This window comes from Alexandromys fortis, unplaced genomic scaffold (genome assembly GCF_014885135.2).
Source record: "Alexandromys fortis isolate MF-2015 unplaced genomic scaffold, M_Fortis_MF-2015_v1.1 scaffold_21, whole genome shotgun sequence".
NCBI lineage: Eukaryota > Metazoa > Chordata > Mammalia > Rodentia > Cricetidae > Alexandromys > Alexandromys fortis.
In genome coordinates, this window is record NW_026067905.1 from 15,241,363 (window position 1) to 15,312,997 (window position 71,635).

The following is a 71,635-nucleotide window of genomic DNA, read 5'->3' on the forward strand; positions in this document are numbered from 1 at the left end:
CGACTTGGATGATTTTTCCAAATATCCCCTAGTCCCTGGGAGAGCTTCTTGGAGCTCCAGTAGAGTTGGCTCCTCTTCAGGTTGTCGTTCATACTTCACAAATGTGGCTGTTTCCAGGTAGGAGAGAATCACCATGGCCGGGCTGGTAGTAATGAGGGTTTGCTGGCTTGCTGGGATTACGAACTGCAGCCCACTGGGAGAGCACTTCCTGGCAAAGAGAAACACTAACCATCATTTGAAAACTTAGAAAAGAGGTCTATAAAGCTATCCTTAAAAAATTACATAACCATTGACATCTGTGGAAATCTGGCTGCATCCCTGTGACTTTAGTGCAATAGATAAAAATAATTTGGAGGAAGAAAAGGGATATGAAAAAAAGGTGGCAGGGGGTAGCCAAAGAAGGAAAATGTACTCGGGGTTTGCTCTTTTTGAATCAATATCCTCAGAAGGGTATTGTGTCAAAGGCTCGGTGCCTGCGTGGTCCTTTATTAATAATGTGTCCTGAATGGACCCTGGCCTCTCAGGCTCTAGTCTTCATTTTCTGGCTTGTGATGCAAGTGGATTTTCCCCCTACACTACTGCCATGATGAGCTGCCCTCAACCAAGATTCAAAGAAGGGAACCACAAAGTCTTGAACTGGACCATTTAGGGTCATAAAAAAAAAAGCCTCTTCTTTTCATATATTAGTTGCTTTAAGTGTTTTATTAAAGTAGCAAAAGCTGACTAATACAGGGACCCTTGGAACTGGCAAGGACACAGACTGTTTCAAATTCTGCTATCACAGCTTACCAAACAAATGGCTGACAAACTCTTTGATCTGCATCTCTCTGTTATTATGGACCAACTTTTAGATATGGCACATTGGCCACTTAGACACATGCTTTTATGAAGCATCTGCTCAGATCATCTGATCAAGGTTGCAAGCTGTTTTTTGTCTATTTTTCTGGTGAGCTGTAAGAGTTCTAGATGGAAGTGTGTTGCCAGATGTGTGTGCTGCAAAAATCACTTCATGGCCTGGTTTTCTATCTATTTCAATGCTATCACTGGGTGGACAGGAGTTTCAAAGTTTAATATAGTTTAACACTGACTCTTTCCTCCTGCCTCGTGTTTTTGTGTCCTAAGACTCTATGTCTATCCCCAAGAATACTGTGGACATATTCTCTCGCATCCTTCTGTAAGCTGTCTGGAAACTATTGCTTTTTAAACTGGGCTCTTTGAATCCTAGAAGGGCCGAGGGAAGAAAAGATGAGGTCTGCCAAACAGGACCCTTGACTTCATCCTTCTCCCCTCCTCCCCTCCCTTTTTCTCCCTGTGTGTCTCAGCTGAACCTGCCCCTTCTGCATTTTATGCATTGAGGATGTAGCTAAAGTTTCACTCCACAGGAAGATATCCACTGTCCTCTTAGCTACTCCACTGAACTGCCCAGCCATTGAAGACGGAAACCTGGCATGGGTTGTGGTTGTTCCTCATACCATCAGCTACGCACAGGGGAAACACTGAAAGAAAAGAATTCATTGGAAAACCCAACCAAATACGGACTGAGCAGGGGAGCTATATTCAAGTTATCTGAGTGTTATATAAGATGCCGTTCTGAGCATCCGATCTGGGTCAGGCCCCATGAAGGGAGAAGGGCTCCCAGGGAGATGAGATCAGAGACCGTCACCTACAGCAACTCCATGGGCAGCAGGAAGAAAACATCGCTTATACTTATGTAACCTTTCCTATTTATAACCCACTTTCATACATCTCATCTTTAAAAAAAAAAAAGAGCTTCTACAGGTAAAAGGCCTTTCTCTACTCACAGACAAGCAAAAATACCTTCAAGAATTTCAGATATATAGAGCAATAGGGAAAGGGGAGGTGACAGTTCCAATTAGAACAGAATTTTGCCCCCTCAAGTGATGACGATTGAGGCCCGAAAGTCTACCTTTAGCCAAGTCCCAACCGGGACATGAAAGCTCACAGAAATTCATCTCTTCAGGGTGAGATTTTATCTCAGTCAAACACCAGTGAGACAGATGGTGTCCCTCTGCCCCTGGGACAGCAGTGTGACAGTTCAGTGATGACAGGTTAGCACACGTACGTCTCTGGGTCAAAATCCACAGACACCACCCCCACCTCCGAGAGAGACAGGCCAGTGTGACCCCAGACAGGATGTGGCACTTCCTGTCTGTGGCAGTTGGCAGCTCCATCTGTTACCTCTGCCCCCCTCCCCGGATTCTTCATCCACATTTTCACTGTTTATCTCTCTCCAGCTGCACCTGACCTAAGAAGCGGTCACAGCTCTGTTTCTTGTCTGGAAAACGAGTATTATTCAATGTCTGAATATTAAGTTTTTTTGGGTATACAGAAATTTAGCGCCGTACCCAGCACATTGTATGTGTTCAGGGTTATCTCTATTTCGAAAAAATCTAGCAGTGTTCACTCGGGCTTCCTGTCTGTCTCACAGGCCTAACCGGAATCTCGTTTCTGGGTCAGACAGAGTCATTCCTTAGGAAAAGGGGGTGCTTTTCTAAAGCCAAGCACAAATTGTTGTTTGTTTCTGGTATTTGAGGCAGGGTGTCGCTGTACGAGTCAGGATGGCCTGGAACTGTGGGGTAGCAGAGACTGTCCTTAAATTCAGAACCCTCTCTCCTGCCTCCCAAGTCCTAGGGCTACGGGTATAAACCATGATGCCTAGTTTTAGAAGCCCCTCCCTCCACCTCCCATACCTTGAGTTCCCACAGCTGATTTCCAATGACTCCTTCTCCCTTCCAGGCCTGTTCTGGTGTCTCTGCCTCTTTGATCTGACACACAGGTGGGAGGGGGAGGCACAGCCAGCATGCCTGGTCATGTCTGAACTGTGTGCAGCTAAGGAGCTTCCTCTGCCACCCAGGGCAGAGCCTCACCCTTCATCCTTTATATCCATTAGATCACAGATGCAACCTCAGATCACCTCCTCTGTCCGCCTCCTGGACATCCCCACAGCTGTTCTTCCTACTGCACAGGGGCGGACACTACAGCACCCTCTGAGGGACCTCCCAATGGACTCAAGGATCTCTGGACTCAAGATCCGTGTTTTCTTTCTATCTCCCGGCTGAGCACAGGGCAAACAGAAAATGAGTTCCTACAGGGGACACCTAATGTCCGAAGGCTTCTGAATACTGCGGGCTGCACTCTATGGAACTCTGTGATGTGGGAAAGGAAACTGTGGTCTCAGGAGCCAGAAGTAGAACAAGAGAGGAAGGAAATGGATGTGAATGAGTGTCTTGGGAGTCTACCCTGAAGAATCAGTTGCATAATGATATTGATCAGTAACAGGGTCCCAGGGGCACCTCTGAGGGGCTCCAGGTTCTTGGGCGCAGGAGCGACAAATGGAGCAGAGATGGGTGGAGGGCAGCAGGGACAGTTTATTAGAGCAGCATACATTTCTAAGAAGGGAAGCGAGCCAAAGCAGGGACAAAAAGGTTAGAGGTTCAGACAGCCCCTGCCGCACACGGGTAGGATTTACATCACATGGCCGAGTCACTTTAACTGCACAGGACTTTCTTGTGTGTGCCCTCTGATGTGCGGTTCTAGGTAGGGCTTCCTGCATCACACAGCTCATTAACATCCTAAATCTCCACCCAGGGGCGTGCATTTTAATATTACAATGAGTTGAGTCACCTTGGAGAGACACTCTAGAGTGCCACCGCTCCCGTGCTGGTGGCTTTTGGGATTTCTAGGCTTCCTCTTGGCCACCTAGTTTCTTGTTTTGTTCAGTGCTAATTTGTAAGGCTTAATGCAAGGCCATCTGGACTTCACTTTCTACCCTTCTCTCCTTGGTGGGGACCAAGAGAAAGTCCCTACTTCCGGCGGGTTATTTCCTGAACTCCTGTTGTCCAGCTTCCGGACCCTCGGAGGATAGGAGGCATTTTCTGTTGTGGGATGCAATCCTGCAGTCACTACCACAGCGCACAAAACTGAGTGAATCTTCATAACTTTATTTAATACTATCCGTACGATCATGCTTGAGTCCTCACTGTTCCTTCTCTCTCTCAGCCACTGGTTTTAACAATGTGTTACAGAGGCTTGAACCTCTGCCGAAGCATTAGAACGTGGAGGGGAATTAGAGAGAAGCTCCTGGGCTCCTGGCCTGCTTTCCCCTGCCCCCCACTACCCAGCCCCTGCCATTCTCTCACCCTCCTTAGGTTTGTTGCACATAGATCAAGTCCTTAAACTGTATTGTTCCTGAGCATGATAGCCTAGAGGCAGAGGCATGTGGATCTCTGTGAATTTGAAGTCAGTGTGGTCTACATACTGAGTTCCAGGCTACATCGCTGAACTTTGTCTCAAAGCAAACAAACCAATTATGTATGTATGTATGTACAGTCTCATTGCGTTTAAATGTTAAGAAAATTTCTTTCTTTTTCATACATTGTCTTTCTAAGGTTCATCTAGAGGGGCATAGAGCGTTGCTGGCCTCCATTTTTACAGCGGCATGATATTCCTGTAAAGGTTTTCATTGTTCTCGTGAGGGCTCCATGTGTAATATGTCCAGTCTTATGTTACTTGCATCCGTGCCGCCGACATTTGGTGGCAAGCACAAACAAGAACACCTCTGAGGTTACTAAGTCCGCTTAACAAATGAAAATGGAGTCTCAGAAAGATTCCTGGAAGTTTTCAATTACACACAGCAAGCAAGCCGCCAGAATCAAGATTTCCAGTCAAGACTGCTATAGGCAGAGCAGAGGAAAAACAGAGGGTGGGACTTGCCCCCCCCATCAGAATCATGAGGAGACCTTCATCCCTCCAAGTTGTTATGGCCAAATCCATGAAGTCCCCCTAAAAGCCAACAAAGAGACTGAGTCCCGTATGTAAAAGCAAAGAGCCTTTATTTTAATCAAGTTTGCAAACTTGATCTCTCCACATGTCCAATGTATTGGAATAACCAGAGAGCCCCAAGCTCAATTAAAATTGGGGTTTTATAGTAGTAAAGGTGGGGGCGAGGGGTCTCTCAGGTTCAGGACCCCTGATTGGCTGACATTTGTCTAGGGGTGTCTTGGTGAATGTGCACTGGTAGGTGATCTTATCTACAGCAGTTGGAATGTTAGGCCTTTCCTTTGAATGGTCTGTTCTTGGACAGTGGGTGGTGGTCGGGTCCTGCAACCAAGTATTACCTCAGGGTAAACTACTGAGATTCAGGCCTCTTATTAAATTTATCGAGGGCCGGGTTCTATTCTGGCAGGTGATGACGGTTGGAAATGAAGAACTTCCCTTGGGTGACCTGTCCGTACTTAGCTTATCACGGCTGGCCCCCACTCTAATCTTATTCTGAAATAAGAACTCATTTTTGCTGGCAATGCCGAGCACTTACTACAGGGCCTGAAAACCCTGCTTTGGTCTTGATGAAGAGTCCTGTGGCCTTCCCTACGGAACAACCCCTATTGGGATTGGGGAGCAGTCTGCTCCCAGGGTATTGCCTCCTCCCGCAGATCAGATGAGAAGCTCCCACACTTCCCTGGCAGGTGCCCCTCCCCCAGGGTACGTTGACCCAGAGCCCGAGCCTTCCTGGTTGCTCCTGCTTTGCCCATTATACCCACATCTACCCCGTACACAGGCTACCCAGGGTGAGGCCACCCACAGAGCCATTTACCTGCCCATAAGTGAGTGCAAGACCATGCCCTGGGCCCAGGCAACAGGAAGGGAAAACAGGACCACAGCTGCACTGTGATGTCAGGGCTGGGGCAGATGGGCATTCAAATAAAAATTAGAATTACCAGGCAAATATGCCCTAGGCAGGCCAGCTGTTGCTGCTCTGGGGCTGGCAGGCTTCCTGGATCCGCATATTGTCTCTGCAGAGTCTATGCAGTCCCTCCCAAGACAGGCCCGAGGCTCAGGCAGAAGCCTCACTTTTTCCCAAGAGGGTGGATCAGTGCTCACAGGCTGGATCGCAGTGGAATTCGCAACAGCAGAGGTTCCCAGCCTTCCTAATGCTGCAACCCTTTAAAGCAGTTCCTCAATGTGGTGACCCTCAACCACAAAAGTATTTCGCTGCTGCTTCTTAACTGTAATTTTGCTGTTGTTATGAATCAGGATGTAAATATTGTCGGAGACAGAGTCTTGGGGGGGGTGCGCACTGAGGTCGCGACCCACAGGTTGAGAATGACTGTGTTCGGTGTTTGAAGTAAAATTAGAGGGGGAGAGTGCAGGGTCAGCTTGGAAACCCATCTAGTATCCAAGTCCCATGGGTGGAGAGTGAGGGATCGCATCTTTGCGCCGGAAGGGTTGTCCAGGGTTACCGCTCATCTTCAGGAGAATGAAGAAGACAAGAATCATGTGACCTGCCAAGGTCCTGGGCAACAGGTCTGCCAACCAGGGAGTATGTATCAGCCTTGACTCAGGTCCTGAGAGACTTCAGACTCCAGGTAGAGAGAATGACAACGGCTGAAAGTTCTAGCACACGCTCAGCCCTCTTACAGAGACAATGCTGTTCTAGAGAGGCCTGGACCTTTTCTTCAGGAAGGCTCTGCCTATGTTGGGAGCCAGGGCACCAACAGGGAGGCAGAGTCTGCCATCCCAGCTGCCACTCACCAGGGAACTCGGTTAACCCTTCTGAGTCCAGGAAGGATCACACCTGTAGCAGCGAAGATTAAATGAGATGTTGTCTGTCCTGGTGTCCCTATACCAGGACCGGAGGAGTCATGCCCCTCCCCCTCCCCAATGGCTTCTCTATGGGATTATAGGAAGTGTTACTTCTGTGCCTCTGACCTGTTTCTCTCCTCTGTGGATGGGTGGCAGATGTGTAGGCAATTCTACAGCTTCGGAGGACATCTCCTGACTCTTCCAGCCACCCCCAACCTGTGCACACAAGCAGGCACCCAGGGGAGCCTTTGCCCAGCTGCCACTAAGTACAGGCTGTAGTCCTATAAATGGGTGGTGATGGCAATCTAATGGTCTGAGATGCCTTCCCTGGCCTCTGTCCAGCCTGGAAATGCTCCCTTCTGTCCCTAAACACTGGAGAGAACAGGGGCAGGTGCCAGCGAGACAAAAAGGCCCTCAGGGATGGACGGCTGTCATAATGCTAAGCGGGTGTGGGGGGAGGGTGGGTATGTGTGGTTGGGGGTGGCGTGTGTGGCGTGCGTGGCTGTCGTAGGATTTTAGGTGAAGCGAAGAGATAGCATACCACAAACAACACGCTGGGCTCGCCTCAAGAAGTTACTGGTCCAGACAGGAGGCACTGAGCTTGGCATGGTGCCTCTTCCATCTCCTTTATGTTAGAATCCAGGCTTCCAGCTCCTACTCAAAAGAGGGATTAGCCCAGGCCAGGCACAAGTGGCCAACAGCTGCTCCCTCAACAAAGCGAGCTTGTCTCGGTGGCTGCAGGCCCTCTGTGTGAGAATGCTTCCTGCTGCCTGAGACAAGTCCCTCGACAGAGCTGCCTGCAAAAGGCCACTTAGCAGTGAGAGGAACAGGGTTCCCCAGCTCTGCTATACCCACACACGCAGCCCCTATTCCTTCAGGTTGCTTTATCTCAGACGTGGCAGCCCCTGAGGGGAATATGCTTCAGGATCGGATCCTCACTGCGCCTGTCCCCTCGCTCTTTCTCGAAGGCCAAGGCCGCGGAGAGAGCAAATTGACTTCTGAGTCTTGCCCTTAGTCACCTCCCTAGGGGCCACTCGCCGACTTCGCAGAGTTTTCCGTTATCCATATATACTGGGATGTGAGCATGCTCATGATACACAAGCTCCCAGAAGCCTAGCTGGAGATCCCACATTCTAGCCCCTCACCCCACTTCCTTGTCATCTCCTGGGAGATGCTACCAATCACTCCTTGAGAAGTGGCCAGATTTCAATGATCCTTTCTCACTGATTACAAACGGCCAAACAATACCCTTACTGGAAAACCCCCGACATGTTCATTTTTAGAACATGTGACTGAAATCACTTCCTTTCACATCCCAGCGAGTGTGAGTCGGAAGGGGCTCCATTCCCATTCACCCCAGAGCAGTTTACACTGTGGGCGGTGCTTCCCCAGACACAGGCTACAAGTCAAGGGTGTAGCTTGATTCCTGTTGAGATACATTAGGTAAGAACATGCTGTCCATGCCTGATCAGTAGATCTGATGCAAGGAGGCTGTTTTCTTTAGCTCTGCCAACTCAAACATCCAGTTAATCTGTTTGCCTTTGGGGTGGTGGGTTGAAGAGCTAGGTGACAAGTGTCCAGTCCGGCGTATCTTACTTGCAGAACACGGCACCCTCTTAAATGAAGAGGCCTTGGTTCTAAGCTGGCAGAGGTCCTGGGTTTTTCTGCAGGCACAGTTCCATCACCTGCATCAGCTGCCCAACTGCCAGCTGCCTCAGGACAGGTTCTGATCCCAGGGAAGGGTAAGGGGCCCAGTCTTACTATGTCTGCACACCAGGACCAGGAACTCCAATACTCAGAGGTACAATTCTTTAAGCACCACCCCAATACCTGGTCCTGCTCCAGGTGGTTTCAAGAAATTACCCATAATCCTTGTAGCTACCCTGCCAGGAAATGTATAGGGCCCCCTTTTGCTAATAAGAAAAGCAAGGCCAGGAGAGGCTAAGTACCTTCCCCAGGGTCCTAGACGGTATCAGTATTTGGTCTCCTGCCTCTCTGGATCAGAATCCTCTGCACTTTCCCACCAGCTGCCTCTGGGGAGAGCCAGCCCCCATGTGTGCCCACAAGACTAATATTAACACCTGAGAGATGGAGATCCCGTTTTAGTTTGCACACCAGGAATCCACAGCGGATGAGAGAGATGAGCCACATGTCCTCAGGTTGTGGACAGGGCTGTGACTCAGCCTCCCTAAAAAGAATGTTGTGCCCTTGATGTGCCGTGGGAGACAGACTGGTGGACTCATGGAGACGGTACAAAGGGCAGGGCGGGCACAAATCAAACTCAATGACTGCATCTGCCCTCATTGCCAGAGAATAGCCTGGCACATAATTGGCCAAACCTCCCGCAGGCAGGCTTTGCAACAGGTCCTTTGACCATGGTTGTTTTCTACCGGGAGACCAAAAGACAGAGAAGTCAGTCCACACTGGTGTAGACTTACCTGTCCCCTCCCGCGAACAGCTTAGCTCACCCCAGGCTCCCCACAAGACCTCTGCTGCACTTGCACCAGCTCCACCCACCTCACCCCCTGAGGAACCTCCTGTTCTCACTGGGATGTTGACTCTGGATTTAGAGTGCCAGAATGCTAAAGCCCACTTCTGCCAAATCTGCCCTGTGTGATCTTGGGGATATCCTATAATAACCTGTCTGTGCTTCTGTGTTCCCTTTCGTTCTCAGGGTTGACAACAGCATCTACCTGATAGTGGCCTGAATTGCTTTCTCTGAAATTTACAATGGTGACACTTAACCCCTAGAACCTCAGAATTTGGAGACAGGACTTTTAAAGAGGTGAGGACATTAAAGTGATGTAACAAGGACATATCTCTAATCCATTATGACAGCCGTCACTATGAGACGGGGGAGAGACTCCAGGAGTTCCTTGGCTCTTGAAGACTTTCCACTTCATAAGCATTGGCACCAGATGAACGTAAGTAACTCCATACTTCAAGTATGACAGATAAAAGCTAATGCTTGGAAGTCAAGAGCCTTCCCCAGGGGTCTGTAGAGGGGCAGCATTGAGTCTCTGGCCTGTTGTCTAGATTTAAACCCCCTGTGCTCTCCCATCAGCTACCTCTGGAGAGAGCTAGCCCCTGCAGGTGCCCACAAGGCTGGCATTGGTGCCTGAAGGAGGGCTAGGGACATGACTGAAGCCCGCAGCTCAGGGATGTACGTCCTCCCAGTAGCAAGCAAATAGCCCTCAGCAAGTCCAGGAGGGATGCCTCAGTGGAAACGAGCCTAGAAGCAGCTCTATCCCAAAATTTTAGCTCCAGAATTATGAGACAATAAAGTTCTGTTGTCTCAGCCAGGCCGTCCGTGGTATTTTGTTTCAACAGTCCTACAAACGAATCTGCTGTCTCACAGAACAATTGCAGGGACCCAGCTAGAAGAAGAATCTAAACCACCCAGCTAAACTCTTGACCCCCAGTTCTTTCCTTCTATCTTCCTGGTTTGTAAACATGCAGCCACCTACGTTCATCTGGCAGGTGTCAATGCTTGTAAAGTGGAAGGAACATCCTGTGAGTGCCAAGGAGTTCCAGGTCTTAGAGTTCTTGCCTCCACCCTAAACTATAAACTGTAAAGCAGTGCCTCCCTTAAGCACTTGTGGATTCAACGTTCTTTCAGTAAATATTTGGGGACCAGAGTAGCCACTGAGGAATATAGCCTCTGCCCTTGGGGAGTCTAATGTAGTAGCCACGAAGGGAAGGCACATTGATTTTGTAATAGCATTGGTTTCCCGTGGGTTTCTTTCATTATTACTTATTACTGTCGTGTTGTGAGAACTCATGGTTAGTGTGGAGGGCACACCGGCCAGGGTGTGCATTTGGAAGCCAAAGGACAACTTTGTGGACTGGTTTTCTCCTTGCACCTTTACACAGGTTCCGGGGATGGAACTGTTCGCCACCAGGCTTGCACAGCAATCACCTTTGCCTCCTAAACTGGCCTTGGTTTTCTTTCATATTCAAACAAGAAGCACAAGAGTTAGAAAAGGAGAACAGTGCTGGCTCGAGATTTCTGATTAAGAGAATGTTCCATTTAACCGACACACACTGTGCTTGCTGCACGGCACGCTGTTCTGCTGACTACTCACTGATCAGAGCTGAGCCGCAGCTCTGTTATTTCAGTTTCACAAGTGAGAGTTTCCCCAGGCTCGTACGCCTTGCAAGAGTTAAAGCTGGGATTCCAATCCAGATATTTTAGCATCAGAATCCAAACCCCTCGGAAGAGCGTGTAGCTGTGACCCTATCAAAGGCAGTTCTAAGAAGTGGCCTTTCCCATCTAGCTACTGTGGCCTGGGATGTGGGCTCTGTGCTACGGGGTGAGGCACGGACAGGTGGGATTTGGGTCTTTTTATAAAATGATTTCTTTCTACTATTGCAACTCAGAAGTAGGGCCTAGAACTTGGCCAAACAGGGGGTGGCACAAGAGGCGTCCAGTTCTATTGTCCCGTGGTGTTTTCTCATAGCAGCTCCATGTTCACCGGCTAAAGCACACCCAGCTAAGCATGCTTCCCACAGAAGCCTCTCTCCTAAGGGCCTCCTTTGCCTCTGGCAATGACTCTCACTTAGGTGTAGGACTTATTTTTCCCTCAGAAACTATGTGTTAGGAAACTCCTGGTGTTGCCCCCAAGTCTCTTACATGTGCAAGAGCTTTCTGTCAGTGTTCAGAAGAGCACTCAGATGCAAAAGCCGGTTCCAAACCAAGTAACCATTAAGGGAAGGAGTGAAAAGCCTGTGAGAGGGTCCCAGACCCTGTCCAAAGAGCAGAAGACCACAGCTGGAGAGACTTGGTGAAGCTTTATGGAGGAAGCTGTTGAGAGCTGTTAGTCTCACCATGCCCCATCCCCAGAAGGAAGAGGAGGAAGAGAGGAAGAGGGTGCCTAGCTCTCTCCTCAACCCTAGTAGAGAGCAGATCCTATGGTCCCTTGAAGAGCCTGGCAAGTGCCCCTGACACTTGAAGCCCAGAGATGGGAGTCTGATTTCAACCTAGAAAGTCAGTGATGTCTGTGTCAGCTGATTAAGGAGCCTGGCTGCCAGACAAATCCCACTTCCTGCTTTGTCAGGCCTAAGTATTCCCAGTGGACCAATTGTAAGCATCTTCCGTGAAGGCCAGCACAGGGTCATCCTGTGACCTGTGGAAGAAGGCAGACCGCAGGGGGTCACCAAACCACAGGGCACAGCCCAGGAAGAAGCAGGCACAGCCAGAGTGGAGAAGTCACTCTCATTGATGGGGCTGCAAGAGGTGTCCCCAGAGACACAGGGTCACCAATGAACTAGAAGGACGCACCAGAGTCCATTCGGGCTTAGAGCTCACAGCCCAGGCTAGATGGCAGCCACACCAGACACGAGAACTTTGTCCTTTACCTCCTTTGTCTCTTCTTCTGGCCCCACCCCAACCACCACCTCCACCCTCTCCTGGAGACGGGAGATGGAGACCTCAGTTGCCAATAAGAGGAGTAGAAAGGGAAACCGGGAAAAGAAGAAGCCGTCACATGTATTCCCGGGGAGGGCTCTACTCTACAGCTGACCTGCCATCATTCCTGATCTGCACATTGGGATTTGAGGGCACGGTTTGCATAATAATCCCTTTGTCATTTAGCCCGGAAAGTTTTTACCTTTGAAGAAAAATCAACTTTCCACTAAAGCCAGACCTTCTCTGGCCTGATCTTAATTTAATTTCAATTTGTTCGGATTATCAAAGTCTCATGTAGCTCCATCTTTTCGCCCCACCTGAAGAATAAGCCCTTGCCGTCAGAGCCAGTGTCTCATTCTCCCTCTGTCCCTCAGCAGGACCTGAGCACCAGGCACAAAGGGTTGATGACTAACGCCACACCCTCTAGGGACACGCCACTGCACAAAGCAAACTCCAAGCCGCAAGCAATGTGAGCCCACTGCGCTTTCAGACGGCCCCGCTAAACAGACCCAAGCCATCCCCAGCCTTTTCTCTCCCTGTGTTTCCAAGCCGTGGGTGGCACAAATAAAAATACCACCTGGCATTTGTATAGCACTTCACAGTTTCAAAGTCACCCTCAGAACCGCACCCCCCTCCGCGGCCCCAGACCATTCTCAACCAACCCGTGTCTAGCCACACCCCTGCTGTTCCTGGTGGCCAGCCCCGTGCCAGCCCCTGCAGGCCAGAGCCACATGCTCCCCCTGGGGAATCCATGTGTTCTGTGAAGAGTTGCCTCATAAAGAGTCAGATGGCCAGAAATGTGGGCAGAGAGCGAAGGGCCGCTTGTTCAGGTTTTGTTTATTATGTTCTGACAGCCGGTGTATAGTAAAGCTGAATGTATTCCACTTTACAAGGTGATGAAACAATTCAGTGCGGACTCTGTCAGCCAAGCGGTTGGTGTGGCGGATGAGTTGTTATAAACCTGTTGTGCTCCGTGAGTGACCAGCTAAGGCTACCGTGGTCAGTGCACATGCGGAACCTAGTCGCCTTTTTCTAACCTGGCAGAAGGGAGGGAGAGGAGGTGTTAAGTTCAAGAAAGGGACAGTTGATTGAGAGGACTCTAAACCGGAAACCTGGCGAAGCCTTTAGTCCCATCCTGGTGTCTCCCTTTGGGGCTCACAGCATCTCGTTGGCTCCTTGAGAAGCCACAGGGACAGAAAGCCATCTCCCCTTTTGGCTTCTCCCTCCTCAGTCTCGTGCCAAGTGACATGGTGGCACAGGCTCCCAGGGTCAGGAGTGATGACCGTACCACCTCTGTTTTAACTACATGGGTATGGATTTAAGAAGAGCTGACACTTGGTCGATTGAAGGCAAGGGCGGGAAATCACAGTTCCTCTGCAGGGTCGGTGGAGTTCTGGGGTTGTTCTTGCTAGAAGACCATCCTGCCTATGAGTGTGTCCCTTTTCAGCTTTCCCTCTGGGACACGGAGATGCAACTAACCATGCTAGTAGCTGGGGGCTCTCCTGCCCTGTCCCTTCCTCCTCAGGTGCCCCCTTGCCCATCCTCCCCCAGCTCTCAAGCCTCCCCTAAAAAGCAGAGTTTCTCCATTGTCCGGGGCTTGGGGCCCCTGTCCAGGACAAGCACCTGGGCAGAGCGTTCACTTTTCACAGCTTTGGTTTCTCAGAGCGGCGAGTTCTGGGAAAGCACCAGAAAATAGGGCCAACTAGCAGCCTAACCAACATGGGACTAAAGAGAAAATGGCCAGGGCTTAAAGGAGGAAAAACATACGTTACTGCGGTCTCGGAACCTCAGATTTGATCCTCCCTGGGAAGAAACATCCTCCACAGAGGAACTTGGAAGCCCTTGTATCCTGATCATCACTACAAAGACACTCCTCACTCACAACCTGTATTCCTGCTACCCTACTCAGAGGCACAGCCTGACACAGAACAACCAGACACAAACAAACAAGGTTAGGGTTCACGGGGCAAGCCTGGAGTAAGCGCTGGAAAAAAAAAAAAGCAGGAGAAGCCTGGCAAAACAGCTCTCAGCCTGGCGCCCTTCCTATTCCCCACCTTGGCGTGCATGCCATGCTACGGACTAGTGCATGTAGTGTAAACCCAAACATGCCCTCAGAGGAACAAGTCAGACTGAGAGGCACAAAGCAACCCCCTCAAGAGTCAGCTGCCAAGCAGGCAAGGGGTCCTGGTCATTTGCTTTTTGCCTTCAGGCCTTGCCCCACTGCTGTGTTTTACCCTTCAGTTCTGCTCCTCTTCATTCCTTAGGTAGCTGTTTCCTGACCACATCTGCACATTGGAACCACTTGTGGAATATTTAAAAACTACTGCCACCTGGCTCCCGCTAAACCTCTCTGATTTAACTATCCTAAGTCTAGTGAGCAGCGAGGTTGAGAACCACCATCTTGGGTCATCTTTGTCCAATGCCCACAGGCCATTACAAACTCAGAAGTCTTTTTTCTTTTTAAATGTTGCTTTATGGGTTCCTTCTCTAAATCTATAGGATCAGCATCTCTGAGTGTGGAACCTGGGAATTAGCATTTGTAAGGGGGCTTTCAAGGTGATCCCTATTATTCAAGCTCATGTTTAATAATAAATACAGAGGAGTAACCCCCATTCCATCCAGAGTGCCCAAGCTGTCAATGACTGAGATCGACTTAGTCCACAAGAGCCACAGCAAACCACAAACCAGAACCAAAATAAGTGAATTCAGCGGAACCAGAACGCCACTCAGGGATAGAGAGCACTGTGTCCTGCTGCTGCTGCCGGGACTTGCCTGAGTTCGGGGCCAGTCATCAGCACATTCTATATGACTGGAGCAAAGGAAGACATTAAATGAAGTGGCATCTGTGATGACAACCTGGGGAGGTGGATGAGGCTCGTGGGGGAAGAGATGAGGGGCGGGGACTGGGAGACAGGAGTTCAGAGATGAGGTATGCTCAGATATTGCTCTAGATGTTGTAAACATTTCTGTTTCATCACAAACCAAAATCTGGGCTGGCATGACCAACGTGCCTAAGAGGAGGTAACAGAGCGAGAAACTCAGTGCCTTCTGTGAGAAGCAGGGGAGCTAGGACATGTGAAAAGCTGCCCACATGGGAAGATTATGTCTGCAGTGTACAACCCAAGACTCACAATTCTCTCTCTCTCTCTCTCTCTCTCTCTCTCTCTCTCTCTCTCTCTCTCTCCTCTCTCGTACACACACACACACACACACACACACACACACACGTAAATAGAACAATCTCTACTCCTCTACAAAGACACAGACTCATGTGCCCTTGTCTAGCTACAGAATTCAGGATACCCAAACTTGGTCCTTTGTACCTCCCACGTGGGAAGGCATCACCGGGGTGTCGTGACATCACCATCTGCAGCTTTCATTCCACCAATAGTTGGCAAGAACTCTAGCCCAAATGAGGGTGTCACACAGTGCATGTGAAGCCTTTTTGCATTGGGGTAGCGCAAGTGGTGAGAAAGCCCCTCCCTCAGGACATCTTCATCACTGCAGGTCCAATTTATATGCACCTCATACCGGACAGTAGCATCGGCAGTAGATGCACATTTCATATGTAAACAATGTTTAAAATACCCTGTTAGAGAATTTAATCATTACATTAACTCTGGCAGCTTTAGCTAAGAATATTTGTATATCAGGGTGGGGAAATCTATCTGACCTAACTAGGAACGCCATCTGAAGCTTCAGAGTTCTTACTGTGACTGCCATGGGTCTCTTCAGTGTGGGGCCTAGGAAACAGGTGTTTTTTATCTCTCCTTGAGGTTCACACACAGACACCAACACCCACTCACAGATGACACTGTGCCACTCGGAGGGCAGTTGGCACTAACGCGATGGGACTCAAGGGCCTTCTTAGCCTTGTCCACTCCAACCAAGGAAGGAACTGATTCTCCAAGACCAGAATTCAAACCCTAGAATATCCCAGAAGGGCTAGGCTCCCACAAAAGCAGAGTGTCAGCCCAGCCTTCCTCCACCTGCTATCCAGGGCAGCCTGGCTATGGATTATTTCAATCGCTCAAGCTGAAAAGTTTGTGGTTCTTCCGTGAACCCACGTTGATTAGCTGTGGATTATCCCAAGTGCCTCTGCCACATTTTCTGTGATCCAGTCCACCCAGAGACCAGCAGCTTCCAGGTTCGTCTTCTGTTTCCTGGTCCGATTTCTCCTGGATAACCACAGAGATTCCATGCTGCTCCTGGCTCTTCCAAGAAAGTGTATCCAGGTACATTTCCAAGATACCCCAGGGTACCACACAAGCCTTGTAGGAACATTTCCACAGCCTGGTATTCACAGTGATCTTCCCAGTTCGTGTTTAGTCCCAGAAGCCAGAGACCAAGAAGGCAGCTACTTCTCAATAGCCAAGAGTGGACCCTTTCTAAGGAAGTGTGCTCAGGAAACCAGCTGCAAGGGGAGTAGCAGCCTAGGATCCCGTGCTCCCCCATTGTGCTCACATGGCCTGCATGGAAGGAGGAGGTGGCATGGCAGGAGAGCACTAGGAAGGTTGTCATGCTGTGGGAATTCACCTCCCTTCGCCAAACTGCCTTTCGGCCTAGAGATCAGGGACGGGTGACGCCATGGGGAGGTGAGGGCACAGAACGCGTTAGGCAACAGACAGGTTCTACAGAGGCTCATTGCACAGAAGTTCACCGATGCTACATTCCCTGGTCACTCCACGTCTAGAAAAGTTCTCGATAAATTGGGGAAGATTCTCGAGGTCTCTCTTTCAAACAGCTCCACTCAGAAGTCATGGGGGGGGGAGTCTCCCAAGACCCTCTCTAGAGCTGCAAGTGTAGGGAAGTTCATTGAATTCCTTAGGCTAAGCAGGGACCCCAGACTCCTCCCATAGTGGTCCTGTGGAGATGGAAGACACCGTCAACTCCAGGGAATACGTCCTTTGTCAGAGGTCACCTGTCAATGGTGCTAGGAATCTGAAATTTCCAAGAGACCTCTCTTCTAAACTGTGAGGTCCAGTTACTCAGGTTGGACCACCGGTTCGTGATCGCAAATCCCAGGTGAGAACCTGAGTCTTCTAGCTACTCCTCCCTTGGGTAGAGGACCAGATGAAGATCAGGAATCCTGCTGGAGAGGGCATGGTGTGGAGGTGATGGGAACTGCGTTTGCATTATTTACAAATAGCCCGGCACAGTGAATCTGCCTTCTCAGTGGAGATGACGGAAGGAAGGCGTATGAAGGGCCAGGTACTGGCCCACCCAGAGATGGATGTCAGCAGCGCTGCTACCTCTAACCAAAACATAAATCTGGGTAAATGGAAGAGCGTCCCAGCTCCAGAAGCTGGGTCATACTTTGGAACAGCCCTTCATTCCCTGGTCACCCCCAGCCTCCCACCTCAAGCCCCAGCGCCTTTGAACACTTAGGGCGTTTCACATTAGAATATGGTCTTGGCAGCAAGGGGAAGGGAAAGCCAACAACTCCCAAGAGTCCCCATCTGAGGTCTAACTGAGCCTTCTCTGGCTTTGGGACAGCAGATCTAAGTACATTTTGGACCTCAGAAACCTGGGGTAAGAGTCTTTCTCCATGAGACTGTGTACTTTGCCCTGCGCTTGGTCAAAACAAGTCAGGGATGGTTCCTGCATGTTCTTCCTCGTCGCTTCTCGGGTCTGGAAATCGATATTCACCTGGAGATACAAACAGAGAGAGCAAGGTTACAGACCTCCGGAGGCCAAGGCACCTACTAGACAGTGGGTCCAAGCTATGGGACAACCGCCAATGGTGGTATTTCACAACTTTAGGGTCATGGATGCTTCTCAAACTGATTTTATGGGGTTTGTTCCTTGGGATTCCAGCAGGAGTCTGAAGTCCCAACAGTCTTAAATTGAAAATAAGGTGAGTGAAGAGAAAAGAGACCAGCTGGGTTTGGTGGCACATGCTTTTAATCCCAGCACTTAGGAGGCAGAGGCAGGGGGATCTCTGTGAGTTCAAGCCCAGCCTGGGTCTGCATAGTGAGTGCCAGGACAGCCAGTATTATGTAAAGAGACCATGCCTCAATAATAATAATAATAATAATAATAATAATAATAATGATAATAATAATAATGATAATAATAATACAAAGCTTATCTAAAGCAGGCGGATTAGTACTAGAACCATGGCAATAATCCTCAAATCGACAGATCCTAATCAAGAATCTTCATACCACAGTGAGTTGAATTTCAAGCCAGTTGTTAATGAAGGCTCTCCTAAGCTTTCCCTCTCTTCTTAACCACCAAGGTCAATGGATGCCGAATATAGACAGACCCCAGTAAACATACATCTCTCCATATGTCACCATATAGAGGCCAATAGCATTCCACCCAGCTTGTAAAGATCTCACAACCCAAGTCAAAGTTACACCTAAATACAGATAGCAAACCATTCATCGGTTAAACCCTTCCTAGGGACATGCTGTATTAAAACTCAGAACACTTAAACATAATTATAATACGGCAATGAAAGTGACTATAAATATTCATTGATGAGCAACGGCAAACACTCAGTGGGTGCTTCATCTCTAACACTTAGAGTAGCCCTGAAAGGTGTGGCATTATCCTCTCCTACACTGGGGAAAATGAGACTCAGGGAGATTGAATTCAGGATGGTCGCACATAGTGGCAGGACAGAGACGGCTAGCAAAATCCTTTAAAAGAGGGTTCTTACTCCCTTACGCTATGCTGCCCTTAAAACCTTTTATTGCATGCTTGTTTGTTAGGGGACAGGTCAGAGGACAATTCACACGAATCATTTTTCTCCTCTATCACGTGGGTGTAGAGATCAGACTCAGGTCACCTGGCTCGGCAGCAGGTGTCTTTACTCAATGAGTTATTTCAGCCACCCCTGGGCTGCTTTTAATAGGAAAACAGACACAGGCTCCAGGGAATTTACCCTTGTGAAATCATTGCGGCAACACAGCCTGGGTAACACGGGTCGGGCAGACAACAAAAACACTCCTTTCCTGAAAACTCTGGTCTTTCACCTCTCCAAAGCTACCCCTTTCTCATCAGCTCCACCAGGGGTAGGAGGAAATCCTGGGGACTTGGCTCAGGTGCCCTCCAAGACCTCAGGGGACAATTGCCATGCCCAACATACCTCCCGTGGGGCCTGCACATCCACGAACTCCTCAAAGATCCTGTGGGCCTTGGAGACCAGCTTTGCAGTCGACCTGGTCTTCTTGAACTCCTCGCAGGCCAGCCAGAACTCCAGGTTCTCCTCGCTGAACTCCGTCTTCAAGAAGGCACGGAAGGCCGCCACCCCATCTACAGATGCGGAGAAGAGGTGACAAAGCAGACAGGGAGGAAGAAGCTTGAGTCCAAAGACTGCAGATGAAGGAGAAACAGCACTATTGTGCTCTTGTCCTCACTGTCCAAATCTGCTGCCCCGTCCCCATGACGCATAGCTACCCTCAGAGCAAGCCGAGTATCTTGTCCAAGGACCAGCGTGAAGTATCAGACAGAAGTGTTTAAAATCCCATAGTAACGACAATAGTGGGTATGCTCCGTCACTCCTGACAAACTCTGCCGTCCATCAATGCAGAGCAGGGTGAGGTCTGCAGGTGAGCCTGGGATTGCTCTTCAGGCCAAGGTGAGAGGCACTGTTCATTCTCTGCCTTAAACCAAGTCCACACCAGAGAGAAGACATGGGCCGTTGTAAGACAAGCTGGAGAGGAATATAGATGTCTCGGGCCAACCTTTTTCCTGAGTGTGCTGCTGAACACACCTGTGAATGGGCATACTGGGGCCAGAACAGGAGGCTGGGTATCTTGAGAGAGGGTCTCTCATTGAGGCTGAAGTTTGTTTCACCTAAATTGACTCCTAAGGCCAGCAAGCTCTCAGGAATCAAGTGTCTCTCCTCACCAGTTCTAACACTACAGGCTCATGCAGTCAGGTTGGACCTGTAACTTGAGTGCTGGGGATTTGAACTCAGGCTGTCAACAAAAAAAACAGTCTTACCTACTAAGCTGTCTCCCAGGCACCAGCGTTTTGTAATTCTATGTCATCAATGACACGGGCATCTGGTAATCACTGGTATATGCCAGGAGAGGGCACTAGCCAAGGCAACTCGGTGGACTGGTGGTGCCATGTGATTTTAAACATTTATTTTTAATGTTTTTATTATTATCACTATATTTATGTGTGTTTTATGATATGTGGGGGGTATGTGTAATGTATCATGTGGTAGTCAGAGGACAACTTTGTGGAGCCAGTTTTCTTCATCCACTTTTATGTGGGTTCTGGGGATGGAACTTAGGTCATTAGGTTTGTACTGCAAGCGCCTTCACCCACTGAGCCATCTTACTGGCCCTAAAATGTTTATTCTAAAACATTTTTATTTCTCCTGATTAAAAAATCCTTTTTACATCTTTGCTTTCTTTTGTTTATATTTATTCATTTAGACAGAGACTTATTACATTGTAGCCTAGGCTTTTTTCAAACTTGTCATCCTCCTGAGTGCTGGGGCTACCACCATGCCTTGTCCTAAGTAGGTATTTCAGTGTCCACACTAGAACAATGTGGTAAAAGCTATAACCAAGACTAGAGGAAAAAAAAAAGCACTTCCCTGGGGCTCCCAGAGCTAAGCTTTGAATCACAGATTTAAGCGTAGAGGACTGCCTTAAAGCGCTTAAGGAAAGGAAGGTGGCTTTGCGATGTATCATCCCATCCTGGAGGTTTCTGCACTGAAGGACACCATTGTTCACTGCATTGGAAAGCTGGCTTAAGTCACAGTGCCACGGGCCAGGACATATCCAGTGGAGAGAGCAAAATATAACGTAAGGCTCCTTCACACTAGGCAGGGTGGAAACAAAAATCTCGCTGGGCCAGACAAGGAAGGAGTAACATGATTTAGGTTCTGGAGAGAGATGTTCTGGGTACCTCCCATGCCCACTCAGATATAAGTCAAACCCCTTCAAGAAAACAGCAGGAACACAGCAAGCTAGGAGTCCAAGAGGTGAAGTGGTGAGAGGCAATGGTCAGGCCTGAGAATCACTCACACGGTTGGCTATGGATTTAAGACTGCTCTCTCCAAGATGCTGCCTGTGGCCCAAGCTACAGGCAAAAGCTGGATGGGATACATCAGAGAACCATCATAAAATCACTGCCCATTAGCACGCTGAAGGTGCTCTCTTTGGGGCCCCTCCCACATTCTATGCCCTCAAGTGCCCCACAGAGACTTGAATGTTTCCCCATTCTGCTCTGCGGTAAACTCAGATTTGTTTACGTGTGTGTGCACCAGGAGACACTGTTTACAAGTCTCCTAAGCGTGGAAGTTACAAGCAAAGGTTAGGTGGAAAGGCAGCATCAATGACCTTAAGAACCCAGAAGGGGGTGGGTCAGCAAGGGAGGACTCTGAGCAGTGACCTACAGTGGACACAGGAAGACCCAAGGACCACCGAGTCTCCCCATCATATTTTTCCCTGAAGGGATGATGATGAAGAAGAAGAAGAAGATGATGATGATGATGATGATGATGATGATGATTGGTTTTTTGAGACTAGGTTTCTCTGTGTAGCTTTGGAGTCTGTCCCGGAACACAGTCTATAGACCAGGCTGTCCTCGAACTCTTAGACATCCACTTGCCTCTGCCTTCTGAGTGCCAGATTAAAGGGGTACGCCACCACCGCCTGGCTGAGATTATTTTTCTTAATAAAATTATTTTAACTGAGCATAAAAATATGGAAATCATAGCTGATAAAAAGATAATCCTTGTTCTATACATTGTATAATATTTAAATCAAACATTTAAATACCCTTTCTTGGTGGTAAAATTTTTCAAAATACTTTTAACTTTTAAAAATGTATAACACATTTGTTTTGCTTTGGTTTAGAGAGAGAGTCTCCCTTTTTAGCTCAGGCTGACCTGGAACCTACTATGTTCCCATACCAGCCTCAAACTCGTGGCAATCCTCCTGCCTCACCTTCAAAAGTGCTGGAATTACAAGTGTGAGCCATCATGTCTGACTGGATAATACATTGTTATATACAGTCCCCCTGCTGTGTCCTTGTGCCCCAGAACTTCTTGCTCCTTTATAACTACACCTTCTGATCAAGCTTTCCAGGTCCCTCTCTTCCTCCCTGTTCTTCACAGCCCCCAGGTACTACTCTGCACCTCAAAAAGATCTGCTTGTCACAGATGGGCAGAGTTGTGTGGTATTTGCCTCATCCTCACACACTTCCCACTGCGGCCAGAGAAAGGGGTGAACATGGAAGACTTCAACTGCACATTTATCTAGCCCAGTGGTTCTCGACCTTCCTAACACTGTGACCCCCGTGTTGTGGTGACCCCCAACCATAACATGATTTTCATTGCTACTTCATAACTGTAATCTTGCTGTTATGAATCATATGTAAATATAGGTGTTTTCTGGGTGTCTTGGGCGACGCCTGTGAAAGGGCCGCGACCCACAGGTTGAGAACCACTGGTCTAGAAGAGCCAGGATATGACTCAGAAGAGCCTGTGACTCTTTTAAGCCAGAAGGAACTAAATTCCTTAAATGGGAGAATTCAAGTTTGCTGCTTTGTTTTCCTCTAAACAAAAGCAGATGCTTGAGAATCCAGTAAATGTAGGTGCAGATAAGAAATGTTACACTTCCGCTTTCCTGCCTGGTATTGGCAATAGCTCTCTGTTGAGGAAAGTCTATACAGCCCCAGCTCTCTAAGGCACAGACCTCCTCTCCAACTCAGAAAGCTCACACCTGCAGTGTGGTCCCTGATGTGGCTCTCCTCCGCCCAGCTTTCAGAGAAGGCAACTTGCCTGGCCTCATTCCTGACAACACACAGCATTACAGATTAAGGTCATTAACTCCCAGACCACTGGAATAACAACTTTTTTAATTTTTTTTTAATTTTTATTGATCGTATGTCCACCCTGCTGGGTGACCCAGCCATTCCACCAGGGACAGGGAGCAGACACAATGAGGTATTGTGCATGCTGTGGACTCGGCACGAACGGTTGTCTCTGCTTCCTGAGTAAGGATGCGATGTGATCAGCCACCTCACCCTTCTGACGTCGTGACTTCCCGCCATGCTAGGCTACGCCCTCAAACCGTAAGCCCAAACAGACCCTTCCTTAAGATGCCTTTGCCAGATACTTTGGTCAGCAATAAGGGAAGTGACCAATATGCCATCAAAAGGTAGATTGAGACAAAGAGAAGAAAACATAATTGTGACGATTACGATGTAGTGGGTGAGTTATATCACAGGAAAGGACGAGGTACCCAGAAGGGACCCCAAGTCAGCACCTGAGCCAGGTCTGAGGAGGGAAGAGAGGCCTGCAAGGAGAAGCTCCTCAATGCCGGGGGAAGTGAAGGTGAAGGAAGCATCACGAAAGAAGAAGATGGTGACAGGAAGACAGAGGCATGCGCACAAAGGCGAGAGCTTTCAAGACACTCGTTAGAGTATTAGGAAAACGCTCTAGAAAGATCGATCGGTCATTGATGGGAAAATAGATCCAATTTACTGGGCCTGCCTTTCAGACAGGCATACACAGAGAGACCGGGGGAAGAGCCAGAGAGGTGAGGGGCTTGCACAGCACTGCAGAAGGCCAGGAGAGAGAGCGTGCCGCACGGAGGAGGAAGTGGCTGCTGTGTGCAATGCCTGTCAAGCTGGACAGAGAGTGAGGAAGTGAGAAGGTCCACTGGACGCAACTATTGGTGTGAACAACATCCGAGGTGTGACGCAGCCCCTGCATGTTTTCCTGATGTGGGATTCCCCTCTGTATGCTGTGAATATCATTGGTTAATAAAGGAACTGATTTGGGCCTATAGCAGAGCTATAGGAGAACAGAGCTAGACGGGGAGAGAGAAAGGCAGAGTCAGAGAGAAGCCATGGAGCTGTTGCTGGAGACAGACGAGCCGAAACTTTGCTGGTAGGCCAAGATCTCGTGGTGATGCACAGATTAATGGAGACGGGTTAAATTAAGATGTAAGAGTTAGCCAATCGGAAGCTAGAGCTAATGGGTCAAGCAGTGACTTAATTAAAACAGTTTCTATGTGACTATTTCGGGGCTAAGCAGCCAGGAACAAACAAGTGACCCCTCCTCCAACAAATTCTCTCCCTCCAACATTTTCTTCTTTTCATCTCAATCTACCTTTTGATGGCATATGGTTACTTTTCTTCTTGCTTATTTGCAAAGTATCTGGCAAAGGCATCCGAGGGTGTGACATCAGAGGTGTGAGTGGCTGATGGTATTGCATCAGCTGTGTGCTGTGGTAGAGACAGCGGTGAATGGAGAAGAGGAAGTGGGAAGCATTCGCTCAGATATGTCTGGCAACAGAAAGGAGAGCACACAGCATAGCTAAAGGGAACCACGAGACCAAAGTTTCTCTTTGCTTTCAAGACAGCTTTGGATTTTAAATGCTGGTATGAACAGAAAAGATGTGTTGAAGAAGAGGAAGTTCAAGAAAGGCTTGAAAGGTGGACAAAGTGGCTGAGCACAGAGTTATGATGGTGAGAGAGAGGGACAACGGAGGGAGAGCACAGGGCGGCCTCTGCTTTACAGTGGGAAGCAGCAGGCGTCCCATCTGGTAGCAGTTGTGGGAGGTGATGGGGCTATGAGAGGAAGAGTTTTTATTTTTATTCATCTAGGAGTTGGGTCACAGAACTTTACTTACTGTATCTCAGGCTTTTAGTCTAAGATCTACAAACCCCCACTGAATTTCTCTGCACCACAATGCTGATCGGTAATAGATAGCATTTCTTCATTCATTCTAGCCTATCTTCTCCAGCTGTGCCTTAGGCTAGATGTGGTGGTACCCGCCTGTAATCTCGTAATCCCAGCACAAGAGAGGCGGAGGCAGAACAATCAGGGCAATGGCATGCTCAGCTACATGGTGAGTTTGAGACCAACTTGAACTAAAGGAGGTAAGAGGAGAGAGGAAAAGGAAGGAGGAGTAGAGAGAAGGGGAAGGGAAAAGCAAAAATAAGCTAAAACTTAGAGAAGTTGAATAAACGGACCAACTGCATAACTGGTAAGAACCAAGATTCCTTACCAGGTCCACCTGATTCCAAAGCAAGATCTTTCCAGAGGTGTATACAAGAAGGAAAAGAGGGATAAAGGGAGAACTCAGAGAGCAAAGGCTGGTATTGGGGAAGGCAGATTTTAGAGAGAGACTGAGAAGAAGTAGGGAGCTTTTCTTCCTTGAGGATGAGAGTAAACAAACAAAACAATGGGGATGAAGGCAGAAACAGCCAGAGATGGACATAGTCGAGATGCATCAAACAGGACAGCCTTGCTCTTTATTAATTTGGGGAATGAGGCTACACTCCAGTACTAGGCATTGAGCTGTGGCAAATAAATCATATAAAACCTGACAGAACTTTCCAGCCAGTCTAATGTAACAAGCATTAGGGAATAATGTCAAATAATGGATTATGTCATCGTAAGTGCAGCCTGTGTTAAAGGGGAGACACTAGGAGAGAGGAAGAGATTCAGAACAGCCGGCTACCTTGGGGAAAGTGAGTGCACGGCAGGAAAGAGAAACATTCCTGAAGGCTTGGGCTTTGGTTCCTGGAGACAGTTTCCATGCACAAAGTAGAGCACAAGAACTTTCAGTCTGGGGATGGATCCATCCTTCAGAGTGGCCCCTTCAGTCCAGGCTGCGGAATAGACCCTGACCTTAGAGAGCAGCAATTTCGGAGCTGGCAGTTAGAACGAAGAAAGGCAGACGAGCCAAAGGAGTTTAAAAACAAGGCCGAAGTCAGGATACACATCTTAAAATACTCTTGCAAGCATTTGCTGGATGCTTACTTGGCCACACCAAGTTCTTTCTGAGCATTACAGAATTTTTTCCTCATGGTAGATCCATGGCATAGATCTTAATTTTTTTTTTTTTTAACCACTGAGAGGAAAGAAAAACAAAGGTTGGGGAAGGTAAATAACTTGCCATAGTCATGTGATTAGTTAGCGACAAGAATGCCAAGTTCAGAAGTAAACATTAGGGGGCTGCTGAGATGGCTTAGCAGTTGAGAGCACTTGTTGCTCTGGCTGAGGACCTAGGTTTGATTCCCATCAGTGATCTACATGGTGGCTTACAACCATCTATAACTCCAGTTCTAGAAGATCAGACTTCCTTTTCTGACTTCTTGGGGTACCAGACATACATGTGATGAACACACATACATGAAGGCAAACATCCATATACATAAAATAAAACAGATCTAAAATAAAGAAGAAGACATTATTAGTATATGTGTGGGTGGGCTGTCTCCAGACCTGTAGGACTTGAGGCCTAAGAACTGTTTAGGTGAGACAGGGAGGAGTCCCATGCAAGGCAAGACATGGAGCAACGGGGAACATTGTGGATGGAATATTCTTCTGAGTGACAGCAGAGGGTAGAGTGGAAAAAAATGAATAAAGTCACTTGGGTAGAGAAGAACAACACATACAAACAAAGACCGGTGCAGGCCTTAGATTCGGTGATTGCCCTACAAGAACTGAAGCAGCTACACAGGTTGGAAACTGGAAGGGATGTGTGTGGTAAATTCACAGGCCGCTCGGCAGTACCCGCGGTTTCTCAGGCAGCCCGCCAAAGATCATTAAGCCTATCTTCAAGTAGAGGCAGCATAGGCCTCGCTTGAGAACACCAATTCCGAGCACAGCCAGGCCACACTCTCTATGACCTTGCATAGCACATCCAGCTCGGCTGGTCTCATCATCCTCACTGTGGAAGGAAAGGTAAGCTGGAAGACCTTTCCCAGGTAGAGTTACTGCCCTGTTCCACATCAGCTTAGACCTGTCCTCATCAGACGTGACTCTTAGCCAACTAAAAGAAAACGGCCCCCAAGGAGTGGCACTGTTGGGAGGTATGGCCTTGCTGGAGGAAGTGTGTCACGGTGGGGTGGGCTTTATTGTCTCTTTTACTCAAGCTTCCCCCAGTGTGACTGTCAGTTCTACTTTTTGTTGCCTCTGAATCAAGATGTAGCACTCTCTGCCCCAGCGCCACGTCTGCCTGCATGCCATCATGCTCCCTGCCATGATGATAATGGACTGAACCTCTGTAAGGGAGCACCCCAATGACATGTTTTCCTTTATAAGAGTTGCCATGGTGTCTCTTCACAGCAATAAAACCCTAACTAAGACACAGTGCTCTGCTTCTGATTCACCTTGTCCCCATCCCTGACACCATCACTGCCACACAGGGAGGACTCACTCCAGGCCTGGTCATCTTAACTTCATGAACCCAATGCATCATTACATTAGTGCAGTTCAGAAGGGGTTCTTGGACTAGAGAGATGGCTCCATCTATGAAGTGCTTGCTGCACAAGAGTAAGGACCTGCGTTCGGGCCCTTAGACTCTTTGAAAAGCAAAACAAAAAGCTGGCTGGTCGGCCCACCCAACTAGATAAGTTCTATGTCAATGAGAGACTCTGTTTCAAAAGGCAAGGTGGATGCTTCCTGACCAAAGACACATGACCTTTTATTGCATGTGCACACATGTGCATGTGCATTTACACAGATATGCAGAGAGAGAGAGAGAGAGAACATGGGCTCTGGTTTTGAATCCCATGTGACCTTAGAAAAGTACCCCACCATCTTGAAGCACAAGACGGAAATTTTGTCTGTGAAATGAAGTCCATGCCAGGACTCACTACATTGAACTATTGGCAGATCAAATGAAGCAATTCACTCAAAACTGCCTAGCACTCATTAGGAGCAGTCAATAGTGCTAGCCCTTAGAGAGGCTTGCTTTACCAAAGCAATGTGAGATCTGATAGAATTGCCTCTGCTCACTGAGTCAGTAAAGGAAGCAAAACAGATTTGCCTACACATCTGGGTGACCTCAGAGGCCACTCTTCCCAACCTAACAACCACTTTCTCCAAAGGGGAGATAAATTGCCAGTAAGGCAAACATACTGAGCATATGTGTGTCACAGCCATTTGGCTCGCAGACTTGGGGCTTGTCCAGCTGGAGGACACCTCCCATCACCTTTTCCATGGTGAGAACTGAGCCTATTAGGTAGCACCAAGAACCTGGAATCTACCTAAATACTTTCCATCCTGCAGCACGGACTGGCAGCCCATCTTAGCGGTTCTCCCCTTGCCAGAGGGCTAACCTGTTCTCAACATGCCATTGTGCTTTCCCAGGCTGCTTTCGCAGCCTTTAACCGGGGACCACAAGTCCGAAGAAATATACTGTGCTCTCTCAAGCTTCAAACCGATTGGCTGCCTGGAGCTCAGGGTGAGATCAGAGGGAACAAGGAACTTTGAAGTTGTCAGAGATTCCAAGGGAGAGTCTGAGGGGCCAGGAAAAGGGAGAGAACGGCCCTGTTCCCATGGACTCTCCTGGTATCTGGACCTGAAAAGTAACAAGAACAGATTGCAGCAAAGATGCTTCAACAACAATCACAAAAGCGTGCCTGTCTGCACCTGCCTTCAGCCCTTCTTCTCAGCTCACCCACGCCTCTTGGCCACAGCCTCTCCCTACCCTTTTCTATGCTCCCAGAGCAGGCATCCCTGCAGGCAGGCCATGGAGGGTCACTGAGCTAAGAGAAGTTCCACCCTGAAACAATAGGGGTTGTGAGGGAGGAGGAGCTTCGCTGCTTCAGGAGCTCCGCCTCCTGCGGGGAGCATATGGCTGGAGGCTGCCCCAGCTTTGGTGTAGAGCACTAACTTGCTCCAGGCCTGGTCTGCACCTCTCGCTGAGGTGACCCGGAGAGTAAATTATTGGGGGACTGAAGCAGTCAGACATGTGTCTTCTCATTCGCTTCTTTTCTCCCTGCCGAGCCTCTTCCCAGCAAGCTTTTCTTCTGTTCCTCCGCACCTTTCCCCAGCTCCTCTCCTGTCTCATGTCTGTTACCATTTTTCTCCCCTAGCTGTCCACAAACTGTAGGTTTTTTTTTCCCCAAATACAGAGCGTTGGTTTATGGCTGAACAGCTCAGCAGCATCTGCTGTTATCTCTAGGGGTGGCCTTGTTTGCCTTAGCAGGGCCGCGGATGCTAGGGCCTGCATACTCTGCACACTAGCTGTGGAAGACTGGCGCTCGGGTCCAGAACCCCGCCCCAGAACCTTACCCCTGAGCTCCCACACATTTGGGGCAACTTGTCTCCAACCCCTGAGGCTATGGTGTCCTGGCTCTGACCACAGAAGCTGGTATGAGCTAGTGTGTGGAGAGGTGTGGCCTCCCTGCTCTTCCAATGTGGCAACTGTGAAATGCAGGTACCACCAGCTCCTCCTCCGCAGGGCTGAGAGGCACGTGATGAGTTCATGCCCACGAGTGACATGCAGACCCTGACTGGCAGGCAGAGGGCTTGATGCATGTTGATGAGCGCTGTTTCCATGTTCTGGTGGGATCGTGGTCCAGAACTCAATGTATAATGCCAAATGCAGTCCTGGCCACTTAAAGGCAGTGGACGGGCAGTGCACAGTTCAGAAAAATAGGAGGGGAGTGTGTGTGTGTGGGGGGGGGTCCTTCTAGTCGTTGTATTTGCATCTCACTTGGGTTTTCTTTGGAGAACCCTCCCAGGAGTCAAGGCTCTGAAAACAGCCTAAAGTTTTTGAGATTGGTGCCTAGCCAGCAGCAGGAAGGGACAGGCATGTGTCCAGGATTCCTGGAACAGTGGGCAGGATATTGGCGTCCTTTTGAACAGCCACAGAACCTCCAAGAACATGCCGTGGCCGCACATGCTGCCGGCTGCTGGCTTTCTCCCTCGGGTTCTTTCATGCAGAGTGCTTACATAAGGGGAGAAACTGGGTCACTATGAATGAGCGGTGCAGCTGGTGCAGCAGGGAGGGTGGCTTAGGTAACAGTTCAAGGTCCAGCAGGCCCGATTTAGCTGGCATGGAGGGTAGACCTGAGCCTCGCTCGGTTCCCAGGCTTGGGAAAACACAAAAGGACCAGAAAAAAAAATATCTGAAAGCTCTGTGTTTACCAAAGAGCCCTCTCAAAGACTAGCACCCTCGTGCATTCCTGATCAATGGGAGAAAATAACCCAGTGAATAGGACCTCCAGTTAAGCAGAAGACAGGAACAGAAAAAAATGTTCCTAACAAGCCAAGGTGAGCCAAATCCTGTTTGACTCAGAAACAGGCCACTGATATGAATTTTGTACTGAGAGCAGCATCGTCCTCTGTGTCACCTGGGAGATAAAGGTTTTGAAGCAAATTACTATGTCTAATCAAGGCTTATGTAGGGATTTTACTCCAGGAACAAACTATTGCCACTTATATTTAGCGGCAAGTAATATGTGGGCAATTATGTCTCACACCTGTGATTACTGATTTCCTTAAATGATCTCTACTCGGACATATAAACTCATGTGTGTGTGTGTGTGTGTGTGAGAGAGAGAGAGAGAGAGAGAGAGAGAGAGAGAGAGAGAGAGAGAGAGAGAGAGAGAGAGAGAGAGAATGAATGAATATCAGGGTGGCATACTATAGTAGGACTGTAAGTCTGTGTGTCAGAAAGGACCAGAGAGACACTGTGATGACACCCTATCCAGGACACGAAGAGGAATTGACATTCTGAGGCTATGCAGCTTCCTATTCCTAAGGTACGGGAGCAGAAGGAAGGAGACCCTGGGCTATCCCAGAGCTCTTATCCCCAATAAAGAAGTTCTATAAACCTCCCAGATACTAGTTCATAGCCTAAAAGATCTCCAAATTCAGTACGAAAGAATATTTCTCAGTTGAATTGAATAGAAGGATATTGCCAGGACTCCCAAAGCAGAGAACACATTCTATTTTACCTACTAGGCTTTTCAAAACCACACTCTCAGCGGATTCTCCTACATTCACCAAGGGAGGTGGGTAGGAAGACCTGAGGGGATCCGAAAAGCTCAGGAACTGAAGGGGTTGAGTAAGGGGAAACATCCCTGGAGTCTCTCACTCCTCCCTGATCTGTGGCTTCAAGCTGTCTATGGGATTAGGAAGCTCACATTAGCTCAGGCACACACATGGGATGCACAAAATGCGTATTTTCTCAGGGCAGTTAATGTGTTAAAGCAAAAATAACAAAGCAGCTATCCCTCGTCCAGTCCCCCACGCTCCAGACACCCCACTTAGCATTTGGGACAGCAACCACGTTGAGTTCCTGCACCGCACACTCATTCTCTTTTCACAGAGGAGGGGAAGTGACGTTCGTTGAGAGTGGGTGATTGGCATAAGGTCACATGGCTGAAAAGTGACAGAATGGGTGCTGGGAACTTGTACAGCTGCTTCTGTTCAGACCTTTTACACGCACTTACGAGCTGCCTATAGCCCTGCAGTCCTCCCAGCCAGGATACACGTAGCCCCTATGTTCCCAGGTACAGCATACAGCAATGTTGACCTCAGGACAAGGAAACGGAGACATGTCTTTCCTATCCAGCTCTGCTTCACATATCTGTCTCTAACTCGGCCTCTGTCCTTTTGCAACACCCAAAGATACATTTTTGTTTGCTTGTTTGTTTGTTTTCTTTTTCTTCTCCTTTTCTCCTCCTACTTGTGAAAACCTCCACACCACACACGTGGAATCCGTGACACTAATATGCCACGAAAGGGAGCTGCCTGAGGATTTGAGGCCCTCCATGCAATACAAAATACTCGGTTTCTCCAAAAGCCTAGGCCACTCACCCCACCAGAACTCTGTCCTTCCCTGTTTTGCACAGTTGTGCTTGAAAACAGCTTCTGGTGCCTCCACGGGGCTCCCCATTGTAGGGAAAACACACCCCAGTCTCAAGCCCCAGGAACTCTGACTCCCCAGGTTTCAGATAAGATCCCAAACTTTCTATTTCCTGCAAACTCCCTCAAGGGCTGCTGCCGCTTTCCTTGGTTCACACTTTAAATAAGACATTTCTAGACTTTTCTGGCTTAGAGACAGCATATGGGGAGAGCTGTACGGTAAGTGGAAGCCTATTTGTTCCAGAGTTAAAGATCACTTAGAAGAATACTCTCAAGTGTTACACAAGCTGGTCATTTAGTTTCTATATGATGATTTGTTTGGGATCTTTTCCTTAGTGTGTGTTTTCATATCTCAGCCATCCTCTGAAGGGGGTTAAGTTTTAGACAGTGAAGTCTTCTCCACCGGTCTTGGTTTGCAGAGACAGGCAATGCCATGACTGTGAAAGGACTCTCAGTGGCCCATTTCCCCTAACCAAGCATTCCCCAGTCCCCATGGGACCAAGTGAACAGAAGCCTTTCTCCAGGTTCCACACAAGCTATCAAACAAGAGTGCCTGCCACATTCAGTGCCCAGAGGGAAGTGCTGGGTGGTCCAGATGGGAGCAAGGAGAGAGAGAGAGAGAGAGAGAGAGAGAGAGAGAGAGAGAGAGAGAGAAGAAACATGCAGCCTGGAGGTACACTTAAAACTGTAACTCAACTTCTATGTCCAGAGTTGAGTGGGGACCAAAGGTAGGAAGGATGCAGGAGCAAGACAAAGACAAAGGAGGAGGTAAACAGAATGAAAAGGAGAAAGGGGTGGGGAGAAGAGGACAGAGAGGGAGGGAGGAGGGAAGGAAAGAAGGGAAGGAAAAGCAGAAAGAGAATATTTCTTCAGAGCTCAGGGCTAAATATCCCTCTAAAAGCAAGACAGACAGGCACATGCCTGAACTTCATGAAAAATAAAACAAAAGATAAGCACACTGTTTTTCCTGTCTTCCAGCTGCCTAGCGGACCTCCCACAAATTAGGAGGCTTGGTTCTGTTGGGTGTGAGCTTCAGTGCAGAAAGGCTTCTGGGCATGCAAGCACACACAGACACACCACACACACACACGCACACACACGCACGTACACACACGCACACACACACACACACACACACACACACACACACGCGCGTGCTCACATCCCCCTTCAGGGCAGACTACATTCGCGATTCAGATATCGAGTCTAATTGTAATTGGATGAACAGGGAAAAGCTTCCAAATGAGCACCTATTAGACATCCTTCTCGCTAATGAAGCCATCAGCCGTGTCAATTTCAGTTGCGTTTGTTAGCGTCTAAGAAAAGCACTTAGCAAGTGATTAGCTCTCAGGCCTGCCTGAGAGCTTTTCCTCTGCGCTCATCTGTAAACAAATACAATGGGAAATAACGACAACTCTAAATATTTTCCACCACATCTTTTTTTTTTAATTCTAGGGTTTTGAAGATAGCAAAGTTGCCTTCTTTTGCCTGAGATTTGAGCCCATGTAGTGCTCGAAAGAAAAAAGACAGGTGCTTTGGTCCCCCTTCTGGCTGCTGGAGCCATGTCAGCTGAAAAGCTCTCTGACACAACCCTCCTGGCAGTGCCTAGGCAAACCACCTGCCACAGGTGATTGGCTATCACCTAGCCTCACATCTGCTCCGGAGAGCACTCAGGGACAAAGGTAGAACTAAATCCAGCCTCTGTCACCTCCTGCTCCAGCTCCTTTGTTGGACAAGTGAGGACTCTGATTTCCTAAATAGCCAAGGTTCCCGTGAAGGTCACCTAAGCATCCAAGAGTAAACCGGGAACAAAATCAGGCCCATAGATCTGACTACCAGCTAATATCTACACTTCAGCATCCACAAGCCTGCTCCATGACTGCTGGAAACCGTCCTGCCCGACCAATAGGACTTCTGACACTGCAGAGACCGGCAGGGAAAGTCAGCATTCCGTTTGCAATTCCAAGCCCGTCTGCTGTGTGATAAGAACACTAGTTTTCTCCTTGCCTTATCTGTGAGCTCACCTGACTTCTCAGAGACCTTCATTCTCCACCAGAGACAGACCACGGCGTCTTTCGCCTGTGCTCCCCCCGCCCCCACAGCTGCACAGAATCTGGGCATAGTGAATAAGCACATCTTTGAGAAATGATTAAATAAGCGTGCAGAGCAGCAGCAGATCAAGGGCAGCAAAGATGCTCCAGAGGTCAAGAATGAGGGAAAAAAATAATTACCTGATCCCACGAAATGAAAAAAAGCTGGGAAGGACAGAGACCTCAGTGTGAAGAACAACAGAAGAGCGGGTTCTAGACTAACACCCACGGTTCTGGGTCCCAGTCATTCAGGAACTCTGCACTCTTTACTCCTTGGGGTAGCACGTGTCTTAATCAGAAGCTCTGCACACAATTCCATTAGTGCTGTCAAGGACAGGCACATGTGAAATCCCACTGGAGAAGTTTAATCAGGCCTGACTGACTCGCGGTACCAACCCAACTTAATTAGACTCTTAGAACATTGTCAGCATCTTTTAAGGTGGCCTGGGTTCAGATTGCTTTGCAGCCCTCACAGGGAAATAGATACCCAAATCCTAAGAGCTTCAAGTTCCTCTACCAGTGACCCTAAATACCCTTTTCTTCCTAAGAACTCTCATGCCACAGGTTTTTTATTTCTATATTAAATAGAAATAAAAGCAGAACCTCAGACTCCAAGAAGGATTAGAGAACTTCAGAGTTCAAAAAGCCTGAGTTTTTTCTTTGTTTGTTTGGTTGGTTTTTTTGTTTTTTGGGTTTTTTTTTGTTTGGTTTTGGTTTTGGTAGTACTTTGACAAATTAGCAAATTGGCGCCAGCTGTGACCCGTTATCGGGATTCCCATCTTGGGGAAATGTTACAGCTTTCTGGGAACCGCTTCCGTGACAGGAGGACCAAACGGCTGCAGATCCAAGAGTCACAGAATGAAGCAGACAAAACTGAATCTCTAGATCTCACACTGACTTAATGTTAACAACTGGATACAAAATTCACTGTCAAGGTATTCATTTTTGCATTTAATAGATAAGTGTATCATTAAAGAAAAAAAAAAAAGAGCCCACGGTATCGTTACACTGCATCTTAAGGAAAGAGCCCAGAGTGCTGGCTGTGTCCACTTGGTTAGTTTCCTATCTGCCAGAGGTAGCGAACAAGCAGGCATCTCTAACCCCATTTTAGAATGAGGAAACCGCCTCAGGGATTTGAACTGAGTGAATCAATGTGAGGCTGAAATAGAAACCAAACTTTAGGATGACCTTGAATCAAAGCCAGCCAGAAGATAAAAAGTGACAGCGACACTTGTTCGGCAGAATATGACTCCCAAAAAATAATCAATAACCTGGTTTTTAGGAAAGCATTACCATCCAATTCTAAAAATCGTATATATGTCACTACCTTGGCAAATTCACTATGCGAGCTTGCTATTGGGGCATGATGGTTTGCTACATATGCTGTATCCCCACACTGAATTATTTTCCTGCCTAAGTAGATTCCATGGAATACCAAAGTCACAATTTTTTTATAGTATGCACTTATTCTTAGATATTGCAGTTTATTTTAAAATCTATTCAAAAGAATTTGTTTAGCTGGAGAGATGGCTCAGTTGGCAAAACGCTTGTGGTGCCACCATGAGGACCTGGATTTGGATCCCCAGCAGCCACATAGAAAGATGAGTGCGATGTGTATGCTCCTGGAAAGGAGAGACCGGAAGGTTCCTAGATCTCCCTGACCAGCTAGCCCGGCCTCATTGGTAGGCCCTGGGTTTATTGAAAGACCATCTCAATAAAATAAGGTGGATAGCTGACAAAATGGCTCAGCAGGGAAGGGCATTTGCAACCAAGCCTGACACTTGAATTTAACCTTCAAGAACCTCCCAGTAGAAGCAGAGAACCAACTTTTGGAAGTTATCTGCTGACCTCACCAGGTACACTGAGGCATGCATGAGCCCATACCCTCCCATACACTAGATAGATAGACAGACAGACAGATAGATAATAGATAGGTAGGTAGGTAGGTAGAAGATAGATAGATAGATAGATAGATAGATAGATAGATAGATAATAGGTAGATGATAGATAGATAGATAGATAGATAGATAGATAGATAATGATGATGATGAAGAAGAAGAAGAAGAAGAAGAAGAAGAAGAAAGATAGATAGATAGATAGATAGATAGATAGATAGATAGATAGATAGATGATAGGNCACACACACACACACACACACACACACACACACGCGCGTGCTCACATCCCCCTTCAGGGCAGACTACATTCGCGATTCAGATATCGAGTCTAATTGTAATTGGATGAACAGGGAAAAGCTTCCAAATGAGCACCTATTAGACATCCTTCTCGCTAATGAAGCCATCAGCCGTGTCAATTTCAGTTGCGTTTGTTAGCGTCTAAGAAAAGCACTTAGCAAGTGATTAGCTCTCAGGCCTGCCTGAGAGCTTTTCCTCTGCGCTCATCTGTAAACAAATACAATGGGAAATAACGACAACTCTAAATATTTTCCACCACATCTTTTTTTTTTAATTCTAGGGTTTTGAAGATAGCAAAGTTGCCTTCTTTTGCCTGAGATTTGAGCCCATGTAGTGCTCGAAAGAAAAAAGACAGGTGCTTTGGTCCCCCTTCTGGCTGCTGGAGCCATGTCAGCTGAAAAGCTCTCTGACACAACCCTCCTGGCAGTGCCTAGGCAAACCACCTGCCACAGGTGATTGGCTATCACCTAGCCTCACATCTGCTCCGGAGAGCACTCAGGGACAAAGGTAGAACTAAATCCAGCCTCTGTCACCTCCTGCTCCAGCTCCTTTGTTGGACAAGTGAGGACTCTGATTTCCTAAATAGCCAAGGTTCCCGTGAAGGTCACCTAAGCATCCAAGAGTAAACCGGGAACAAAATCAGGCCCATAGATCTGACTACCAGCTAATATCTACACTTCAGCATCCACAAGCCTGCTCCATGACTGCTGGAAACCGTCCTGCCCGACCAATAGGACTTCTGACACTGCAGAGACCGGCAGGGAAAGTCAGCATTCCGTTTGCAATTCCAAGCCCGTCTGCTGTGTGATAAGAACACTAGTTTTCTCCTTGCCTTATCTGTGAGCTCACCTGACTTCTCAGAGACCTTCATTCTCCACCAGAGACAGACCACGGCGTCTTTCGCCTGTGCTCCCCCCGCCCCCACAGCTGCACAGAATCTGGGCATAGTGAATAAGCACATCTTTGAGAAATGATTAAATAAGCGTGCAGAGCAGCAGCAGATCAAGGGCAGCAAAGATGCTCCAGAGGTCAAGAATGAGGGAAAAAAATAATTACCTGATCCCACGAAATGAAAAAAAGCTGGGAAGGACAGAGACCTCAGTGTGAAGAACAACAGAAGAGCGGGTTCTAGACTAACACCCACGGTTCTGGGTCCCAGTCATTCAGGAACTCTGCACTCTTTACTCCTTGGGGTAGCACGTGTCTTAATCAGAAGCTCTGCACACAATTCCATTAGTGCTGTCAAGGACAGGCACATGTGAAATCCCACTGGAGAAGTTTAATCAGGCCTGACTGACTCGCGGTACCAACCCAACTTAATTAGACTCTTAGAACATTGTCAGCATCTTTTAAGGTGGCCTGGGTTCAGATTGCTTTGCAGCCCTCACAGGGAAATAGATACCCAAATCCTAAGAGCTTCAAGTTCCTCTACCAGTGACCCTAAATACCCTTTTCTTCCTAAGAACTCTCATGCCACAGGTTTTTTATTTCTATATTAAATAGAAATAAAAGCAGAACCTCAGACTCCAAGAAGGATTAGAGAACTTCAGAGTTCAAAAAGCCTGAGTTTTTTCTTTGTTTGTTTGGTTGGTTTTTTTGTTTTTTGGGTTTTTTTTTGTTTGGTTTTGGTTTTGGTAGTACTTTGACAAATTAGCAAATTGGCGCCAGCTGTGACCCGTTATCGGGATTCCCATCTTGGGGAAATGTTACAGCTTTCTGGGAACCGCTTCCGTGACAGGAGGACCAAACGGCTGCAGATCCAAGAGTCACAGAATGAAGCAGACAAAACTGAATCTCTAGATCTCACACTGACTTAATGTTAACAACTGGATACAAAATTCACTGTCAAGGTATTCATTTTTGCATTTAATAGATAAGTGTATCATTAAAGAAAAAAAAAAAAGAGCCCACGGTATCGTTACACTGCATCTTAAGGAAAGAGCCCAGAGTGCTGGCTGTGTCCACTTGGTTAGTTTCCTATCTGCCAGAGGTAGCGAACAAGCAGGCATCTCTAACCCCATTTTAGAATGAGGAAACCGCCTCAGGGATTTGAACTGAGTGAATCAATGTGAGGCTGAAATAGAAACCAAACTTTAGGATGACCTTGAATCAAAGCCAGCCAGAAGATAAAAAGTGACAGCGACACTTGTTCGGCAGAATATGACTCCCAAAAAATAATCAATAACCTGGTTTTTAGGAAAGCATTACCATCCAATTCTAAAAATCGTATATATGTCACTACCTTGGCAAATTCACTATGCGAGCTTGCTATTGGGGCATGATGGTTTGCTACATATGCTGTATCCCCACACTGAATTATTTTCCTGCCTAAGTAGATTCCATGGAATACCAAAGTCACAATTTTTTTATAGTATGCACTTATTCTTAGATATTGCAGTTTATTTTAAAATCTATTCAAAAGAATTTGTTTAGCTGGAGAGATGGCTCAGTTGGCAAAACGCTTGTGGTGCCACCATGAGGACCTGGATTTGGATCCCCAGCAGCCACATAGAAAGATGAGTGCGATGTGTATGCTCCTGGAAAGGAGAGACCGGAAGGTTCCTAGATCTCCCTGACCAGCTAGCCCGGCCTCATTGGTAGGCCCTGGGTTTATTGAAAGACCATCTCAATAAAATAAGGTGGATAGCTGACAAAATGGCTCAGCAGGGAAGGGCATTTGCAACCAAGCCTGACACTTGAATTTAACCTTCAAGAACCTCCCAGTAGAAGCAGAGAACCAACTTTTGGAAGTTATCTGCTGACCTCACCAGGTACACTGAGGCATGCATGAGCCCATACCCTCCCATACACTAGATAGATAGACAGACAGACAGATAGATAATAGATAGGTAGGTAGATGATAGATAGATAGATAGATAGATAGATGATAGATAGATAGATAGATAGATAGATAGATAGATAGATAGATAGATAGATAGATGTTATAAATAAAGTAGAAAATGGTAGAAGATGATACCTGACAGCCACCTCTGGCCTCCCCACACATGCACAAATGTGCACACACACACACCTGTGCACACAGGTTCATGCACACACAAATGCATACTTGCATATACCCCTCCATGCATGAAGTATTTGTTGATTTGTTTATTAACAACAAGAGGCAAAGTCAGAGGAAGCAATGTCATCAAATTAAAAGCCAAATCACTTCTTGTTTTTGGATGATGGTGATGATGAAGATGACGATGACACAAAGCTGAGGATTGAACCTGGAGCCTCCCACATGCTAGGCAAGTACTGAGCCCCCGAGCCACCTTCCCAAACCTGGACGAGTAAAATCAGATTTAATGGCATCTGCTGAAAACCAAGGGACTCCACCATGACTGCCCAAGTATCTAGTAACCAAGACGGGTCGACAGTGAAAGCCCAGATCTGAATCCCACCCACAGCCTTCAACTTAATTGTCCAGAAACACATCCCCCTGATTAAATAGGAGTAACACAGCAAAATGCAAGCAGCCCTTCTGCTCCCAGATCTCCCACTGACGTGACGAATTGAGGAGGAACACCGAATGTCTGTCTGCAGCCTTCCTGTCTCCTCAGAACACCTCCTCTCTGCTTCCCGCCCCTGCCCTGCCACTTCCATGCGCTTAATGCCGCAGGGATTTCAAAGCCCAACAAATTTGGACTTGCTCATGATGAGAAAAAAAAGAGCTGAAGCGTTGAGTAATGATAAACTGCCCTCTAAACACTGCAATATGCACAACTCTTCCTGCCTTTGCAGGAAACAAAAGACACAACAGCTGAACAGAGAGGAAGTAGACGAGGAGGAGGGAGGGCAAAGCCGTATTCTAGCCAGGAAGTGGGGGCACAATACAGCTGAGATCGTCATCCCTTGGATAAAGAGTGAAATTCTGTCAATCCGAGGGATTGCTAAAATACACAGAATACTCACTCGACTAAGTAGCCCAGTGACTTGGAGGAAGAGAGTCAATTCCCCTGTGTGAGATCTAGCCTGGTTCTTCTCATTCAGGTCGGTCCATAACTCCCATTACCTAAGCTGACTTCTGTCTCCTTAACATTGCTGGTTGGCCAGTCACAGTGAGACATACCTGTAAGCCCAGTGTTTGGATGGTGGTGGGTGAAAGCAGGAGAAGCCCGAGTTCAAGCCCATCCTTGGCTCTATAACATGTTTGAAGCCAGCCTAAGTTATAAAAAAACCCCAGCTCAGAAACAGGATTGAAGAGGGTTGAACCCAGAGCCTCACAGACAATAGGAAAGTATTCAACCACTGAGTTACCTTCCCGGCCCTCCACCATGCCTACCGAAATATCTAATAACGAAGACGGGTCAACAGTGAGAGCACAGATCTGATAAATAAAAAATATAATATAATGGAATGGAATATAAAATAATGATTAAGAGCCTTGGGTCGCTATGGTTTTTTAATACAGTCTAACCCCACTACATTAAAAATGCCTGTTTGCTTGTCTCTTTGCTCCTCCTGCTGTGTACTGGACTCTAGAGGGCTGGGGTCTCAGCAGAGTGTCCTGAGCCCAGGAGGTGTTCGCTGCATATTTTGCCACATGGATGATTTGCTCCGGCATGATGTGGCCTGATTTCTACTTACACTTATGAGAGAGGAGGACATCGAAGGAATCTGCCCACCTCGTCGCTTCTTCTGTGGAGAGTCTCCTAGGAAGCAACAGCATCTCTCTGAGTATTTCTGACATCTCCTCTCCCCCAGCCACCCCTCAGATTTGCCCAGGACTCCTCAGATTGGCGGAGAGAGAATACATGTCATACCTGCGTCTCTGCGATTCTGCTGTAAATGGGTACTTTCCAAGTAATAGCTGGGGAAATCTCTAAGTGGGGGGGGGGGCGGGGGGGAGGTCTATAGCAGAGTGGCAAAGTTATACCTAGCACGAATGAGGTTCTGGGTTTTGTCCCCCCAATAACAGAGAAAAGAATCGCCCTGGATGGGAGTTCAGAGAACCCTGTATATTACTCTTGGTCTGAACAATAAAAGTACATAGAGCTATGTAATTTTGAGATGTCAGGGTGATGGGGTGGGGGCGGGGCTAGTCTCGGAGATAAAAGAGGCTCAGCTTACCTCTTGCTGTCACCTCAAATTCGTCACCCCTTGGAATGGAGACAACGATGCCCCTTTCCGAGGTGAGTGAGGTTGAAACAAGGTGACATTTGTGACATCATTGAATACAGTGTCTGCACAGACTAGGTGCAGAATGTGGGCAGTCTGAATCTAAGCGTATTTTTAGATTAACTTTGGATGTTTATTTCCAAATTGAGAGCGTAGATGGGCAAGTAAGTAGAATAAAGAACTGTACTTCCCCACCCAGCGCTTTGGATACTGATGGCGATAAATGTTTCTCAGGAGGATGAGGGCTCCCACCTGATGTCACCGAGCTATGCCTTCCTGTCACTCACGTGCAGGGGTAGGAAAGGAGCTGCCAAGAGACCAGAGCGTATCGTCTTGTGGTTGATCTGCTCAAAAACTCACTAAAGACAAAAGGTCCCAGAGACATCCCGCAGTGTGGGTACCCAGGAACGCAAGGCAGCCACACCACTCACTTGAGCGCACGGTTGGGTTTGTCGGGAAGAATGGCCGTGAAGTCGCTACAAGAGTCCGATTTGTGTGACAGGCACCCCAGTCGAGTCCTCATACCTTTGTTCCTGCAGCAGATACAGAGGCAGAAAGAAGGAGGCTGTCATGATCACAACTGCCAGGTCTATAAAAGACATCTGGACCCGCCGCCCTCCCCACCCCAGGTGGCCCCTGAAGAGTCCATCAGCTGGACTAGAGGCAAGGGCTGTGCTCATGCCTTGGTGTCACTATAGGCATAGTAATAATAGGTGCGGGGCCCTTCCTCTGCCCTTCCCGGAGAGGCTGAAGGCCTTTGGAAACTGACATGGCAAGTTGATGGTAAGTCAATGGAGGTCATTAGTTGGGAGAATTTCTAACTTAGGATTCTCTGTAGGGAGTGAAAACACAGCAGTGACAGGATAGCAATCCGCAATTTTGCTTTCCCAATAGAAGGCCAAAGGGGTGGGGCAGCAACCCCAAACTACAGGGCCATGAAAGCGGGGCCTTCACACAGAAGAGAGGGGAATCTCAAAAGGCAGGGGGGGGGCACAGCAGAGCGAGTCCAAACATACAGTGTGGGGGTTCAAGGAAAGTCCATTCCCAATCGGCTTCTCTCGGCTCACCTCACCAAGACAGGCTATGTGTGCATGGGTGGCTATGGACCACGGGGATTGAAGGGTGACAGACAATGTCAACAGGGGACACAGTTCTTGTGCTTGCTTCACTTGTCCTGTTTACCCTCAGCCGGGGGCTGGCACACTACAGTCCCCTGAGGTACCTGTGTACACAGCTTCAGAGGAACACAACACCCCATTTGTTTACATACCGTCTAAAGACGCCTTCAACTTCAAGGGCAAGGTTTAGGCAGTTGCAACATTGATCACACAGCTTACAAAGCTGAAAATATTTACTCTTTGGCTCAATGCAACGGAAATTTGCTAACCTTTGACCTTTAACCATGACCTTCCTCACATTAAGGGCAAAAGTAAGTGGAGGGGGAAAAAAGGAATAATCAGACCAGGGCCTCAATCTGGCTTACAAGAGGAATTGCCATGCGTGCCACGGTAGATATTGTCATGGAATAGTCCTAAGACATGCCATTCTCACAAGCTGACAGCAAGTCCTGGCCTTGCTTCCAGTCCCTCTTTTTCACAAACCCTGAAACTAGATACGGGAGTCAGAGGCCATCCAATTCAATCACTGCCCTTGCCTTCAAATGGATTTCCACTGCCCGGCCTGCTCATTGTCTTTGTTCACAGAAATCTTATCTGGCATTTGTCTAGGGAGATGGTATTGTGCTGGGCAGGGATGGACATTTGTATTCCACAGCACATCTCCACAGAGCCCCTGAGAGCTGGAGCATCCAAGGTTCCAGAAATACCCTCTCCTGCAGGAAACCACGTTGCCCATACCTCTCTTCCCTGGCAGGTTGCACTGTGCCTCCATCTATCTCGTGGCATTTTCAAGACAGTTGCTACACTCATTCTCTCTCCTGAAACAGAGCTCTTATGTGTCCTTTCACTCTTCCAAATCACAGGGTACCCAGCACCAGGCCATTCAAGCAACTGATCAAAAGCCCTTTGAATCATCACTACTGTGGATTCAGGCAAAGGTCCTGCTCAGGCTGCACCTCAGGTCAGGCCCCAGCCTGCAGCCCACTCGGTGCCTTAAGATCATCAGTCATAAAAACAGTCGAGCCACTGCCCTCAAGAGCCACACACAGGACTCTTGGAAAGTGGCAAATCCACATAAGCTTTTGTATGCCAAGGTTTGGCACAGGCTAGTTTAAAGGGTACTGCCTGCCCTCAAGACAACTCTGAGCCATTCAAATAGTTCACAAAAGCAAATTTACTTTGGAACAAAATGGTTTTCTATCTTTCTAGTCAAGACTTGAGTTATAATCTGCTTAGTGGGAAATGATAGGAGCAGACGCAGGAGTGAAAGCTAAGAGCTGGAACTGAGGGACGGAGGAAGAGAAGAAGGAAGGAAAGGAAAGGAAGGAGGGAGGGAGGAAAGGAAGAAAGGGGAAAGAGAAAAGGGGGAGGATCATTTTCTCACCTGCCTTTTCTCTATAAACCCCTGTCCCAATAACTCACAGAGTTTGATTCTACCAAGTCAACAAGAGGGCACGGAGCTAAGGCAGATCATACTTGCAAGGCTCTCACTTTGCAAGAAGCGCAAAGGCAAGACTACTGCCCTGTGCAGTGGAGGTCCAGGAGAACTAGCAAAGAGGACACCCAGAGCTTAACAGTTGGGCCAGGCTCAAACAGCACGACAGGTGAGAGACCAGAAGGTGGCAAAGAAGAGAGGGGCAGGACAAGAAGACAGGTCATTAATCCATTACCTGCGTGGCATCAGCAAGGCAGCCATACAGGCATCCGCTTACGGTTACCCCCTTGGGCTGGTTTGCAGGGACGTCAGAGCAGGAAATAAGACTGCGGGGTTCAAGGATTTACCCTCTCACGTCCTCTCACCTAAAATCAAAGAGTCTGCTGTAAGAGGGTTCACCCTCTCACATCTGTCTGTAAGATACACCATTCCACTGGCTCTCCACAGTCAGAGTACTTCCCCACAGCACCCACAAATGTCGGCTTGTTCTCAGCAAGGGTAGCCAATCAAAGATGGGAGGAAACAAATAGCAGGAGGCTTCCCATTGATGGCTGCTGGTCAGGAATTCCTACTTCCCCAACCACCGGCCGTCAGAATTGGGACATGCACCCTTAGGGAGGCATGGGCCTGGCAAGCCAAAAATTACTGTTCTCTTTATCTTACTAGACTGATGCCCAAGTGACCAGTCCAGAAGGGACCACGGGAGAGAGGCCAACACTTGCTCCAAAATAATCTGATTGGATGCTGCTCTGACTCCCACCTCCCTCCAAGGGCACCTGTCCCAGGTGGAAATGAGCCAGGGCTGGAGGAAAAGGGAGCAAGGAGGGGGGCTGAAGGGACTTGGAGGTGAGCCACCAGACACTCTCACCACTGGGCATGCTCCTGGGCAGGGATCCCAAACACGGGGTACAGCGATGAATACGCAAGTCACTCTTCCTAGCTCATAAGGAGGTGAACCTTCCTCGGCCTGGCCCATTCTTGGCAGGGAAGACTTGGGGATGAAGGAAGGAGATGTGGAGGCTGAAGGCTGATTGGCTTGGAGCCTCTCCTTCCCATGAGTGTCACTGGCAGGGTTTCAGACCATTGTTCCCACAAAAGAGTGCTGATAGGAAGAGCTGCCTACCTATCCATAAAAGGTTCCCTTGGGGAACCCTGCCACCAAACGTAGGATCCATTTTAAAAAAAGGAACCTAATTTAGATAGATAAGACTCCTGTGTGACTGCGCCATTTAAATTGTCTTGGTATTACCCTGAACATTTCACAAACACTTTCTTAAAATCGCTTGCAGAATAATTCTACCATTAACAAAATAGAAAGATGACTTTATTAACACTGAAAAGAAAACAGAAAACGGGGGGCGGGGAATCGGGTTTTTATGCAAAGGCTCATCCCAGTGGGTCATGTTCCCTGACAACAGGGGACATCTCCTTAATCACTGCCCTAAGTGGGTGAGCACCTGCTTTTCAGAAGTCAGCCGGCAAGGCCCTTTCCAGCTCTCAGGGTCTCCAGAAAGCGTGTCTGGGCACCTACGCCTCATTTCCTCCTGCTTATAAAAACCTGTCCCCAGGGTAGGGAGAAGATCTTGCCAGGGGCCTTTATTATTCTGCAGCTGAGCAGGCCAGAGCTCACTCCCCTTATACATCACAGGCAAGGTCGTTTAGGGCAGGGGACCCCTGGGTTCTGCCCCTGCTTGTGGCTCTTCCCTCCCTTTCCTGTGGCCACCCCACGCTGGCTTGCTGATGCTATCCAGTTGTCTCCTCTCCCCCACCCCAGCACCTCCAAAATCACCCCTTGAGTGAGGTCAGCTTTTGGTTCCCTAAATGAAAACTCACAGGGTACTCTGCCCCAGCTGCCTTGTCTGCTCCAGGATCCAGAACCCTCAGGGCTCTTGTCTCATTTAGCTTTAGACAGACTTATAAGGGACAGATAAGGGTCACCCAGAGCCTGGAAAGTTCAACAGTGAGACGCGATCCCCCTCCATAGTATCCTTGGAAGTGGGCACCAAGTCACAAGTGACTGGAGCCGACAGGGTAGAAAAAGATGACATTCAAGATGGGGATGGGGGGGGGGGTAATAAGTGCAAAAAAAAAAAGATTTATAAAGAGGAGAGAAATTAAGCTCAGCGGGGAGAAAACAATCAATATGCATGAAGAGGCAGGTTAATTAAATATGTATAATACGACCAGCTTTCCGACACCCCAGCGAGGAAGGAGAAAGGCAGCGCCAATACTTACTGCCGTTGACCGGTCCTCATGGCCTGCGGGTCTTTGCCAAGTGGATGGTCAGAGAGGCTGCGGGTTAAGGCGCTCTGAGGAAAGAGTAGATCTCTCTTTTAGCCGTGAAATCCTTGGCAGGTGAAAGGCATGTTTGCAGGGACGCATAGGTTCACGCATGCATACACATATACATAAGCATGCATGCACAACACACCTCCCACCACTTGAGCCAGGCAGCAAGCGGCCCCCAAAGCTCTCCTCTCTGCTTGTCACATCCACTAAATACTGAAGCAGCCTACACCCAGCAGGCGGCGGCTCAGCTCCTGGGCACAGTCTGCACGCCCATCCTTATTGGCAGGACACAGGAGATGGCCCCAAGCAGAGCTGACCTGGCAAGCATCCTGCACCTTCCTCCTTCGGCCTCACTAACCTGCAGCTCCTTTGGCTGCAGCTCAGGGAGAAGTCTCTCCCCAGCCCACAGCAGCTGCTCTGCCCCCCAGCCAAGAGTAGGTATTAACTCTTTTCAGGCCACCAAGTAGCTGAAAATCCGGGGAAGGGTGCCTTTCTAATGAGCTCCGCTGCTGCCTAGGAGGCAGGAGGCTGGTGGCTGCGCTGGGGAGCAGGGAGCATAAAGATCTTGCCCCAGACAGCTGCTGACAGCAGGAGCCAAGCCGAATCAAATCTCCTAATGAGCCAGGAGGAGGGGGCCTGTCTTGCTGGGTGTGATGTGATGTGATAAATGCAGAGAGCGAGAAAGCTACGGGGCAGGTCGCACATCTAAATTCCACCCCCTTTCTCCCAATTCTATTGCACTGCGCTCCCAAGCCAAACCACACAGCCCTGAAATTACCCCTCTCTGCCAAGTCTCAGCTGCCCCCTTCCTCGACGAGGAACCTCTCCCCCTAGCCCATTCCCACCCCACCCCCCACCCCACCAGGACCAACCACACCGCTCCCCGCTCCTTGAGGAGAGATTCCCCGCCTCCTCTGCCTCCTGGAACGTGCAGATTTCCAACCCTATGCTCCTGCCTCTCACCTGGTTTTTCCTACAGTAGAAACTCACTTCTCTTTCCTCATCCATCACCTAGCAACTTCCCCCCGACTTGCATTTGTGATGGAGTGAGACTTTTTTTCCTTTGTTCTGCCCGATCTGCTCATCATCTCTGTTTCTATCTTTCTTCCTCCCTCAATATTATTTCCAAACCTCCATACCCACAGAGATCTTCACACTGTCTGCCGCTGTTCCAGAAGGAAGATTCTTCCTGTTTGTCCTAGTTCTCCGAAAGTGGTACCCAGACTGGCAGTCTGAGCATCACCTGGGAATGTGTTGGGCCCGCTCAGGCTCCATGCAGAGACCTTCGGTGACAGAAACTACAAGTGGCGCCCAGCTTGCCCAGGGATTCTGATACACGCTGAAGTTTGCAGATTCCTCTGGGCTAAAGCTTGCCTTCTCTTCTTCATTACACTCTCAATCTCTATGGCTGTTCACATGTTGGTTCAGGAACCAGCCCCAAAAATACACCTGGCCTTTGCGGCAAGTTATTTCTCAAGCCAGAAGTTAGAAGATGTTTCCATAGAAAGTAGAGACTTTGTAACAAAGGTAATGGATTCCATTTATTTGACTTGTTCAATGTTGGGGACTGAACCAGGGCTTTACCTATGCTCTGCAAGTGCTCTACCATTTAGTTACATTCCCAGCCCCTCTTCTTACTCTTATTTTTTTCTTTTCCAGACAGGAGCTCCTTAAGTTGCTTAGAATGACTTTCAACTCACTCTGTAGCCCAGGCAGAAACTGCTACCCTTCTAGCTTAGCCTCCTAAATAGCTAGGATTGTGGGCCTGTGCTTTCAGGTCCAGCTCCTTTAACATGTATTACATGCTTAAAGCAAAACTAGGTTTGTGCTACAGCACCCACAAAGCTGAGGCAGTAAGATCAAGAGTTCAAGGACAGCCTGCACTACCTCCACCTTCACAGATCCAGTATAAAACATTTTCATGTCTCATCATTCAACAATTCTGCATAATACGATCAGGAAGCTTATTATCCCCAGAAAACTGAGGCTAAAGGTGATAAAGTTCCTTTTTTAAAGTGGTACAATACAGAATGGCATAAGAACCAAAATTTGTGTCTTAGGACTCTGACGGGGGAGCTTTCTGCTCCTATGTCATGCTGGGCCATGGTCTCTCTGAGCATATCTATTGGTGCATGACCCTTGTTCTGACAGTGAAATTAATGTGCTGTAATCATTCATTGCCTGGTGCTAGGATGAAATAGAAATCCTGCCCCCACAGTGACTCACCCTGTCTCTCGCTCCCTCTCTAATAATGCCCATAGCGTCCCTCCGTTAGATAGAGGTGCCTTCATGTTACCAAGCGAAATGTCTTCAAACACCATGCTAGCTAGAATTCAGAGTCAAGCTGAAAGAGAATTTTTTTTCACTTCCTAGATCCTTTCCTGGTGTTTGGTGCCATAAGAAAAAAAATCCCACGAATAAATACTTCTCTTGCCCAAGATATGTTTACACCCTAAGGGGAAGCTCGCAAAGCTAATGTCCAAGGGTCGTTTTGTATGTGCTAAGCACTGTTCCCAGCATTGCACTTGAGCTAGTTTAGTGCTCACAACAAATTTTCAAAGCCAACGTCTTTATCAGCCCCTTTCCAGGTGGAAAAACAGAGACGAGTCATTCATAAATAGCAGAACTGGTTTCTGGCGTCTACTTTGGTGCTGCCGTGCCCCTCCCTCTTACACGAAACAGATGTCGTTAGCAGACTCTTCCCCCACCAGGGCTAATATGGGGCACAGGTTTTTCCCAGAGTTTCGTGTTGTCTGATACACTAGGGAATGGCTACGAGGCTGCTGAAGGACCTGAGTCTGAGACAGGAGCTGTTCAATACTAACCAGACATCAGAGTCTTCAATTAGCCTTAGAAATAATGTGCTCTCGAAAGGCAGTAAGTCAAATGTTTGGGGAAAGATGCCATAATGAACAAAGTCTTAAAGGAAAGGGTGAAAATAGAAAGAACAGAAGGGCAGGGAGAACGTTAGGAAAAGAAGACAGTCAAAACTTGTCTGAAAGTTTCTACCAAAATACTCCTAGGCACTAATGTGGAACCTTAGATTGCCCAAGTCTGAGAAGTGCAAACCTAATGGCAGTCTGTCTATGGGAAGACTCCACCAGAAGTTCCCAAAGAACTCCAGAGGGAAACAGGGTGTCATTTCAGCACCAGGAAGGCTGAGACAGAAGAAGCACGTTTGAGGCCAGTCTGGGTACAGAGGAAGACCCTGTCTTAAGACACAACAACAAAATCTCCAGGGTAAACCTTAAGCTGACTCCAAAGTCGAGCATCCTGCCATGGGTTTCTTTCCTGGATGAATGGGTCAGGAAAGGACAAGAACTGTAGAGTTCTAGAAGGCCAGAATCTACCCAATTAGACTCCATGTTCCTCCTAGGCTTAGAGCCATGACTGGAATGTCAAGCTTTTGTGGCTACTGCTCCGGACTCCCTGACTGAAAACTGGCCCCCCAGCTCCTGCTTTTTCCCAGCAAAGGTGACCAGTCCTGTTTTGGCTCCATAGACAATGCAGCGACCCTTCTGCTCTTTCCACTTTAAAGCACTCCCCTTGGGAACCATCTTTCCAGGCACAGAGCAGCCTGCACCCCTTTGAAATTAGAGCTGCACCAGCAGGGCTCTGCTGGACAGCTCCAGGAACCCCAGGCCCACAGACCCCAGGTATCCCCCAGCAACCTCATTCTCAGCTCTCCCTTCCTTCCTACAGGGCTCCCTGTGTTTGCTCATGACATCATTGCATCCTCATCCCTGGGGTAACAAGTGCAGATATTTCTGGCATCTTCTTCATTCCTCTTGCTAAATTGGTGTTTCAATCTGATCATTGTGTTTCTGAATTATTCCTTAGCTTCATTCCCCTCCCAGCCATTGGCACAGAGGTTATTCAGCTCCCAGTGCAGATCTCCCTGCCCAACTCCCCCCCCAAACCCACAAACCTCAGTTATCCACTGAACAGACGCCATAAACAGATCATCTATATAATAATCTTTGATGGGCTCAGTTGCAGCTCCCCTGTTTGCCTGACAATGAGCCGGTCCTGCTTCTCTGTCTGGTTTTATTGCTCTCTCAAATACGTATGTACACGCCCATGCACCTGCTCCCTCCGTTCAGATCCTGCCCCGCATCTGCGTCTTAACTCCCAGCTCCTTTGCCAACCCCTTTACCTCTGATCTGAAAGCTCTCCTTCTGAGCTCTTTCAGAAGGACTTCAATTAGAGGAGCCGCTCTATCGCAGTCCCACCACCTTGCGGTATGATTTTGACAGCTTGAATCACAATCGAGTTGATCCATTTCATTTGTGGTTTCCAATCCTCCCAAATTGATTTCCACTCCTGAAAGATGGCCTCTCTGACTGACTCCCTGGGCTTCCAACTCTCATCGCTTCATGTGGAGTGGGTTCATTTATGAGTTCTTTTAAATGTTTTGATTTTATTTACTTATTTGGGAGGTGGGGAGGTGGTAGGCATGTACCACAGCACACATGTGAAGGTCAGAGGGCAATTTGCAGGAGTTCGTACTTTCCTTCCACCATGTGGGTCCTAAGAATCAAACTCAGGTCATCAAGGTTGGTGACAAGTGACATCTTGCCAGCCCTTGTGTTGAATTCTTGAAAAAAAGGCAAAAGAAAAATCACCAAGCCATCCTTATGGAGAAAATGTGTTAAGACTTCTGCAGTCTCCTGGTCAGGAGAGAAGTCCACAGAATGCTAATAGCTTCAGGGGACAGTAGTACAGGGACAGTGGTACAGGTACAGAGGGCTTTAATAAACTATCCCAACAGCCCAATCCATGCAGGGCAGAATTAATCAGGAGCAAAGGGGGCACCTGACATTGCCATACAGGCCTGAGAGTATAATTAAATTGATGATAAAAGGAATTAAAATCTGCACTATAATATTTTAAAAAGCCACGATAGAAGAGGTTTATTGCCAAATGCCCCCTGTGTATTTATTTAATCAACATGTCACCTCAGATAGCACCACATTCAGAGCTTTTAATAAAAGTCATTTGGATATCAGATTTGGATTCTGGTCAGCATGCTGAAGCTCTTCCACAAATCTTTTAAAAGCAATTTCCACTGCTCGGCTTCCCGGTAACAGTAGAAACCTGGATCAACATATGCTGCATTGATTTGGGGTTTCCATGGAGACTGGAAGGACACAGGGAAGAGCAGGACAGAAAGGGGACACCTGACCCAAAATTCTACTTTAGAACAACAACAAAAACAAGCATCTCATGCTCATTCCTCTGAGCATTAGCAGCCCCCCTTCCTGTCAGTTCAAGCATCCAGATACTTAATTTGTAATAACCTTCCTGGGCTCCCATAAGGGACATCATGGGGTCAGGGAGAAGGGTCAGCAGCTCACGCTAAGAACCCATGAGGTTTACAGGAAAGCACTGGCATACAGAACAAAGGACCGGAGGACATCACTCTTGTTAACTGGTTCTGCACCACTCACAGCCTGCACTAGTTCTGTGATCACCAACTAACAAGAGCAAGAACTCGTGAACTTTAATTTATTCTCTGACCCAGGCATAGTGGTACTGACCCATAAGCCCAGCCCCTGGGAAGGGGAGACAAGAAGACCAAGAGCTAAAAGACACCTTCCCCTCCATACCCCTCACACTCCCCAGAATTCTCATTGTAAAACTCAGACGAACACACCTGCCTGTTTATTTTCCAGGGTGAATATAAAAAGTAAGTGAAAAATTCTGTGGGTGCTTTGTAAGTTCCAGCACATCTTCTGTTATTATACTTGGGGGGGAGGGGGTGATCGTGGCTTTCTTTTAAATAGAGCTTTGCCAGTGAGTCAGTATATACCAAAAGAAAGGTAAGATGATGCGTTGCGGGGACGATAGAGAACTAAAGGGAAGCCCAGTGGAGTTGATAGCCTCGAGTGCCAATCCCAGGAGCATCACTTTGCAGACATGTCTGTGGGCAAGTGATTCATCCTGGATGTCGTAATCGTTGTGGGATACAGTGAAGACAACAACCATACCAGTGTCACAGGCTTGTTACCGGGGTTAACTGGGGTAATGGCATAGGGTGTTTCCCACAAGGCTTGACAGGTGGCAAGTGGCCCTTAATCGTGAAGCGCCTTTGTACTGTTGTTGGTCTTATCGACAACGTTTCGCCAGCTAAAATGGGAATTAGATTTCTCCCACTTCCCTGCTTGACACAGGAACTACCTGGAAGATGTCTGTTCAGCTATTTAATAAGCTATTTGACGGAAAGTGCTATAGAAATAGACTGTTATTATTTAAAGACTCGGGTTTTTTTTTTTACCACTAGCTCACCACGGTGATACAAAATGTATAAGATAATACATTTGTGGGGTTTTTGGAGCCTCTGGCCTTTGTTGCCTTTATGGTTTCTTTTTGTCCCTCCTGGGCCTCCATTTATCACCTAGCTACTCACCACAGGCTTTTCTTCTTTCTACCCTGTTTATTCTCTTGTCTTTGTACTACCCTTTCTAACTGTGTCTAGAATGGAATTTTAAAATTGAACCATGGAGGCTGTGGTACCTAAGCCTGCAAATGCTTCTTGGGGTTCCTAAAACGAGGAACACTGAGAGAATGACATAAAATTGGAAGACATGGTTATACAATCCCATCTCTTGGACAATGGCTGTCAGTGGGTTTTTTTTTCCCCCTGCAATACACAGATCTTATATCTGGTCCTGATTCCAGTCAAAAATGATAAAAATTTGATTAGACAATTAGGAAGATGTGGACACTGGCTGGATATTTGATGATCATGTGACCTCCCTTCTCCTTGGCTCTCTGGCTGACTCCTCCAGCCCATCCCATAAATGCCACTTTTTAACCTTGACTTCCTGCCCTGCAGCTTTTGCACGCTGCATAGCTAATCTCACCCTCACTGCCTTTTGGCACACTGACCCTTTCTCCATCTCCGGCCCCTCTCTCAGCCATGCTGATTCCTATAACCTGTGAATTACCAGACAGTGCCCTCCGGCAGACCACAGACACAACAAATACAAATATATACCTAAAACCCAAGCACACTGCATCCTCCTTTCCTGACCTGTTTTATCCACCATCCTCTTCCGCCACCCTCTCTCACCCCCATAGCCCTTGGCTCCCCCTGGCATGGGTGAAATCAGGTTTTGATACCACCATCTACTGAGTAATTCGTAACTCCTTTTCTCTCAGCTCCTGTCTTTAACCAATTATCAAATCATGCTGATTAAATTTCTTCCATAGTTTTCAAATCTATCTCCTGCCTTGCATCCTTACTACCGCTACCCTGACTCATGTCCTCACGGGCCCAGCTGATGTTCTCACGGCATCTGCTCTCTGCAGCCCAGTCTGTGGCCTTAAACGCAGCTCTGTTTTGCAGCCACAATCATATGTTTAAGTCCCAAATATGGTTATGTCTCTTTTTCTCCCAATTTATAAGCCCCCATAGTTTAAGCATAAAGTTCAAGCTTAATAAAGAACTTACATACAAACTCCTTCAGACCTGGGTCTTGTCTCCCATGAGAGCTGCCCATCACTCCCCTGCCTTGAGCTTCACACTCCCCCCCTCCCACACACCCTCCAGTACTCACGCTCTGGAGCACAGAGCTCTGTGTCCCTGGACCCTATTTGTTCCATTCCATCTGCCTAGAATTCTCTCGACTTGCCTAAACCCAACTCATCCTTCAAGTTGAACTTTGGGAAGACCGCCTTAACCACCCAGGGTAGCAAGTGCACTCCATATCCTTGAGGATCCTGGGAATATCTGTCTAACTCATCACCTTTAATTCTCTTCTTATTATATGACCCCAAGTTCATCCAGGACACCGAAATGTATTACTTATGACTTATTCCTCCATTCAACTGACATTTAAGAATCTCTTTTACGGCACGCTATATTCCATGCATGGCACTCCATAGGCAAATGTATTTCCATCTCTGCGCCCTCTCCCAGATTTAGCATGGTACCTGACACTAATAGAAACACTCTAGTGTCAAACCTGCCTGAGCCTGTGAGTAGCAAGGCGAGCAAGACCATGTCTTAGTCTGGAGCAGGATGCTGTCCAGCATGGAGTCATGAAAATGCCACAGGCTTTCCAGGCATCAGTGATATGGCTTCAAGTTCTAATTCTACCTATGCACCTTTCCTTAGGATCTTGCTTTTAAAAAAAAAATCTCTGAAATTAAAGTTACTAAGGCAAGGCCAACTTCCTATATCACTGTATAAGAATTCATAGAAATGTCAAAGCAGACTGGATTGGAAATTACTCATTCCCGAGAAAGCATGAAGCCTCATGATAAGCATCACAGCAGACAAGGCAGAGGCCCAGCACCACGTAGGGACAGAGGTGGGGGCTGCAGTAGTAGGAAAGGCAGTAGGGCCAAGGGATGGGGATGTAGGGGGACCTGGCTTCCAAGACCTATGGGCAAGAGGCGCTGCCACAGGCGAAATGTGACTCTGTCCTCCTGTCTATGGGCCCCAGGTTATCGATTTCTTCCCCTGCTTAGACAGTAACAAAAGCAGCCCCATTCGCCATTGGGGTCCACAGCTGTGGGCAGAAAAGGTTTACACACACACACACACACACACAAACGCACACACACACACACACACACACACGAATATTAAGTAAAACTCTTTCTAAACCTCTATGTTACTGGCTTCATGCAATGCCTTTCCTGTCTTCCCTCCCAGTATCATCCTAGCTAACCACCTGGATCAGCAGACGGGGAATCCACAGCCATTGGAGCCTGGGATGTGGAATGGGGTTTGCTGCAGCTGCAGCCACAGAAAATAGCGCTGTGCAGGCTGGGCCCCTGGAAACGGTTCTCCCTCTGGGTGTGGTCCTGAATCCAGAGCCTTCTGAGAAATGAGTAGAACACTCATCTCCCTGAGATGCCTCGATTCCAGGTAGATGCCCGGCTCACTTTAGTGTTAGCCCTGGAGGCGGGAGGAGGGACAGGGCTGTGTGGGTGCCCCTTGAGGAACAGAGGTGCTAGGCAGATCCTCACTGTCTCTTTGTCCTGACAGATAAAGGAATCCTTAAGCCACTCAGTTTTTCCAAGACACTCTTTCTCCTAGAACCTCTCACTGAACATTTCAAAAGAACTGCATCAAAGAGCGTGGTCAAAGACCCTGAGGAGAGTGCTGGTATTTCTAGATGGTGGAAATCTTAACCTAGAAGTGTTAGAGAGAGCAATGGGGCCTTGTCAACATCTCCAGGGGTGTAGGTGTTTGGATGAAGAAGGTATGAAAAACCTACAAAACAGAGATTCTGTGCTAGGACTCAGGGAAAATATTCTACCTTTAGGGATGTAGCTCATTAGGTAGAGTGTTGGACCAGCGGGAATGAGGTCTTGGGTTCAATCCCAACAGCAGGAAGAAGAAAATTAGAAAAATATTCACAGCTACAAAGCAGCAGCAAATCTTTCACTTGTGCAGTACGGTCAAGACTTAAGACGTGACTTCACAGCCAGGCGGTGGTGGCACATGCCTTTAATTCCAGCACTCAGGAGGCAGAGGCGGGCAGATCTCTAGTCTACAAGAGCTAGTTCCAGGAGAATCTCTAAAGCTACAGAGGAACCCTGTCTCAAAAACAAACAACAAACAAAAAAACAAACAAAAACATTTCTCTTCTGAACTTCACAGGTGGCTTTAGCCTCATTGGACTCTGGCTTGTCCCGAGAAAGTGGAGGTTAAACTGCATAATAAACAGGAAGTCCCTACAAAAGCTTCTCAGTACATCTTCTTCACAGGAGGCTGATTTTTCTTATCCATTTTAACTCAATCTTGCAAAAAATCTTCAGGAATAAGTGAGCACTTGCAATTATCCCCATTTTCCTGGTCACCAAAGTGAAGCTGCTCAGTGAAGGGTCCCAGGAAATTCAGCCAATGGCTCTAGGAAGTCTACAATCCAGAATGGCCATCCTTCCAGCACATTCTCTGCATGTCCACCTATTGACCCATCATTGAGAGCCACAATCTGGGGAAGAAGGGTTTTCATAAAGCATGTTCTGCTTAGGCAATCACCCATACTCTTGAGCACCTGCCGTGAGTACCTGCCATGCCTAAGACTGCTATCGTGGCTAGAACCCATCTCCAGGTCAGAGTGCACTGACCCATGCGAAAAAGACTTTGCCACCATTAATGAGGGTTAATAAAACAGAACCTGTTTTCCTGTTCCATTTGTGATGAGTGATATTGACAACTTGACAAGACCTACAATCATCTAGGAGAAAAACCACTGGGCATGTCTGGATTGGGTAAACTGAGGCAGAAAGACTGACTCTGACTGTAAGTGGCATCTTTCCGTGGGCTGGTGTCCCAGACAGAATAAAAAGGAAGCAATGGGCTGACTGCTCGCATTCATCTCCCTCTGCTAGTGTTGCTAGCTGCGGCAGACACAGTAGGACCGGCTGCTTCATATCCCTGCTGCCGTGTCCTCCTTCCCATGATGGACAGCACCCTCACCGTGGGCTTAAACAAATCAAGTTGCCTTTGTCAGGCATCTTGTCCCAGCAAGAGGAAAACAGCTAATTCGAACACTACATTAAAAAGAATTTAATAGGAATAAAATCAAGCTGAGAGTGAGCAGAGAGACAGCAGTTAATAAAGACTAGACAACTACACGGGTGGCCGTCGTTTCCCAAAGGATAATGACAGCCCCCATCAGCACGATGATAATGTTGCCTGTTGAGGTTGAACTTTTCTGAATCGCTAATATGACCTCGCAAACATTCCCCTGGCTTCCAGAAATTCCTGTATCCTCTAAGAAAACCCTAAAGATTTCCAAGTCTGTAAGAACAAGTGGCCCCAAAGTAAGCCACATTGTAGGCTAGGCTAAGCATTCCTGCACTGCTGCAGATGGAGGCCTCCCCAAGTCAGAGCACCCTGGGACCTGAACCACTGGTGGCCCGGTCTTCAGTACATAGACAGTGCGTGGATGACAAGCAGTTCTAACACAGAAAGAAAAACTAACAACCTCATTCCCCCAGCACAACCCCCCCCCCCGAAAAAAAAAATCACCGGCCACTGTGCCAGGGACCTATCGTCTCTTGTAGCTGGGATATGTACCCTTCACTTGTCACTTTAGCATTGGTAGCCTCAGGTGCATTTTAATCTCCCTCCAACTCATTGTCATTGTGAATCCCTTTGCATTGGAATGTGTCCCTAGTGTTAGTCACCAGCAGAGCCTAGCGGACCTGCTTGGCTGACTAGAAACAAGACAGATGCTATGTGCAGTCAAGCTGCTGTGCTGGCGACCCCAGTTCCAAGCAGCGGCTGAGCAAGACATGAATGGAACTAAAAATAAGGAGCCTGTGGTACCGTGCTGACATCAACTGACAATATTTTCAGGGACCCCTAAAAATCTGAGGCCAGAAACAGGATGCCTGCCTGCCAGAAAGCAGACTTCACGGGTCCTGAGGAGTTGAGACAGAGACAGATAGAAAGCCAAAGAAGAAAGAAAAGAAAAAGAAAGAGCATTTACAGCTCATCCTTTACTAACTAGAAAGAAGAAGCTATCCCTGTATCCTTGTTCTGGACCAGTGTGGCAGGCTTGCCCTGCCCGAGGATGCTCCGATACAGGATAAGTGGAGACCCCGACAGAAGTGCCTTTCTCCTCTCTGTTGTCTGTCCTGCGTCTCCCGGGAAGACTCAGCTGGTGTCCAGGGACCCATCACGCCCTTGGAGAAACAGCCGCTCTCTCTTACCTGTCTGGTGGTGGGCAGCGCAGCTGGGAAGATGTGGCTGGTGTCGGCTCCAACTGGGCATGGCTCAGTGAAGCGCTGAATGACAGAGTCAGCCCTCTCCTGGTACATGGGTGAGGGTGGTGGAGCGTGGCCGCCTCACCTCGGGCCCCTAGAAGAGCTCCTGCAACATGCTGCTCGGGAGCGCTCTGCTCGGCGCCAGGCTTTGCATCTCATGAAAAGGGAAAGAGCAAGCAAGCAGGCAAGCAAGCCAGCGAGCGGGCGCAGGGGAGGGGGCGGGGAAGCAGAAGGAGGGGAGAGGGGCACTCTGACAGATGATGCGCAGCCACGCAGTTGGGGGAGGACCGCAGGCTCCAGCAGGATGGCAATGCCTGTGTGGCTCTCGGCTGATGGTTTGAACACAGGCAACTACCTCCGAAAAGCTGGTGGCTCTGCGAAGTTCAGTCAGGAGCAGAAGGCATAAGGGTATGACTGAGGGCACCAACGAGGGAGAGAGAGGGTGGTCTGCTTTTGCTGAGGGTCACACCAAGACACGAGCATGCTTGGTGACCGTGGGGAAGGGGGGGAAACACAGTCCCACATTCCTGACTTAGCGTCAAGCTTGTCCACCTCCCCTCCCATAATTAGAAAAGCGATTTAGACATAGGATTTAGAATGGGCAGGCAATTCGTGTTAAGCACTACTCCAACTTTCCTAAAGATGAGGAAAATATCAGATACGGGTAGGGATTAGGCAGGAAATGTTCAGGGTCCTTTGTCACCCTATGCAGAGACCAGCCGGACTGCTCCCCCTACCACGTGCACAATGGGGTGGGTACCAGGGGCTTGTGCTGTCAAGAACAGGATCAAGAGCCGGGGTTAGAGGAGTAGCGAGGATGTGCCACGTGATGCTTGTCTGTAAAGTTCCATTCTGATGGCCAGGAGCACAACCTTCTGCTTCAGTTGGGCCAGTGCCCAGAGCTGCTTTTGAGCAGCAGGGAGGGCCCTTCGCAGGATTCTAGAGTGTTCATGCAACGGGTTGACTGCACAAGCTCCAGGCTGACAGTCGCTGGCTCTGTTTACAACCACAGCCAAAGAGAGAGGGTGACAGGAAAATAAACAATGGAAGGAGAAGAGACCAGAGGAAGCTGCAGCTGGGAAATACCCCAATACACACAGCTAACGAAGGGAAAAGAGATCTCAAACAAGGGCTTTCTCTGGAGGGAGAGGGCAGGACATAGAGGGCGAAAAGTGACTGATTTGGATGTGTAAGGAACCATCCTTCCTTCCGCAGGCTACCATTCCTCAGTCAAACCTCTTTCCCAAGGATGGGACCATCACTGACCCTAGAGATAAACCCCCTCCCCCACAACCCGTCAGGCTCCTGTCTCCGTAGATGCTCCTATGGTCAAGTTGCTGCCGCCTAAAAAAAACATTGCTTCATTTCAACACAGTCGGGTCAATAGAACAACCACTGTGGGGAACCTGCTATGTGCTTCAGGGGCTGCTGAGGGACTGGAGATCCTTGTCATGCCGGACGATAGGAGGAAGGAACAGTGATTCGGGTAGCTAATGTGCAGGTAAATGAGTTAAGTACTCAAATCGCTAAGGAAACGTGAGGGAGTTGAGGCAGAGGCTTCCGACTGGAAAGTCAAGGAGACTCTCTGAGAGGACCTGGTAACTCCTTCCTGCACACTAACGGCTGCAGGTGGATTTTGACCAGCAAAAATGGCTGAGATGGAGAACCCAAGGCTAAGGAATGGCCTGGGTGAGGTGTAGAGCCTGCTGAGAGACCCATGCAGAAGAGCAGCCTCAGCCTGGTAAACCCTGCACTGTGCTTGGTCGGGGCCGGACTGGTTGAGCTCTATCAGGGTAGAAGATGGGAGGAGATGGAAAAGCAGGAGGTCTCTACTGGAAACCAAGAGGTGGCGACAATAAATAGAATCCCTCGACTAAGGTGAGAAGAGAGAGGGGGTGGGGTTCAGGGAAGATCCTGAAGAAGTTACCACATTTATTTTTATTTATTTATTTATTTATTTATTTTGATTTTTCAAGACAGGGTTTCTCCGTAGCTTTTTAGTTCCTGTCCTGGAACTAGCTCTTCTAGACCAGGCTGGCCTCGAACTCACAGAGATCCGCCTGCGTCTGCCTCCCGAGTGTTGGAATTAAAGGCATGCACCACCATTGCCCGGCTAGAAGTTACCACATTTAAAGGAAATAAGAGCCAAGCAAAAATTGAAGAGAGAAAAAAACCTGTTTGATAGAGAGAAAGTGGGGCGAATGAAGCAGTCCAGAAATCAGAAAAGATGGACACTGACAAGAGCCAAACGCTGAAGAGAGAGCAGAGTCGGTGAGGAGAGAGACGCACCACACACGAGTAACCGTGGAGCTGTCGGTGGGCCCCTGAACCTTGGCTTGGAGCAAGAGATCTCGAGCTCAAGATGAAAAACATTCTCCTCAAGTGTTTGCTGTAATACTAATTGAGAGAACACTGCAGGTTTCCAATTCAGTAGAGCTAGGATGGAGGCTAAGAATTTGCCTCTCTAGCTCTGAGTCTCCACAGGGGAAATAACGGCCTCATTAAGAGTATGAAATGAGCATGACCATTAAGAGCTGCACCTACAGAAAGTAAACGTGTTTGAGGAGCCAGCTAGGAGGTTCATGGCATCTCACCTGGACACCAGGGTCATTAGATGGTCCCTCTGCTCCCTGCACGTGTCCTCTTGAACCTTCTTCGACTGAGGAGACTAAAGACCAACCTTTTTGGAGGGAATGACTTTTCTCCTCTCTCTATTGGTCCAGCAGGGTTCAGACAGTGCTTTTCCTTTTCTCGAGTTGGGAGGAAATAACTACCATCCCAGAAATTCTCAATACATTTTTATTACTTACATTAAAAATATTGCATATGGGGGCTGGAAAAATGGCTCAGTGGTTAAGAGAATTGCCTGCTCTTACAAAGGTCCTGAGTTCAATTCCCAGCAACCACATGGTGGCTCACAACCATCTGAAATGAGATCTGATGCCCTCTTCTGGCCTTCAGGCAGACACACAGACAGAATATTGTACACATAACAAATAAATAAAATATTAAAAAAAAATATTGCATGTGATGCAGTGGTGGCAGATACCTTTAATCCCAGCTATTGGGAGGCAGAGGAAGGTGAATTTCTGTGAGTTCGAGGTAAGTCTGGTCTACAGGAGCTAGTTCTAGGGGGCAGCTAAGGCTATTATACAGAGAAATCTTGCCAAAAGAGGAAGGAAGGAAGGAAGGAAGGAAGGAAGGAAGGAAGGAAGGAAGGAAGGAAGGAAGGAAGGAAGGAAGGAAAAAGAAAAAATAATCAAACAGATTCCTAGAGATGCTGGAAATTATATTATGCAGGTCTTGCATGAGGACATCAGATTCAAGAGCATTATTACACAACAGATTTTTACCCAGTCACAGAAGCAGAATATCATTTTGTTGTTTTTTGTTTGCTTGCTTGTTAATTTGTTTTAAGATGGAATATCTATTTTGCAGCCTTGGTTGTCCTGGAACTCAATACATAGATCACCCTGGCCTCTGAACTCTGAACTCTACCTGGCCCTGTCTCCCAGTGCTGGGAGTGCCTTGGCAGAATGCCATTTCTGTAGGGGACACTGATTCGGCCAGGTGCCCTATAAGACTGAGAGAAGGAAGAGCTCAGTACTGGTAGGATCTGGGCAGTGAATGGATTGGGAAGGCTCAGCTTAAGGAAATGAAATGAAAAGGGGTCAAACAGCAGAATGTGACCAGCTTCTCAAAGCCACAAAAACGGATTTTGCTTTAAAGAACAGAACTCTTTCATGTTTGTATCCCCAGCACCAAACAAATACTTGGAATATATAAGAACTCTATATATGTTGGAATAAATTGAATCAAGAACAGAGCCTGTGGAGTAAGAAGGGGTTTAGCTTTAAGGGCAGGTAATATTAAGGTGGGGTTTTTGGAGTGAGGGAGAAGGAACTGTTGCCTACAGAGACTAAACAAACAAGAAAGAAAGGGATCAAGCAGGTGGTGGTGGCACAGATCTTTAATCCCAGCAGTTGGGGAGGTAGAGGCAGGCAGATATCTCTGTGAGATCAGGCCAGCCTGGTCTACAAAGCGAGTTCCAGGACAGCCAGAGCAACACAGAGAAATCCTGTCTCAAATAAAAAGAAAGAGAAGAGGGAGGGAGGGAGGGAGGGAGGGAGGGAGGGAGGGAGGGAGGGAGGAAGGAAGGAAGGAAGGAAGGAAGGAAGGAAGGAAGGAAGGAAGGAAGGAAGGAAGGACTCAAAGTTAAAGGCTGGATGAGCATCCCTGCTCAAGAAATCTCACCCTTTCTGGGTAAAGAGGAATAAAAGAAACAGCAGTTGTGATGAACTTACATAGACTCACAAGTATTTTCCTAAGTGATATACACAGTCATCTGCAGATGTAGCCTTTTCTGTTTGCAGTTACAATATTTATTCTGAGCATAAGAAGAGTTGAGCAGTAAAAGGGGACATTACAGAGGCTTGATATATGAGAAGCATACTCTAATACATTGTTTTTTTTTAATTAAATTCCCCCATCCAATCGTAAGCTGAGTACAGATGCCGTGATATCCCAGGCTCTAACTCACTTTATAACCGAGGACGACCTTGAACATCTAACGCCCCTGCCTCCACCCCCCCAAGTGCTGGGATTTTAGGCCCTTGTGCCGCACTGGGTTTATGCAGCACTGGGGGTGGGATCCAGAGCTTCGTGAATGCTAAGCAAACATTCTACCAACTCAGCCCTCATTTTTAATTACTAATGTCCCCTGCTGTGCCAGTCACATGGATATCCACCCCCAAAATAAAACTTTATTTTTAAGAAAAAACTAAATAAGCATGAGAATGACAAAGGACATAGGGAGGAAAACAAGGCAGGATATAAGTGGGCTGGTGAAGGTAGGTAACCAGAGGTGGGGGGGGGAGGTGCTCCAGTGGTATCCCAGGCTAATCTCTGGGATTTGTGAAGCATCACTAAGGGACTTTAGCAGATTTGATGAAGGTGAAAGGCCTAGAGATGGGAATCCAATCCTGGATTGTCTGTGCCAGTGATGTTCTAACACATTCCAGGAACATACGTTCTTTTTTTTTATTATACTTTTATTTGTTTAGGATGAGGTGCGTATGTCATAGGGCTCATGGGAAGGTCAGAGAGCAGAAGTCAGTTTCGTCCGTCTCCTATGTGGGTTCCTAGGAGCCAGCTCACATTCCCAGGCTTGGTAGCACCCACCTTTACCCACTGAGCCACCTGACCAGCCCCATAACATACGTTTTTAGGAGTGAAAGAACAGGGAGTTGACTCAGCACTGAAGAACCTTTACTGCTCTTGCAGAGGACCCTGAGTTGTCTTCCCACCACCCATGCCAGCAGATCACAGCCTTTACTCCAGCTCCAGGGGAATCTATCACCCTCTCCAGGGGCTCCCGCAAGCAAGGGCACGCATACACACACAAGCACATGCACACACGCACACATGCGCACATACACACCCAAATAAAATGAAAATAAATCTGTTTTTAAGTGGAAGAACGGAACAGAAGGGAAGGTGAGAGACGAAACAGATGAAGGGTAGGAGGGAGTCAACCCATAAGAGAGACCTGACCCCTCTTTTCTGGCTTTGAAATGGAGAAAGAAGCCAAGAGCCAAGGAATACAGTTGGAAAGCTGGAAAACCACCTCGAAGACACAAAATGTCAGGTCTGGAAGCAGAGGGAACTGAATGCCTCCCAGGGAGCAAAAAGAGCAGGAAAACAGATCTTTCCTGATGCCGTAGGAAGGAACCAACACAATCAACACCTTAATGTTAGCCCATCAGGACTCCTAAGAAACTTCCAGCTAATGGACCTGTGTGATAATAAATTTGTGTCAAGTTGCTGCTACGTGTGTGTGCTTGCGTGTGCATGAGTGTGTGTGTGTATGTGTGTATAATGATTTGTTATGGCAGCAACGGCTGTAGTAAAGGCATTTCTGAATTTAGGTTAAGAGCCGTTTCTGCCTTCAGGTAAGAGCAAAGAACACTAATCATGCAGAAATGCAGAAGGCTGCTAAGAAACAAAATCAGAAAGCAGATGGCCTCAGCTTTTTGGCAGATTGAAGGTCTCCATCTCCCTCTCCCCACACACAAGGTGAGAGTATCTGTACTGGCCTTTAAACAACTCCTTTGGTTGCTTTTCCTTCTCTTCCCTTCCTAGGCAGAGCTAGTGAAAATGGCTCTAGCTCTAATCAGCTAGCCACATCTGAGAATGTTACTGTCCCACACAGTAAGCTCTGATGGGAAACACAATTAATGCCTAAGGACTGAGCAGAGGAAAGGAGGAGGCCACCTCCATTTCAAGAAGAATACGTCTGACCACGAGAAAGCAGAGCCTGCCAGCTGGAGAAAAGAGAGAAAAGAAACAGCAGAAATCTAACCAAAATAGCCCAGTCCTAAGACACAAAGGAGCCAGAAAGTTCTAGATAGAAAGAAAATAGGATGGACTGATCAGTAGACAGATAGAAAGAAATAGTTCATAGTCAAAAGAACATCGACAACAAGAGCCCTCTGAACTCTTCAGATGGACCCATTGGTGCAGAAACTCATGAGAGTCCAACCCAAGCAGTACCTGAGCATCTATAAGCAGGGGTCCACATGGGGGCATGTGCACGTGGCACACTCCTGTGCTTGCATTACTTGTGGGTTTAAATATTATATTTTAAGGTTGTTTGGAGCAAATAGAACTTAAAGCATCTACCCAGGAACCCTTTTCCCAGCCTTTATTTCTTCCTTTCCTGTTTCCATAGGCTACAGATGGGCACAACGGTGAGGATGGACCCTGGAGTCTAAGTGTAAATGCTAGATCAGCCACTCACAGGTTCTGTGACCTAAAATAATGCAATCTCTCTGCACCACATGGCTGTCCTTCCCTGTAAAATGGGGGTCCCATGTGGTCCTCACAGGGTCCTGATGAGAATGAATGTGTTCAGATAATACCCCTCTACTTGATCCACACTCCCCCTTGACACCCTATCCTTGACCTAGTACTAAAAACAAATACTGTGTGGGAGAACTGTCGGAGACCAGCTTCAACAAAAACACCACTTCCCAGGGTAGGGGAATGAGGATTAGAAAATACGTATAGAGGACGAAGACGCACGTGAAATTAATAAAACAGAAAACATAGACTAGTACCTGAAGGAGTTCCAGTGAATACAGAAATTCGCCCACGTTTAATTTTCTATACACTTTTATACTCCAATACAACAGGGGGAAGAAGACAAAAGACTATGTTAACACGACACAAAGGACAACTAGAACTTCAATTCTAGTTGTTACTTGCTTCAATACTTTGAGATATCAAGTTATTAGCATTCTGTGGTTCAGGCGGTAAACCTACCCTAGACCAAGTATCCTATAGACAGTCACTCTCAAGGTCAAACCTCCTATTTCAAAAGAAGAAGCAGAAGTATGCTTATATTTCCTAACCCTTGGTTAGTGGGGCGCGGATCTACCTATGTGGGCCATCTTAATGTCAAAAGGACCAAGTAACCACACCCCAGGTCAGGATGTGTAGCCCTGGTTGTTGTCAACAATTTTGAGCAACCTCAAACTCTCTGACCTTCAGACAAGGTGGAGATAGGCTCACAGTGTTGGATCCCACAGAGAATAAAGCTGTCCCCAAGTGTGGACATACTATCCTTTATTGCCTGTTTTCTTGTCTCTGACACCCCCACTAAACTAAACATTCCATGAAGACAAGAACCAAATCTCCAGTTTCACCCTGCTCTCCTTGTCTTATCAAAATCTCAGTGATGAAAGGACACTTTGTTCCTCGTCAGGTGTGGTGGTTTGAATAAGGACAGCTCCACAGGCTCAGATATTTGAGTGCTTAGTCTCCAAGGAGTGGAACTGTTTGGTAGGGTTAGAAGGACTAGAAGGTGAAGCCTTGTTGGAGGAAGTATGTCACTGGTGGTGGGCTTGAGGTTTCAAAAGCCCATGCCAGGCCCAGTATGTCTGTCTGTCCTCTCTCTCTCTCTCTCTCTCTCTCTCTCTCTCTCTCTCTCTCTCTCTCTCTCTCTCTCTCTCTCTGTGTGTGTGTCTCTCTCTCTCTGTCTCTCCCTCCCCCTCTCTGTCTGACTTCCTCTCCCTTTGTCTTACAGATCAGGATATAGCCTTCTGCTACTGATCCAGCACCTGCCTGCAGACAGCCATGCTCCCCACCATGATGACAGAGGACTAAACCTCTGAAACTATAAGCAAGCCCCAATTAAATGTGTTCTAGTATAAGAGTTGCCATGGTCACTGGCCATGTTTCTTCCCAGCAATAGGCCAGTAAGACACCAGGTTCTACACCTGCTGGCAGATAGGCACAAATATTTAAAATATGCAGTCAGTTCCCCGTTCTCATCTTTGAACAAATCCTAGGCTTCTTGGACCTCCATCTTTGCTCACTTATCTATGGATTTGTTTCCATTTTTATAATTCTGTGTTCCGTTCCTCACCTGCCAGCTGGAAGCTTCACCTGAGATAAATTAAGGCAATGTGAACAAAAGACACGTGATTCAGGAAGACCATCACTGGGGTGTTAGCAAGTGCTAAAGATGATTGACATGGCAGTCCTTGGCCTGTTCATAGAACTGTCTCCCACACTGACCCTGAAATGTTTCCATTAAGTCTCTGTCACCTACCAACTATGTTTAATTTATTATGCACCTCAGCTTCATTTCTAATATCAAAATGTAATTTGACACAGGAACCTAAAGAAACCCATTCTATACTAGAAAATTTATTCGTGACTATGTCCTCTAAAACATTGATCAATTCTTTTCTTCAAAGTGATTTTTTCTTTTATATGTGTATTGTTCATTTACCTATCATACGTATTCCAATTAATAAACATAGCTTGGGGGCACTTTGTGCCATAAAATTTCCATATTTTTATGTCATAGTCTAGCAAAATTTTCTTAATTCTCACTTAGTAACACAGAATCATCAATTTTTCATTTTTAAATAAAAGCATTAAGAATCCTATTTACTACTGCTATCATTTTATAAAATAAAAATAATTTTAAAACCAAAAGAATAAAAGATAGCACAGTGAAGGGTAACTATTTACCCACATTGGTGCATAGAAATTGTTATGAAGAAACACACATGTGCTTTGGGGGAAGGGGTTCTTTAATTTTTCTGTAGTCAGTGCTAATTTTTTCTTTGATGCTCATAAGGAGTCTATATTGGGAAATTGGTCCACATCACTGCATCCATCATCAATCCTTAGAATGCCAAGGGACTGCAATCAGAGGTGATGTTGATAAGTAGGTCTCAGGAGGGTCTTCACACTGGCTTGTTCTGCTAACTCTGGAGCCGTCTTTGAACTTCAGCATTATAGGATGTGGGTACATTGGACCAGAGCCATAGTGTGCATTTTCCAGAAATGTAAAACAGCTTCTTCTCCAATTTTGCTTTGGTTTTTGTTTATATTTTGTTGCTGTTGTTTTCTGAGATGGAATTTCAACTCTGTGGCTCAAGCTATTATTACTTCCTGTCTTAGTCGGTGTTTGACTGCTGTTAAGAGACATCATGACCATGGCAACTCTTACAAAGGAAATAATTTAACTGGCGCTGGCTTACAGCTTCAGAGTGTTAGTCCATTGTCATCATAGTGGGGAGAATGGGGGCATGCAGGCTGGCATAGTCCTGGAGAAGTAGCTGAGAGTTCTACATCTGAATCCACAGGCAGCAGGAAGAGAATTCCTTCTTTGTATAAAGTTGATATTTTTTCCATCCTCTGAAGCTTGGTCTTCTGTCTTACTTGGTCATTTCAGTGTTTGTTTGTGCCAGGAAACCAATTTGACAGTCCCCTAGACAAACACCATCACCCACTATTGTCAGAGACTGCTTGTTCATTCCCGCCTCCCAGACCTGAAATAATCACACAGAAACTATATTAATTGCAATATTGTTTGGCCAGTAGCTTAAGCATATTTCTAGCTAGCTCTTACATCTTAAATTAACCCATCTCCATTATTTTATATTTTACCACAAGTCTTGTGATTTATCAGTACCGGCACACAGGCGTCTTTCTCCTCCAGCAACTACATGGCTTCTCTTTGACTCCGCCTACTCTCTCCTTCTCTATCTGCTGAGAATTCCCACCTTGCCCTATTCTGCACTGTAATAGGCCCAGAGAAGCTTCTTTATTAACCAATGATATTCACAGCATACAGAGAGAAATCTCACATCAACCCACCTGCCCATACCCCTGTTACATAGGGAACATCACAGATGGGAAGGCAGAAAGAATGTGAGAGCTAGAGACTGGGGAGGGATGCTGTAAGATGCTGTCTTCTGGCTTGACATGGCTGTCACACTCACGAACTCACACCGGATGCCTCCACCACACAAAACCAACCCCAGATCAAGCCAGCAGCATCCCTGATGCTGATGGTAGGCTCTGCTCCTTACGGAGGCTACTGAGAGGAGGGGAATCTCTTTTTCTCCCTTTGAGGGTGTGGCTACTGGTAGGTTTCCTATGCTCCAGTGAACGGCCCCACACCCACATATATACGGGCAGCACTAACTGGATTTAGCGAATTAGGAAGAAGAAAAGGAAGCGTCAGAAAAGGAGGAAAAAAGGAAAAGGAGAAGAGAGAGAGGAAGAAAAAGACATGAGATTAGGAGGAGGTGCTGAGGGGATATGAGGGGAGCTGCAGTTGGGAACTGAAACATGAATATGATCATATTCCATTGTTTACATGTACAGAATTCTCAAAGGATAATACAAGACTCTTCAGGCAATTTCTAACCTGGTAGGAGGCAGCCCCTGAAGTCAACCTCTCCTCTTGAGAAGGAAATACAGAGCCCATACAGGAGCCGATTTCCTTACAAAACAATTTCTCCCCGGTCTTGGAGAAAGAATAGAACCCCTTCAGCTATTACAATAGATATCTGAGCAAGACTGAACTCTCACTGGCAACTGTAATCAAAACTCAGATACCCAGAGAGGGCAGACCACATAAGGAAAGCCCTTCCAAAGGTTCTAGAACATGACTCCATCCTTGTAGAAAGACAGAAGTAAAATACTCCATCTTCCCAAATCTAAACCTCTCACTCTCCCACCCCCCCCCCTCTCTCTCACACACACACACACACACTCATTTAAGATTCCCATAGCCAAGAAGTCTTGCCCTCCCTGTGAACCTGTACTGAGGTAAGGTTGGTGACAACCCCTCCCAGGGCCAATCCTCCTGAAAATGTAATGCTATAGCAAATGCACATGCAACCTTCCGTAGATAGGATGTCGTAACTGTAGTGGGGATACAAGTCTTGGTCGCTGGAAGCCATTTGTGTGCTTATTAAAATGATTTGAAGTGAACTGGGAGAAAGGAAGGTGACTAGCCGAGCTTTAATGTGGTGACCACACACCAGAGAATTCATTGTGACACCGGTAACCCGGGGGAAGGATGACTCGAATGGCTACAAGGATGGCAGAAGGTTGTCAAAGGCGAACCGACTGGAATGCTTCTGCCTCTCTTCTTCCCTGTCACTCGGTCATAGGGTTATTAGTGAGCAGGATTAAGAAAAATGTAAAATCAATTGAAGAGAAGGGAGAAAACTAGAGCCATGCAAAACCTGCAGTGGGGGTGACCGGCTGGTGTGAGGGTCAGCTGTGGCAGCTGATGCCTGCTGTCCCTGAGCTCAGGAGAACCAGGGTGAGTCCGAGGTCACCTTGGACGACCCAGTTTTAGACCAGCCTGGGTTGCAAGTGAGACTTTGTCTCAAAAAACAAACAAAAAAGTAGTGTTTCTTTAGGCAAGTGTCCCAACCAAGCCTCAGTTTCTGAATGCATAAAATAGGATCTAAACGGGTTTAGATCAATGCACACACAAATCTCTGTAGTGAGCGTGCCGTTACATATATTCAAATGTCAACCGATGCTGAGGTTTACTTAGGTCTGTGAAAGGAGGTGAGGGTGGCAAAAAAAAAAAAAAAAAAAAAAAAAAAAAAAAAAAAAAAAAAAAAAAAAAAAAAAAAAAAAAAGATGAAACTACCTGGAAGAAATTAGGTTAGTTTCGCTTTTCGTTTCTTTTTTAATAATTCTGAAAAGGTTAAAGCAGAAGGCTGGTTATAGTCGAGGAGTTTCTAACCCGCGCATGTTGATTCATCTTTGTATCAGAAGCCACCTCTCAGGCTGTAGTTTCAGATTTCCATCCCCGGGCCAGAGGGTTCACAGCGCAGGCCACCAAGGCCTTCATTCACATTGTTCCTCCCACCTGGAATTAGAAACGTTGGCCAGGCAGCCACCGCGAAAGGGCTTTTTTTTTCCTGGCACTGGTCTGTTTTTGGAAGACAAGAAAGGCTTGGTGTGTGGGGAAGGGGGTGGGGGCCGAGAGACGAAAGCAAGGGTTTCTGGAAACAGCTCCTTCCTGAGAGCAGAGATTAGATAGGGGTGCCAAGCATTCTTGGCAGGGGGCCCAGGACTCTCCTCACTCCCAGCCCCCAGGGACTGACACTTGCCACAGGGAAAGTTGAAAACACTTCACAAAGCAGTCTAGACATGCGCCATATGGCTGTGTCCTCAGAAACTTCCTTGCAGATCCCAGGGCTGCGGCTTCCCGAGAGACTTGGTTGCTGCAGGGTTCATAGGAATCCAGAGTCCCAGAACCCTGGGGATGGCCACGGGGTTTCGGAATCCCGGGAAACATTCAGGGAAAGCCCAGGAGTGGCCCTAGGAGTGCCACAAGCCTGGGGCCTTCCTGGCAGAGCCGATATCTCTATTCCTGCCGCAAAAAGTTCCCAGATCTAAAGAAAGGGGTCCCTTGGGGACTCTAATGAATGCTCTACTCCAGCAGGGCCGGCACAGCTCAGCTGTTTGATTAATGTCACAAGCGAAGACTCGAGGCAAATTTAACATTTAAGCAAAACCCTTAGGCTCTGGATGAGATCTGGTGCCTCACACCCCACCTAGGAGACTGCAAGCCAGCGGGGATGTGGGGGGCGGGGAGCGCTCAAGGGAAAACCTGTGAAGGGTCTGCCTCTGCCTGCGCTCCTGAATCTTGGGGGCACTGTGGCAGAGCCCTGGGAGCTCGCCGAGGGGAGAAGGGCCTCCATCTGCCGCTTGCCAATTCTCTCCTCCAGCCAGGAGGAGGGGGAGGGGCCCCCAGCTGTTAGGCCGGGCCCCGCCCTGCTATTGGCTGACACCTTTTCAAAAGCTTTTTATGAAACTGCTGTTGCCAGGAAGCAGCTGAAGCCATTTGCCCTGGAAAATGGAAGAAAGCAGGTGTGACCACTCACCCCAACCTGACCCCTCCAAACCCCCCCCCCCGCCTCCTCTCCCGGGTGTGTTGTTACTTTGTTCCTTTATGCCTCCGTGAGCCCAGCAACCCCTGACTTCTCAGCATTCCTCCCAAAAGTAAGCAAGAGTATCTTTCTTGGATTTTCTCTCGAGGAAAGGAAGTGTGGTCCCGGGAAGAGTTCCAAGTGACACCCAGGGTACAGCCTTGGGCTGATCCCCGGCTTCGAAGGTGCAGGTTGGATTGCCCATTCTCTAATCTTCGGAAGTTTCATGAAACAGCTGAGATACTGGGAGTCTTCGGGAAATCCGGAGCTTTTCTTTACTTTCTCGGTTTAGTAAGTGCATGGAGCCAAACACGCACCCACAAGCTGATGGAATCCCTATTTGTTACTTGGCAAAATGTATTAGAGAGTTATTTGAATTCTGGATTTTGCATTTTAAAAGACTCAGCAACCGTTCGGTTTGATGGAAACAACCAGAGTACTACTGTCTTTGGAGAAAATTGATACACCAGAAAGAAATAACTATTCGAGGCTTCATAATGAGTAGTGGGATCCGGGGTCAACTTTTCCAAATCCTAGCCCAGCATTCTTTGCAGGCACCTCCGTTTACAAGTGTTTCTACGTGTGCATTTACCACGTGCCATATTATATAGATGGTATTTTTGTCTGTCCTGTTGAGACACTACAGTCCTGTCTAGCATGGAACTTACCATCTATCCCAGGCTCACCTTAGCTGTGGCAAACCTGACTTGGCTTAAGCGTCTCGATTTTAATGAATGAATTATATACGCTGTATACCATCATAACAAATCCATCCTAAA

At 47.6% G+C, this 71,635-nt stretch overlaps 1 protein-coding gene across 2 annotated transcripts; it reads right to left on the reverse strand.

Moving 5' to 3' along the window:
• Positions 1 to 15,823: 15,823 nt before the first annotated feature.
• Positions 15,824 to 57,632, reverse strand: Rgs8 (regulator of G protein signaling 8). 2 transcript variants are annotated; one of them, XM_050135369.1, is made up of 6 exons: positions 57,538 to 57,632; positions 45,802 to 45,875; positions 41,445 to 41,546; positions 40,483 to 40,547; positions 19,107 to 19,273; positions 15,824 to 17,659 (listed from the first exon to the last, which is right to left on the reverse strand). In XM_050135369.1, the coding sequence occupies exons 2-6, from the start codon at positions 45,819 to 45,821 to the stop codon at positions 17,477 to 17,479; spliced, it is 537 nt and encodes a 178-aa protein (XP_049991326.1). In that variant the 5' UTR covers positions 45,822 to 45,875; positions 57,538 to 57,632; the 3' UTR covers positions 15,824 to 17,476. The 2 variants fall into 2 exon arrangements, with proteins under 2 accessions (XP_049991326.1, XP_049991325.1); XM_050135368.1 differs by lacking the exons at positions 45,802 to 45,875; positions 57,538 to 57,632 and adding an exon at positions 43,802 to 43,907.
• Positions 57,633 to 71,635: the final 14,003 nt, after the last annotated feature.

Excerpts from the sequence above, each read along its gene's own strand:
- Rgs8 (XM_050135368.1), bottom strand. The coding sequence starts at position 43,827 with ATGGCTGCCTTGCTGATGCCACGCAG. Across the intron at positions 40,548-41,444 it reads AAACCCAACCGTGCGCTCAA|GAGACTCTCCACAGAAGAAG; the intron begins GTGAGTGGTGTG and ends GTTGCTTCCTAG. Across the intron at positions 19,274-40,482 it reads TGTCCTCCTCTCTCATAAGT|ATGGGGTGGCGGCCTTCCGT; the intron begins GTAAGTAGAAAT and ends CCGCATCTGTAG.